This window comes from Prorops nasuta, unplaced genomic scaffold (assembly GCF_024137725.1).
Source record: "Prorops nasuta isolate Cenicafe-Biocafe unplaced genomic scaffold, Cenicafe_Pnas_1.2 PNAS00024, whole genome shotgun sequence".
Classification (NCBI taxonomy): domain Eukaryota; kingdom Metazoa; phylum Arthropoda; class Insecta; order Hymenoptera; family Bethylidae; genus Prorops; species Prorops nasuta.
This window is the reverse complement of record NW_027116821.1, coordinates 2,377,870-2,449,958: the sequence shown is the minus strand read 5'-3', so window position 1 is coordinate 2,449,958 and position 72,089 is coordinate 2,377,870. Positions and strand designations below refer to the sequence as shown.

The 72,089-nt window shown below is 35.4% G+C and overlaps 7 protein-coding genes across 7 annotated transcripts; 4 read left to right on the top strand and 3 right to left on the bottom strand.

Moving 5' to 3' along the window:
• Positions 1-19,876: 19,876 nt before the first annotated feature.
• On the bottom strand, positions 19,877-23,278 carry LOC136781847 (uncharacterized). Its single transcript, XM_066740853.1, has 3 exons — positions 23,164-23,278; positions 20,027-23,058; positions 19,877-19,984 (listed from the first exon to the last, which is right to left on the bottom strand). The coding sequence occupies exons 1-3, from the start codon at positions 23,276-23,278 to the stop codon at positions 19,877-19,879; spliced, it is 3,255 nt and encodes a 1,084-aa protein (XP_066596950.1).
• A 4,179-nt stretch (positions 23,279-27,457) lies between these two features.
• On the top strand, positions 27,458-28,823 carry LOC136781846 (myb/SANT-like DNA-binding domain-containing protein 3). The gene is made up of 5 exons (XM_066740852.1): positions 27,458-27,607; positions 27,895-28,108; positions 28,219-28,371; positions 28,502-28,739; positions 28,805-28,823. The coding sequence occupies exons 1-5, from the start codon at positions 27,458-27,460 to the stop codon at positions 28,821-28,823; spliced, it is 774 nt and encodes a 257-aa protein (XP_066596949.1).
• Positions 28,824-39,118: 10,295 nt separating this feature from the next.
• On the bottom strand, positions 39,119-40,426 carry LOC136781845 (putative nuclease HARBI1). The gene is made up of 4 exons (XM_066740851.1): positions 40,112-40,426; positions 39,736-40,032; positions 39,447-39,655; positions 39,119-39,371 (listed from the first exon to the last, which is right to left on the bottom strand). The coding sequence occupies exons 1-4, from the start codon at positions 40,424-40,426 to the stop codon at positions 39,119-39,121; spliced, it is 1,074 nt and encodes a 357-aa protein (XP_066596948.1).
• A 10,585-nt stretch (positions 40,427-51,011) lies between these two features.
• LOC136781844 (uncharacterized) lies at positions 51,012-54,314 on the top strand. The gene is made up of 4 exons (XM_066740850.1): positions 51,012-51,182; positions 51,427-51,666; positions 53,567-53,702; positions 53,893-54,314. The coding sequence occupies exons 1-4, from the start codon at positions 51,012-51,014 to the stop codon at positions 54,312-54,314; spliced, it is 969 nt and encodes a 322-aa protein (XP_066596947.1).
• A 2,993-nt stretch (positions 54,315-57,307) lies between these two features.
• On the bottom strand, positions 57,308-58,666 carry LOC136781843 (uncharacterized). Its single transcript, XM_066740849.1, has one exon. It carries the CDS (start codon positions 58,664-58,666, stop codon positions 57,308-57,310), a length of 1,359 nt encoding a protein of 452 aa, XP_066596946.1.
• Positions 58,667-60,828: 2,162 nt separating this feature from the next.
• Positions 60,829-62,075, top strand: LOC136781842 (uncharacterized). The gene is made up of 4 exons (XM_066740847.1): positions 60,829-60,910; positions 61,012-61,269; positions 61,375-61,590; positions 61,669-62,075. The coding sequence occupies exons 1-4, from the start codon at positions 60,829-60,831 to the stop codon at positions 62,073-62,075; spliced, it is 963 nt and encodes a 320-aa protein (XP_066596944.1).
• Positions 62,076-66,452: 4,377 nt separating this feature from the next.
• On the top strand, positions 66,453-71,600 carry LOC136781841 (uncharacterized). Its single transcript, XM_066740846.1, has one exon. It carries the CDS (start codon positions 66,453-66,455, stop codon positions 71,598-71,600), a length of 5,148 nt encoding a protein of 1,715 aa, XP_066596943.1.
• Positions 71,601-72,089: the final 489 nt, after the last annotated feature.

Here is a 72,089-nt window from a genome sequence, read left to right as displayed (position 1 = left end):
GTTGGGCGCCATTTGTAACGTTATTCCCGTCAGTGCGAGGGGCCACTCACACTACGGGTTTTCCCATTACCTTCGCCCGTCCTTTTCTATCGGTATCAGGGCGCCAGTTGGTCAGTTGGGTGGCCAACAACCCTACGTTATCAATTGGGTCCTTCGACCCCATTCTCTATGCATCTTATACGGCCCTGCGGCCATGCATATGGACGGTAGCGGTAGCCGGGGTCGCTGAGTATGCTAGGTCGTGGAGAGAGGGGAGGGTTCCTTACGGAAGTCCGAGCCTCGCAGACCTGCCTGCTGAGGGGCATACATTTCTCCCTCACCACCCACACACAGGTGGTGGTGAGGAGTGCGGGAACATGCGGTATCAATTGCCAAAGCATAGCGTCTTGCCAGGAGCGGACCACCGTCCACCACGGAGGCAATGTTCACGGCCCGTCCAGCCATAGCGCAAGCCTATGGGATTACGGAGGGCACCGGGACACATTCCAACGGGCTAACTACGCCCCTGCACAACCCACTATGCATTGGCCGGTATCCAGTCGTGACGTACGTGCAGGCTGGCCTATAGCACACGCCTCACGTACGCGAACCGACCCATGGATGTCTGAGTGCCGCGTCACGCGCTCACCAGCACGCACGGGCACATCAGCACAGTCCCATGGTCGCGTTCCGACTGCCTGCTATGGCAGTCTGCGCACGACATTCGCGCAGCCTGCTTGACGCGCGTAACCAGCGTTCAAGCCAGACTCGATGTTCTATTTCCCCTCCTCGTGGGGACTTATAGACACTGTCATTGTTTTAGGACTCCCCGAGGCCGCTTCTCCTTATCTCAGGTTGCCTGGGTTGTTTGGCATGGCCCTGCCTTACTTCTCAGGACAATCTGGACATCGTTTACTGGAGCGCCGGTCTTTTCATCCGGGCCTCTGCCTGTCAACGGGGTACGGGGTCAATCCTTGACGTTAGCTATAATCCACTCGTGAGCCTATCTCACGAGTCGGTAACGTAGGGATTAATAATATCCACTGTTCGGTAGCTTTTATGTTCTTTATTCGGTATGTATCTCGTATACGTAACGGGGAACTTCGTTACAATTGGCTTTTTCTTCATTACATATTTAGTATATTTGAAAGTTAATAAGAAATTAATTATATTACATAGAAACATCAGTTGGATAATAGCAGACTGGCTTCTAGAAAATGTATTGGATGACATGGATGACATTGGAGAGATTTACATAAATTGCTATTTTTTGAACCTGTGGCAGTTGAACTGTCAGGAGCTATCAGAAGTTCTGATCCAGCATCATCAGTTGGAAATAGGTAAGAAAGCTTGTCACTATTCATATTATGTTTCTGCAAAAAAATTTGAGCTAACGATTATCTATTTTAATAATGAATTGCATCTTCTTTATTCGTAGAATCTTATTGCTGTAAGTTTGGGATCTCTAGTTGGCTTGAAAGCTCCAATGAACTTTACGACTCAAGAATATAACTTCTTATTAATAATATGAGAATTAATGATGTGTTGTTCATGAAAAAATATTAACAAGTAATATGAATTTAATTTAAAATATATTTTTCCATTTATTTTTATACACCATGTCACACAATAAGAGGTTAACATAAAATACATGTTTCTTATACAAATTTATAACACTTAATATGATTTTATTTAAAGTTCGTCACTGATAATTTTTTTAAATAAATTAATAAAAAATGCAGATTAAGTTACCACACTTTTGAATCTGAATGTACAGTTTTGACAGGTCGTCATATTCACAAGGAGTTATGTAGAGAAGCATACGCATTATACAAAAATTTTGAAACAAAAGAGCCTCTACCGTTCTGAGATCTAGTATTGCACTCCAATTTATCGTTTAAAATATCAATAAAAATGCAAAATCCATAAGTTAATTAAGACATTGAAAATCTTATACTTCATTGATAATACAAATATATTCAAAAATAATATTCATGTAGGTTTAACCTCATAAAAGCATCTGAAGTCTTGTTTTAATAAAAGTAGGAGCAGATAAATTTATAATTAGAATAGTCATATTAATTTTATTATATATATATATACACCTTACAATATCCGCCAGTTTCATTAAAGCTATATTATAGTTTAATATTTGATTAGTTACAATACCATTATAAATATATAATAGAATAGAAGTCAGTTTATTATGTGGAATATTAATTGATATCATTTAATAACTTATTTACAATCAAAACAAGAATCAATAAACACTTTTGAGATTATATATAAAAAAGGTTCAGTATGTTACAAAAAGCAAGGTGCAGTAACTATTATTATATTTCATATTCTTTGTATCAACCTTATCTATAAATCTTGCATTTAAAACTTCAAAAATGTAATAAAGAAATGGGCTAATTAAGATGATAGGTAATACTAGTATAGAATGGCTACATTTAAATTATTAATATATATATTTTACACTGTACAATATCTATCATAAGTGAGTAAAAGCCATATTAATTAATTTATTATTTGAATTGTCATAACAGCAATATATGATAGACGAAACGTCACATATTATAATAGGAGATAATAATTTATATCATTAAACAAGTTGTCTATAATTAAAATGGTAGTCAGTGGATACTTTTAGGATCAGATATAAAAAAGTTTTAATTCGTCACAAAAAAGTAAGACACAGTGACTATTGTTATATTGTAAGTCCATCCTATCAACCCTGTCTATTAATCCTGCACTTACAACTCCAAATTAGGAAAAGGAAATACCCAATTTAAGATACATATATATAATTTAAATGTAGAATACTTACATTGAAGTTTCTTATTCATTTATACATTTACAATATTCATAAATGGTTGCAGCCTCTCAATAACTTTTTGTACAGTTAAAGGCAATAATCTTACGTCAGGCAAGGAGAAGTAAGAGACAGGCGAGGGATTTTTTAAGAAATTGTAATATTAACCTTAAAATTTAAGTATTTTCCTTTTCATACACGTATAAAATCAAGTTAGTCTGATACATTAACTGGATTTTATAAGTATTATGTGAAAGGAAAAAAATGCTTAAATTTTATGGTTAATATACAATTTCGTAGAGAATCATTCGTCGCTCTAATTCTTACTTCCCCACGCCTGCTGCTAATAGATTATTGCAGTCAGTTTGCTTTACTAAATATTCTCTAACTTTTAGAAATCAAATGATTGCAATAGTGCTCAATTTAGTTTCGGCTGTAATTTGATCCATTGGATTAAAAAAATTAAATCAATTTTTATGATATGCATATGTACACAACATTGGGCTAAGACAAGGGGGATAGTATGTCGCAGAACTCCGTACGGTGCTCTCTTCCAGAAATATACAATTTAAATATTTTTCAATTAAGCAATGTCATGTTTAACAAAAAGATTAATTCTCAGCTTTTACAAGTCGGATCAGGTTAATAATCTTCTTCTTTCATACGACTCGATTTGCAGTTTAACCAATAGGAATAAAAAAATTAAGAAAACTTTTATGACATAAACACAAATTATAAGTTAAGACGAGAAGAATGTTACATTGCAGAGAACCCTACGATACCTTTTTGGAGAAATATACAGGTTTTACCACGTCTAGATTAATGCTCCTGGGTTATGGAGAAATTACGTAATGCATTTAGGTTTAAATGTACGTTTTGCGATTAATTTGGAACGTCATTCTTTATTGTAATAATTATACGGAGCAACAACAGGGCTTTTGTTCGCGTGGAACTCCGTCCTGGGAAACATTGAGCCCTGTGTGTTGCATCCTCAAATTAAAGAAGATACAAAGAATAGTAAATGCATAATTTATGACATTTGAACAATAAAAATTTCATGCTAAACTTAAAAAAAGAACATATTTTATCCATACAAGTATTGAACATTTTAATTATCTATAAGGTACTAGATATTTTTTATCATTAGGATATAACTCTGATAACTTCTTTCTAATCTACTGGCATTTCATTTAAAAATAAGAGAAATACTATGAAATGATAAATAATGTTAAACTTTTTTTTTTCTGAAAGAAATCAGTTTTATCACGATAATGCTTTGTCCCCTAGAACAGTTTTGTGTGTGTGTGTGAATTATTTTCTTTAATTAAAGCATAATATGAAAATGATTGTATCACAGAAAATAACGAAATTCAGTATCCTGAAAAGTGATACAAACTTGTAAAACAATAAAATGGAGATAACATCTGCAACCTAAAAATAATAATAAAGCACACACTTAGACGTTTTGTTATGTGTCGTGAATATCAAAATATTAACAAACTATTCTTACTGATTAATGTCGTTTTATTTTCCCAGAGATCAGATTATGTAGCCATGTCTTAATCTGAGGAGTGGTTCTATTTTGTAACTGTGGCGTTTTACTTTTTAACTCCAGTATTTTAGCTTGTGACGGTAAGCGTAATTGGCTAATTTCATATTGAAAAGCTTCCTTTATTATTGTCTTTTCAGTATCTGTCCATCGTCTTCGTTTAGTTGCTCCAAATGGCGATGCTTTAAGAATGTATTGTTAGGTATAGTAGGGTTGAAAGTAGTATAATTAGAGTGAAACTCTGTTTCCATAACTTTTCTACTCCATAAGAAATCTAAAATCTGTTCAAGTAGGGGGAAAATGCTTAACGAGGATCCGAATACCGACATTACAGATATTTTTCTGTTAAACGTAGCGGCTTTATTTCTCAACGAATCGTTAATAGTATATCTATCTTCTGAAACGCCAGAAAATTATCTATAGTAATCTATGTTGAAAAATTGGTTAAACAAATAAAAAATTAAAAAAAAAATAATTACAAAAACCATGAAATTGAACAAATGACCAACGTAGATCACCACATATCTTTCAACGTTTCAAAAATTGTGTACATATACAGTTGACGATCCTTTGAGAAACGAAGCCGCTATATTCGATAGAAAAATTTCTATAATGTCGGCATTCGGATTCTCGTTAATCAGATTAAACTGCCCCCGACTGCATAGTAATAATAACCATTGGTAATATATTACTGAAACAGACAGCTTTCGAGTGTTTTCTCAAAATGATAATAATAATGGATTTTCACTTTCTCGATGTTTACATCAAAAGAAATGTAAAACTCAAAGCTACCAAATTTCTTTCGGTGTAAAATTATAAAATTAAAAGCTTACTGCTACGCTTCCTTTTGCTATCTGCAGCTGAAGTCTTTGGCGTATCAATCGTATTACTGTCATTCTCGCTTTCCATGGCATCACAATCTTGGAATGGATTTCTCCTGTTATTTTCAGGTACCACATTATTATCTTCATTGTCATTATATACAGCAGCATTTAATAAGCGAGAAAATCTTAGGATATCAAATTCTGGTATCGATTGGCGGTAATGCGATCGATGAATTGTTTTGTCATGCCCCATAAATGTAGATAAAGAAGCCACTTCATTTTCGCTTAAATTAAACCTGATGCATAAGGTGGCTATATGCTTTCTCAATTTAGTGCCTCTTAAAGTCAAGGGCTTACTAGCGCCACATTTCTCAGAATATTCTCTGAGCAACTTGCACCCTCGAAGAAATGCATGGCGATGCTTGTCAGTACCAAATATACCGAATAAATAAGGATTAGAATCTTTTACTTTTGCGCGTGATCTGTAATTTAATAATAACTCGATACATTCACGTATATGCTTATAAAGTAACACAGGTACAGTACGACCTAATTTTCCACGAATATCAAATGTTGCAAAATTCTCAACAGCCTGAAAAATAAAATTCAAGTAAAACAGGAATATTAATTAAATGGTAATATGACGAATACAAATTCAATCAATTTCCTAAAACCATGCTTGACTAGAATGTCTGACTATAAGTCGACTTTAAGTCAGATATTTTAGTTTTGAAATGTGCTATAGGGTTAGTATTACTTTTTTCTCCGACGGTGTCATAGCATCATACACTTCTGAATTCCTTTCACGGCTAACAGTTTTAATACACCTAAAATCTTCGATTAAAATCTTTTCGGTTTCGCCAGTTCTTCTTCTATTATAAATTAATATAGATATTAATACCAGTTTCAATAACTCTGTCCAAGTCTCTATTGTAAACGATATTTTTAACTCATTAAAGAAAATATTCCGCTCTTTCTCTATAAAATTGTACAGCTTTTTGACATCTTCTTTTGATGGTAATTCAATCGTTTTTAAACGATTATTCATCGTAACAGTTTCTTCAGCAGTCTTGTTTATGGACTCACTATAATCCTGATCCAATAATTTTAAAAATTTGGTGACATTCTCTCCACCTTCTTTATCATCTTTTTTCATCATTTCAATAAATAAAAGATTTCCTATTTTTTTTAACATAGTTCCTAACCGAGTTGCCACAGACGGAGCACCGAATTTATTCGTTTCTGGATCAAAACGAGCGACCTCATGTACTGCAGCCAAACAAGCATCGTACACTGGGAGTTTATATATGGAAATTAAATCTGTAACATTAGCATTAAATTTTTTAACAGAGATTAAAAATCGGCCCAGCAATCGTAATTCTGCTCTAATCATATCATGATGACGTTGATTTCTGAATTTAGCACACACTTTATTTCCACGAAGAATTATTAATTCGTCATGTCGAACACAGCTTGTGACTTCGTCCTCTCTCATTACAGGAATAATAACATTGCGCATCATTTCTGAGGCACTTTTATGTACACGAGCTTCGACTTTCCTGCCAAAAACTTGCACATGTCTACCTAGTTTCTTATCACTGCATACTGAGAAATGGTGTCGCAAGTTATTTTTTGTATAACAGCCGTGGCAGTTAGGACAAGTTATAAAATCAGATGATTTTTTGTTCTTGCTTTGGACTGGTCTGCGACACACAATAATTTCTCCTGTGTTAAGGTGCCCATCCTTATTATGAAGGAAATCGCCATTTTTACGAATTGTGTCAATTATTTTTCTTCTTTCCAAAGAACCTGCAACACATAAATTTATTTTCTAATAAAAATATCGTTAATATAATTTTGAAAGTTTGCTAGAGATCCCCAGGATTCTGTTTCTAGCATGAAAAGAATACCTGGAACCTTAAGCAATTTGCTAAATGCTACATAGAATTATGTTTAGGAATAATTTACCCTTAGGAAGAAAAATAAATTTTTTTACTTCCTCTTCATTTTTGTGAACTATTTCCAAGTGCCTGGCAATTTTAGTTTGAAGTGTCTTACAATAAATACAAAAATGCTTTTTATTGACACCTTTTGGCTCTGACGATTTCACTTTTATATTTTCCAAAGTACAGCCAACAGTATTAGTAGAAGTGTTCAAGGAAACATTCGTAGAGTTAGCTATGCTACTCGAATTTATAGAGCTCCTAGTGGTTTTAGAACCAACTTGTAAATCATTGACAGACGACTCTGATGAACTTTGATCAGGAAAATAGTTAGATTCATTGTCGGTAACATTATTATTCTCTGAAACATTATAATTGATGTAATTAAAAATACCTATGTTCGACAGACATTATTAGTATAAATGAATAACACAACATAAAAATTTTGAATTTAATAATTTCCTGAATAGCACATATATTTCACAATTCCTATATGGGTGACTGTGTGAAAACTTTTCTAAATTAATATCTTTGATAATAATGTTTACTGCTGAATATAGAAAATTTGTTTTCAAGGTAAATAAAATATAGTAGTTTAAATTTCAAGAGAAACCATTGTATAATATTTCAAGATTCAAAATTACTGAGTTAAAAAATCTATTTGCTCTGTGATATTCTTTACAAACACATTCTAAGCGTATTAATATTTCACATTTTTATTTAAGTTTGCCAGTGTTTCTGAACTACTTGATATAATTTATTAGCCTTATGTTATAAATAAATGGAAGTATGCATTATAAATGATATATTAAAAAAAAAGTAAAGAAAATAAGGGCAATAAATATCATTAAGAAAAAAATCCTGTAGCATTTTGTGCAAAACAAGATTTTATATGATCACACAAACTGCTTATATTGGTATACGTACACATTGTATGTAAAAGAATACATATATATTCATTAACAAAAATTGAATTACCTTCACTTTCTTCGTCTTGATATTCTAAATATTGAAATGCAGCAGGAGCTGAATCAACGGCTATAATAATAATTAATTTTTATGTGAGGAAATCCATACAGAATTAAAGAGTTTATACAAAAAAATACCTGATGCACTTGAATATGTAATCTCATTGAACTTTGTATCAGAAATGTTGTTAACTGATAAATTTAGATGATCACTTGATATTAACATATCTTCTATAACTAAGGTATTACCAGTTATTTGACTTGACTTTGCAGTTTTTTCTCCCTCATCTGTGTAAAAACATAATTATCCATTTAAATTGATTCTTATAAGATTAAAATATATATGAGAAAATGTTATATACAATCTAAGTACGAATGATATGAGAAAAGTTAAAAAATAAAAGGTATCGAAGAAAGTTTACGTAAAATTTCTTATCCTATGAAAATAGGAGGCATCAACGCATATACCCTCAAGAAAACTAAATACTTTTGTCACGTTTTTCCTCATTTTAAACTGAAGTGTAAGCTAAATTATAATATTCATGATCAGAATAAAAGGTATGTTAAAAATATAAATAAAATTTACATTGTGCTATTAACGATTCCAGCTGACTTAATTCAAAACTAAAAGCACCATCAGTTGCAGAAGGATATGGATCACTTGATGTCGATGCATCTACATCTAACAAAACTTCCAATTCTTGATTTAAGTTATTTTCAAAGATTTGATTATCTGGAAATAATATAGCCATTTAGAATCATTTCATATTAGAATAGTATATTGAACTGTGATGGAAAAATCTTAAAATGTAAGATTTCAGTGAAACTTTCATTTAGTATTTTGTATGGTATAAGAATTTCAATGCTAGCGTCAGCTCTTAACCATTGTTTTTGTTAATTAATTATTAATAAAGTAAATGAAAGTGTGTAATGATAGCTTGTAATGCAAGATAACGAAATAAATTAAACAAATTTAAATATCAAAGACGATTATACCTAGCTTTTTAGAAAATTCCTCAGTATAGGCCTTAGTAAGATGAGATATAGCAGAAAGAGCATTATCAGGTACATGTTTATGATTGTTTATATTAACAACTTTTTGGTCCTCTGTTGTAATTACATGTATTGATTTTAAATTTACCGGTGTTTCTAGGACATCTATAAAGATGGTGGATTAAAATCATATATCATATGTCATAGAAAACAAACAATTGAAATTAGTTAAAAAATTTCCAATAATTTTGAAATATAATATACTTTGTTTCCTTACCATTATGATGTAATAATTTTGAAAGCTTTATAATCGGCACATTATTGTTGAGGTTTTTGACCAAATCATGTAAAATTGAGTCATCAACTGTAGAAAAAAAACATTATCTCAGCTAAGCACAAACCAAATCTATTCATAAATATTAATGTCAGGATTTTTTGTTCCTGTAATAAGGTTGCCAAAAAGGCAACATTTAGAATCTTTCAATTCATTATTATTTACAATTGAATATAATTACAACTTACACAGAGTAAACCATTGGATAACTACTGTGTTTATACAGATTCTTTAGAAAGCGATAAGCGCAAAGAAGTTACTTTTTCCTACCTTATATTGATAAAAAAATAATTGAATTTCATACTGTGATTAATATCGAAAACAAACATTAGTAATAAATTTCTTTAAGTAAACGAACATATTAATAATTAGAAATTAGTAATGTTATTCATATGTTGTTTTTATTTAGAAAAATTCAATCTGTTTAGCATTAAACAAAGAAATTTATAGAATCAAAATGAAATGAAAAATTGAACAGATTTTATTGTTTAAGTTGTATGCTGGATATTTGAAAAAATAATTATTTTCAGTAAAAACAGTATGCAATATTATTTGAAAATGTATTACTTAGACTTATTAAGTTATTACATATATGACCAAAAATATCAGGAACGCTTACACTGTAGGTGTAATAGAGATAGAAGCTTATATTTATATTCATCATAATTGTTTCCACCACTATTGATGAATAGCAGGAAACCACTATAAAAAGACTATAAGAAAAAAATACATTTACGACTGTCTATCGTTGCTCTTTCGTGTATAAATTTCTTCCTAAACAGTTGGAATTTGACACAATATTTACATTTTGATTCAACCACAATGCGTGCAGCAATTATTTTTATCGTGCAAGACAACATAACGTTTTTTATAGAAAACCTTAAATGAATTTTCAAATATACACAATGCATGTTACAAGACAAACTAATTATAATTCTGTTTCTTCTATAAAGATATTTATCTATTCCTTATATCACAGAAGAAAGAAATTTCTAATATCAATATAAAATCAAGTCGATAAATCTATAAACTATAAATTATTTCGTGCGTGTGTGATTCTAACAGAAAATGTGAAGATTTTGATCATCCCGTCTATTAACTTCTTATACGAGAATCAACCTGATATGTATTCAATATGAAAATACAAGACGTCTGAATATTAATAGAAAAAGTCTTCTTGTACAAGTGATTTCAGAAAAATATTTTGCAAACATTTAATTAAAGTCATGCTATATAATTTGATGAAGGCTTGTGAATCTTAATAAAAGAATATTGTAATATTTCTACGTACCATGAGATATATTGATACCGCTTTTACTTCCTTTTTCGGTTTTTCTGATAAAATAACCATGCTTTTTATTTGTTGATAACGTATACATGATTATACGAGAGTAACAATATTCTACTACTGCACTATGTAAAGGCTGCGAATCAAAAGAGACCAAAGACTTGGTCTAACCCGTCTATCTCACTAAGCTGACTATGGAAGTGGTCAAAAGAGGTGTGATCACAAACCCTACAAGATTTTAATGTATTTAGATTATTTCTTTATTGATGGTACTACTGTCATTGGTTGTGTTTCATAAAATAACTTGCATATCGATTATTTATCAGAAAGCTTAGAAAGAGCTACACAATCTATCGAATGCACCCATTAGATTATTTTAAGAATCGATACGTTTTAACCCATTCCCTATCTTGCTTGCACCATTGCTATCACACATTAAATAAGTAGGGGGTAAATGTTTATTTAATATCTCGATACTATTATTTATCAGAAAATTCAGTGATAGCTACCAAGAAAAATTCAAGAAATAATTTTGAGGAAAACAAAATTGTAGAGTATTTAATCAGATATTAAGTAAATATTTTTGGAAACAGAGTATTCTAATATACAGAAAAATACATATCGTTGAGATGTTACCGTGTGTATCAATAATTTGATTTTTATTATTATAAAGCTGTTTACTTTCAATAACAGAAAGTGTTTCATGTTTTTTGAAATACAAATTGTGTTATGTCACGTAGAAATTTACAATGCATTTTTAAAGCAAACTCTTCATAATTTGCTCAGTGATTTTGGAAAGAAAAGGAGGGGTTGAAACGATTATTGTTTAAATTTAAAGACACATTGATGAGAAAGGCAGTACCCATGCTTAATCTACCACCAGGTAAATGAGAGTTTCATACGCGTTTATGGGAAAGCTTCTAATAGGACTTATCAAATTGATTAATCACTTTTTTTTCATGAGAAGAAAAATATTCTCAGAATCAATTTACAAAAATTACTTTGATAATGCTCGAAACGATAAAAAATGAAGATTCTCAAACAAAAGAATTATTTTAATGCAGCGCACATTTTATATAAATTTAATACATAATTTTTATAGATAGCTGATTTCTACAAAAATAAATTAACTTATTAAACACCAGCTAACTATAATAACCTTTATTTATAAAGTCATAATAATATTGTATTAAAAAGATTTATAAAATCGCCAAAAGAGAAGCAAACTGAACAGAGAAATAAATAGTTGTTTAAATGCGAATCAATTTATACCTGATTTAAGAAATATTTAACAACTTTTATGAAATGATATTGAAGCATCCAATTTGATAAGCCATATAATGTATTTTCATTTCATAAGGAAAAAGTAAGTGCTAAGGAAAGGATCAATGATGACAAGCTAAGATTATTAGTTTATTACCAATGTTGATATGATAAAACAATTGTATTATTTAAGAAATATGTAGTTTGTACTATCAAAAGCAGGTAACCCCTTCCTGCAGTTATCTTAAAATTAAAGTTACTAGTATTTTAAAATCCTTAGTATCTGACATACATTAATTTTACTTGACACAGTCAATGAACTTAATTAATTTTTAAGTAAAGTAAACAGTAGTCAATAAAACTATAATTTATGTATTGAGGTAGAAATAAATGAAACAAAAGGCTTCTTAAATATTACATATTTTGCTGATATAAAGTGATTATTTACCTTGGCTATGGAAGAATGAGGTAATACGTTCAGACTAGAATATTTGCATTGCAATTAATTTATCAAATCATTTCTTATTTCAAGAAAAACAACAGACTTTTTGCTCCCGTCAATCTCGGTCATAAAAAGCAAAAAAGACCTCAGCGTTTTGCATCGCTAAATAGCTCTCGTTTAAAAGACAAATATTGCAATGCGATTGGAGCTCCATCTTCTGAAACTTAACATCCGGTAAGTTTCGTCTATAAATTGCACTCGTTCACAACGTCGGTATTGCCATACGCGTGGAACTCCGTCCGGGGTACTGGCAAATATCAATCGTCTTGCCCGAGTAACAATTAAACTGAAAAGAAAAAGCATCTCCTTTAATATTAAAGTAATTACAAAAAGAGGCATTGTTAACTGCGAAAAAAAGCAAATTTTATAGTTCTGTTTGTTCTTATTTGACATCTTTACAAATTGTTTACACTACGTTGGTGACTGACTGAATTCACTGGTGTAAAAAAGTAACATAATATCAACGCGACTAGTTACATCATCTTCGATCAATGATTCTTCTTCTGTTAATAAGTAGAATATCGAGGTTATTCTTACTTTTAGCAGTTTTTCTCAAGATTTGATTGTAATAAAAATTCTCAAATCCAGGGCAAATATTTTTTCTCTTTATAAATCCCGGGGAATAAAAAAAATGTCTACTTTTTGTTATTTAATAACCGAAGGGAACAAATGTATAAAAATGCTTATTTTCGAAGAGTCCAGTTTAGTGTTGAGTACTGAAAAAATTTAGCAAAAGAATATTACATACCGTCGCTTTTATACAAAAGAATAACATCATTGAACTCGCCTATTCCGATACGTCGGTAGGTCAAAGTTGGATTGTCCAAAGAAATCTTACAATTAACCAGGCTAACGCGTAGCTGAGCTCTTGATGAGAATAAGTCGTAAATTGTAAAAATGTTAATATCTCATTCTTCTTTTACCTAGAGTATTAGTGATTGCTATTGACTCAATTGGAGTCGGTAACAAACTGCACAAAAGCGTGTCAATATTATAATAATAATTGATTTCTATTCTTTGAAGATTCTTACAGCTGCTCAGATTTAAGGAAAAATTCATAAGCATATTAAAATCCAGTCCTGCTAAATTCAAGTATCGTAGCTTTGGTAACTTAGGAATGATCGATGAAATGTGTTCGGAAAAGTAATCATTATTTTCTAAATTTAAGTATAATAAGGTTTCCGAAACAGACCACGTCAACTGAGGTATCAGATGTGTATAAAAAATCTTATTCTCTGAGTAACTGAAGTTGAAAGTTTCCAGGGAATTTATACCAGAAAGTGCCGCTTCGCTGAGGTATACTGTATGCCCCAGCTTGCTTTGGCTATTGACAAATGTTAAATTTTTTAGTTGTTTACTCATGGCTACGAATTTGCACAGGCTATCCATCGGCACTTCATTGCAGCCTGAAATCTCAATTGATGTTAAACTCGCGAAACACTCTTTACCCAGAAATTTTAGTGAGAGCTGATTATTGTTTATCAGCTTCAGTGACTGTAAGTTAGGCATTTCCAACTTCAGATTACAACTGCCTGGCGTGCGTCCCAGGATTAATTGTCGTGTCTCAAAGGATTCTGACAGTATTTGAATGGTACGCACAGAAATAAGAGCTCCAGATAGATCTATGCATTTAACTTTGGTCATTGTGCTTGGATTCAGACAGCGCATTTGGTTGGATAAAAATTTATTTATAAAAGGAGCTTCAAAGTCAACGGAGTTTCGTTTAAAGATAAAACTGTTAAAATATAATTTTTGTGAATCTATCAACATGAGCTGTATTCCATTTGCCCCGCGATATCTATCACAATTGGAATCGAAAGGAATGCTCATAAAATTGAATCTATCGTCCTCATTACAAGCAGTGTAGAAATTATAAATATCATTGGCGCCAAGGAGTTTCAATAGCACAAGCACAGGTTCGCCGCTATTCAAAAATAAATCTAAATGTGTAGGCAAGATGTTTTCTTTCCATGTACTCATGTGTGCTGTGCATGGCAATGCTTGTGAGGACAAGTGGTCAGGTCTGACCCTGATAACCGATTCCCTTCCTTTAGAATCCGTAAAAAGCAATTTCTTTTTACATGCCTTCGCTTGAATTTGACAAGAAGTGGCGATAGAACTGCATTCCACAACAGCAACTGAACCGGCTTTAATCGTTTTGACACTTGCAACTTCAAAATCCCTAAATCCTTGGTTCGTAAGGAATTCGCGCAGAATTGTTTTATTTATCCTATATCTTATATCACTGAGAAAAAACTTACAAACCGGCGAACCCTCGATAAATAATTGGGGAATTTGAATTTCCTGGAGCACCGGTTCGCTTGAAGAATTGTAGTTACGGCTTACTCTTACATGAACTTCTCTGTACTGCAACCTACTCTCCAAAAATCTTTGGAAATCTTCGAGCTCTAAGTCTGCCATGAAACAATCTGCCCGAACCTTTTCGCACAATGATTCTTCTTTATATTTGGCCAATTGGGCCCTAAGTTCGAAAAACTTGTCCATACCTAAAATTTATATATTAAGTGTCAAAAAGTAACTAGGCTAGAGTATTGCTCATAATTAATTGCGAAAATTACAGTTAATACTAACCACTTGGAACGACGATAGAGTTTTCAGAATACGTGAATTCCTGGGAGCCGAAAAATACCTCTATGGTTAATTTTTTAAATTGTTTTTCGTCCACAACACAAGTATTGCCAATCACGTAGATCCCCGTTCAGGGGAAAGGCAAATTATACCTCCCACCGCATGATAAACGGCAACCTTACCGCCTGCGCTACAGCGCTCACTTGATTTACCAAGAGCAAAACAGCCTTTTTAAAGACTGACTACAATTCTTTTATTAATTCGTCATAAATGATCAAGAATTAGCTGTAATAATAAATACATTTATCTACATAGCATTATTGTACTAAATTTATTGTTTTTAATTTGAAGCATACATTTTGCATGAAGATATGATAATTTAAGGGTAACCATTCAGTACTCTATATACAAAACTATTCATATGCTCAACTATCATAAATTAATTAAGTAATATTATAATATTTGTTATATGTAGTCGAATAACTATGATAAACCAGCATATGAATAGTTTTGTATTTAGAGTATTGCATGAACACCCTTAAAGTATCGTATCTTCATGTAAAATGTATGCTTCAAATTAAAAACATAATAAATTTAGTGCAATAATGCTGTGGAGATAAATGTATTTATTATTGCAGCTAATTCTTGATCGTTTATGACGAGTTAGTGAAAGAATTGTAGTCAGTCTTTAAAAGGCTGTTTTGCTCTTGGTACATCAAGTGAGCGCTGTAGCGCAGGCGGTAAGGTTGCCGTTTGTCATGCGGTGGGCTCGTGTTCGAGTCTTGGTGAAGTTTAAAATTTTTTCATTTTTTTTTTCATTACAAGGAATTTTTTTTTTAATAACCATTAATTTATTGGACTCAATAATAAATAAAAAAATGCATTTGTTAACAGATTAATATAAAAACATTGAGTTTATTTTACCTCAACTCATTTGTAATAATAAAACGCATTTTCTGTATTTATTACCAAATCTAATTAATTAATGGCTACATTTGACCATTTTATCAATATTACAAATCAATTTAGGAAAAGCATTTTTATTTGCTTTGAGTTTTTAGGTAAACGCAGCACCACTTCACACGGATAACACGTAAAAATGTCACGGTTAGCGGTAGTCGCTCTTCTTCTAAAGCCAATGTTGCCTGAAGTCCAAATCACTCCTATGCTCTCCAGGCATAGTTGTGTTTGTACCGCTTCCCTTTAAATTTTCTATACTCCTGCTGGCTAGCGCTTATCTTCATTTTTGTTGCTAAAAGCTTGATTCTGGCATCACTGCCGTGTGGAACTATTAGTTTGCTAATAAAAGCAGAGGCTTAATTTTAAGAGATTGCAACATATAGTAATTAATATAGATACAATTGTAAAAAGAAAACAAAAATTTTATTTTACATATATTAACTTTAAATAAAATCCCACAAAGTACTGTAAAATATCTAACATGTTATATTATATATCTAATCTGTCAGCTTCTTTATTTTAATATTCATCTCAATTATCACAGTTTGATCCTCAGCGATGACACAGTAACCACATTATGGTGAATCTATTCTTTTTTTTTAATGTTCGATCCACATAGCTTCATCCTCAGCAGTGATACAGTGAACACACATACATTACTATAATTTAATCTGAAACAAAATCCCACAAAGTACTATAAAACATCTTACATTTTATATTATATATCTATTCTGTCATTTTCTTTATTTATTATTGTATTTACCCAAAATGCTGACTCATTTATTTTAATGTCTGTCTCAATTAACACAGTTTGATCCTCATCAGCGATGACACAGAAACAACATTATGGTGAATCTATTCCTTTTGTTTTAATGTTCAATCCACATAGCTCCATTCTCAGCATTGACATAGTAAACACTTTACAATAATTTAATCTGAAACAAAATCCCAAAAAGTACTATATAAAATCTTACATTTGAAATTACAAATGTAATCTGTCAGCTTCTTTATTTGTATCGTATTTACCCAATGTGTTGACTTGTTTATTTTAATATTCATCTCAATTAACACAGTTTGATCCTCATCAGCGATGACACAGAAACAACATTATGGTGAATCTATTCCTTTCATTTTAATGTTCAATCCACATAGCTCCATCCTCAGTAGTGACATAGTAAACACATTACTATAATTTAATCTGAAATAAAATCCCAGAAAGTACTATAAAATATCTTACATTTTATATTATATATCTAATTTGTCAGCTTCTTTATTTATTATTGTATTTACCCAGTTTTTTCACTTGTTTATTTTATTATCCGTCTCAATTAACATAGTTTGAATCTCAACGATGACACAATAACCACATTATGTTTAGTCTATTCCTTTATTTTAATTTTGAAAATCTACATAGCTCCATCCTCAGCACAGTGACATAGTAAACACATTACTATAATTTAATCTGAAATAAAATCCCACAAAGTACCACAAAATATTTATATCTTACATTTTATATTATAAAATTTATTGTTATACTTATCTAAAATGTTCAGTCCTTTATATACTTTTAAAAATTATTTTTATGTACATTTTACAAATTTCGTCACTTTATTTATTCACTTATACCATCAGTATATCAGCTGTCAGTAAGATTAAAACTGTCACTTTATTTCTTTATATTACTTTATAACTTGTGGTATGTATATACTAACATTTGTCTTGGCTCACGGACCATGCATTATGTATTTTGAAATTAGTAATTAGAAATATCTATATTGCGGTCCCTCTACAGTCTCTACCCTCTGACGTATTTCCGCCGACCAGTAGTATCAGCAGCGACTATAGCGTAGTACCCAAAATAGTACTACGCTATAGGATATGTCGCTTTGGGGTACTACGGTAGTACCGAAAGTACTACACTTGGCAACCTTGCTGAGGATTCCCAATTGATCTAAGAAAGGAAATAAAGGACGTAAATGAGAACTCATAGGTAAAGGCTCGCCCTTTTTTAATGAACGTATTTCGTTCTGAAAACTAGTTTGTTGAATCAACCGAATAATTTGCATAGTGGCGGCAGTAAGTTCCGCAGAAGTGATATATGAAGGAAAGCCTAATGCGAGTTTTTTGGCACGATCGAAAAACCGTCTGATACGAGCCACAATTCTGATCAAACGATACCAAGAAGAATAGCGAGACAAGAATTCATTGTTTATATCGTCAATTCGTGTGGATAAAACATTTTTCCGGATTTCCTCTTGAGTCTGGAACATTTCTGTAGGCGTATGTTCTGGTTCCTTAATGAAAATTGGCCCCTGCCACCATAGTGACGACTCTAATAATTGATCTGGGGATATACCTTGTGACGCTACTGGCTATCCTTGGGGATAGTATAGAAGGGGAGGGAGGAGTGATCCCTCACCGATCGCGTTCGCGTCCCAATAGGCGACTTCCTACTAGACCCGGGCGCCTTCGATGCACTTCTGATAATACCCGAATATTTATTTATGCAGAGGGGGTTCTAACCCTCGTACGCGACTATCGGGGATGGGGTGCTAATACAATGAATCGCTAATTTCGGTTAGACTCTCTTTATTACAATATCACTAATCAATACAATATCCGGTTCGCGTTACACGGTATTGGGGAGTTGCGTTAGGTCCTACGTGTGGACGCGGCCTAAGTGGTGCGAACGCGGCTGGAGTCCCGATGACGTACTAGCTAGCCTCGCGCTCGAGCCACTAGTTGGCGTTCGCGGCGGCCCCACCGAGTCACGCGGTACTCGCGCGCCACCGGCGGATCCCTAGGCTAACTACTCCTCGACGCTACGCGGATAAGTCCCTCTTTCCGCGCGTGCGCGTCCCGCGACGGTTACCCGCACTCGCTCCGTTCCCGCGTACTTAAACACAACAACGACCCGGAGTGTTTACTTCTGTAAGCCTGAGGTCGCGAGTCCTCACGATAATGATACTAAGTCCGCGGCCTTGAAATAACTGAAGGGAACGTCCCAGTCAACGGTCGAACTCAAAACGAGTCAATGTAATCGCGAACACTTTGGCTAATTCGCGATTCTACACAATATGACATGCGTTACAGCTCCAACGGAATGACCACTCCGCTAAGTTGCCCGCTTACCCGTGACAGGTGAGCAGGGCCAGCGGTTCCCTATAAAACCGTTCGGTGCTACGAGCCCTAAAGCCCTAGCACACCCCGGGACGTCACAGGACTTATTCACAGAACGAATAATCACCCTACTTTCTGCTTACTCTAGGCTGGCTCTCTTCTCTCGCTTTCTCTCTCTCCCTTTCTCTCGCTTTCGCCTCTCTCTCTCTCTCTCTCTCTCTCGTTCTCGCTCTCGCTCTCGCTCTCGCCTCTCTCTTTCTTCCTCTTGCCCTTGACACTGGCCCAAAGGGCTGGTATTCTCCGCTGTCCGGTATGGGTTCGCGGCCGGGCTGCAGTCGCTGCATATCACTTGCACTTTTTTTTGTACTAGGCAGCGGCTGTAGCCTTGGTCGCGGAGTTATCGGCGGCGGGGAAGGATCCGGGCACTGTGTCACCTTTGACTTCTAAACTACGTGTGTCGGGGCAGTCCGCGGGAGCAGGTAAGGCCCTGCGCCTGTCCCGCCGCTGCCCCGCTACACCCATCGCGCGGCACTAGGGAGCCGACAAGTTATCGATCCTAGATCAATACTTATCGGTTGATAACTCCCTAGTTCGTACGCGACCCGCCTATCTAGCGCTTGAGATTAGCAAAGCGCTAGATGGCAGCTATAGTAACGTTGCGAGAACGCAACGTTACAACCTCTAGAATTGAGGTCAGCTGGATTCAGTTTTGAACCCACGTGGCACCATTTAGCTTGAGGAAGCTGTTCTTAAATGTATGCCACTCTATTGGCAACGAATACTTGCCATTTTGCAGGATGTTGAGTTAACCAAGCTAACGCTATCTGAGAATCAGAATAGCATGTGATAGAGTTCACCTGATGAGATAACGAATTTTTTATATGAACCAACAATTTTACCAAGAAGGCCGATGCAACGAGCTCTAAGCGAGGAATAGAAACTGTTTTCAACGGTGCCACCTTGGATTTGGCCATTATTAGACTGATGTATACATGGCCGTGAGAATCAGTGATTCTTGCATAGACAACCGCACCATATGATAGTGAGGAAGCATCACAAAATCCTATTAAATCCAATTTGTTGGATGCGTCTGATGTCCCATTCCAGCGAGGAATCTTAAGCTCCTTTAATTTTGCTAGTTGTGAGTATGTAGTGAACCATTTGGTACGCAACGGTTCTGGTATCTGCTCGTCCCATGATATCTTAAGAAGCCATGTGGCTTGCATCATTTGTTTTAAGAGAATGGTCGTAGGTGAAATCCAGCCCATGGGGTCATAGATTTTAGCATTCTCTGATAGGAATATTCTCTTGGTAAGAGAATCAAAGGAAGACGGTGTGATAAAAAATTGAAAGGAATCGGAAGCAGTGTTCCAAGCAATTCCCAGAGTTTTATTATCCTCCGACTTCTCTCCTTGAAATACGCGATTTTCAACCTCTACTTCTGGTATTTCATTATTTATGGATGTATTGAATGCCCACTTGCTCAATTCGAACCGTCCTTTTGCTAATAATTGGATAAGTTGTTCCTTAATTGAGCTTAGCTGAGCTGTAGTGTTCGCTCCGAACAAAATATCATCTACATAAGTAGATTGTAAAAAAACGCGTTGTGCGTCTGGGAAATCGGAGCCATATTTCATTGCTAGCTCACGTATTACTCGAGATGCTAAGAAAGGGGCTGGCCCGGTTCCATACGTAACCGTGTTTAACTGATACGTCTGGAAATCTCCAGATTTGGACAACCAAAATATGTTTTGAAAACGGCGATCTTCCTTGCGTACCAGAATTTGTCTAAACATTTTATCAATGTCTGCGACTCCTACAAACTGGAAGTTACGCCAATTTATAAGTATAGTAGTGATATCTAATTGAAGCTTTGGTCCAATTAGAAGAATGTCATTGAGGGAATTTCCACTCTTTGTTTTTGCTGAAGCATTAAAAACCACCCGAATTTTGGGTTTTCCATTTTCTGTTTTTAATACAGGATGATGAGGTAGATATACCAAATCTTCAGATTTTGCTATGGGACTAATGTGCCCAAGTGATTCGTATTCCAACATGAATTTGGAATAATCCTCTTTCAAATTAGGATGTTTGTCAAAACGACGACATATGCGTTTTAGCGCTGCCTCTGCTATGTCTTTGGATGGACCAATATTGGCCTTTGATTTGCTACTCTTAAAAGGAAGCGCCACAATAAATTGTCCCGAAGAAGCTTGTGTGACAGTATTAGTGAAATGATTTTTACAGTAGTCATCCTCCTCGGAAACTGGGTTGGTAGTGGGAATTTCTTCCACTTGCCAAAAGGCTTGTAAAGCCTTATCGACATTGCAACAGTGATGAGTGCTCAACGAATGAGATTTTGTTGATTTTAGTAATATTCCTGATACCACCCAACCAAAGGGAGAATCGAAGGCCATCAGTGTTCCATCAGGAGATTTAAGAGTTGCACCTTTGAAAAGCTGGGGATAGTAATCTGCTCCTATTACTACATCAATTGGTGCACGGGAGAGGGCATAAGCATCTGCTAAATCTAATTTGTTTAGCTGAGGAAATTGTTCTGAAGAATATGTTTGGGGCACATAGTCCGTAATTTTTGGTAGTACTAATGCTGTTACCGTAATTGCTTCTTGAATATTTATTGGAGAGTGAAGCTGAATAGTCACCTCTGAGGAGACACTATGGGTTGACTTGCCAATTACACCATAGATTGTAGCGGCGACCTTTTGTTGCTTTAAAAGAAGCAATTGAGTCAGATTCTCGCTTATGAAGCTAGTCTCTGACCCTGAATCGATGAGACCCCGTATTAGAGTCTTATTCCCATTTTGAGATGTAGCCATGGCGAAGAAAGTACCTAATAAAACCGATCGTGGATCTTTGATACTTAAGTGGGCTACTACAGAGGATGGAGTAGGCTCATCATTATTAGGAGACTGATCTGTAACCTTTGTTTGATTTTTCGTATTGAAGATTAAATGGATAAGAGAATGATGTTTCTTAGAACAATTTTTACATCTATTCTTACTAAAACAGGAGTTTGTTTCATGTCCAGGTCTTAAGCAATTACGGCATAATTGCTTAGCCTGAACAATTTTGAGCCTTGATGCAGGTTCTAGTTTTAGAAACTGATCACATCTTATTAGGACATGGTCCTGTTGGCACAATACGCAATTGTTTTTGTCTACTGCCGAATTGTGGACCTTTATGTTCTTGCCTGGAACTGGTTTCTCAGGCTTCTGTTTTTCTGTACCTATCGATTCTAGCATCAGAACTTGATTTCCTATAAACTCACTGAAGGTGGAGAAACTAGGATAATCAGGTGAAGAACTAATACATCTCTCCCAATCTAAACGTAGGGAAGTATCCAGCTTTGTAGATAGTAGATGAATTAATATAGGGTCCCATGTAGACACCTTATAGCCAAGGTTTTTTAGAGCATCAATTGTAGTAGCAGATACATCTCTTAATGTTTTGATTGATGCGGGATTTTTTGAAGAAGCATTAGGTATGCTCATGAACCGATTGATCAAACTAGAGGTGATCACTCTTCTGATTGTATATCGGCTAGTCAATGTTTCCCATGCAGAAACATAATTGTCGCTAGTGACTGCGAGGATTTGGATAATTGATCCAGCTTCGCCTGTTAAGCAGGATTTTAAATAATGGAATTTCTGTATTGGCGGAATGCTCATGTTGTCATGAACTAAGCTTTTGAAGGTGTCGAACAACGACGCCCAAGCAGTGTAGTCCCCATTGAATTTGGGCAACTCAATTCTGGGAAGTTTGATTGAAGAAGAACAACCATTTTCTTCCAACTGATCAACGTTAGGCTTAGCACCTGATAACCGTTGTGAATGTTCTAGGATATAGTTCTCAGCTGCCTCGAAAGCAGCTAGAGCTTTGGAGTAGACCCCTTGTTGGGTGTAAGCGGATGCTTCAAATTCTTTTTACCCTAATTTACAAGCAATACGAACATGAAGAGTCCTAACGTCCGTGAATAATCGATTAATAGCTGATAACCTATCCACCAAATAGGAACTTGTAAAGTTATTAGTTCCTTTTTTCTTCATGCTATTCAGAATTCGAATGAATTCTTCTACTAGGGCCATGATATACTGTCCGCATTCCTGTACATCCGAAATCTTGTCTGCCATTTTTAAGCTTTTTAATTCCCGATCTATTTATCAAGTCAACCAACACAACTTATATTGCTGTATCCGGCTCGAAGGACCAAATTTTGTATAGGATTTGACTTAAAAATAGATGGGAAAGGAAGTATAAATGAATGTTATGATTTAACAATATAAATAAGTTTTTATTCAAAGAAACAAGATTAACGGAGTATATACAGAATAATCAGGTATTTGAGAATCTCTCAAGATACCCTACTGGAACAGATTATATCGCTGTGGCAGAAAAGAATTTAACGATATTAGCTACTGTTAGATGATTGAGAAAACCATCTAAGATGGTGCTAGGCCGAAAACGAAGATGGTTCCTTTTGGCTGTACCAACCCCAGAAGATTTACCCTGAGTTTACCCAACCCTTATGCCAAAGTGGACTAGGTCCCATTGGATAGGAGTCCGGCACTGGAGATCCCCCAAGTAACCGCACGGAGATGGAAAGGAAATAATTTCAAAGATACCTTGAAATTTAAGGAGGGGGGGGGGGGGGCCGAGTGAGAGATCCCTCACGTCGAGGTAAGGAAGTATGAAATTTGGATATACTTACCACTTTGAAGAACTATCAGGTATCACTGAGTAGTTAACAGCTTAATCCGGTAGTGATCCACTACGCTAATGATCGATCCGATATGGTCTGGACATCAATCGATCTGAAATATTCTACTCTTTATGAGCAGGTGCAGTACACAGTGGGAAATTGAATCGTGTGTGGTTCGATTAGTTTCACTCTGTAATTTAACATGGAAAATGATATACTACACTATAGTTAAAAGCACACACGATTCAATTTCCCACTGTGTACATATTGTGAATGCGAGAAAGCTCCAAAACCGTGCCCCTCTAGTGGCAGCTGGAGAAGTAGCCGCTGGCTAGTAGAAAACTCCGGTGAGCATCAGACAGTCGTACTCTAGTAGATATGGTACTACTAGGCAGCCTTACTATTGCGCGCTATAAGTGCAGGCTATAGCCATCTAGCGGCAAGAAGATTGATCCATGTCAATCGCAAACAAGACTCAATTCGCAGGATGTTTTATATTAACAATTCTAACATTCCGTGCAACCAACTTATGTTTTCGATGATGCGAGTGAATTAAACTTCTTGATATCTGAATGCCTTCTGCATGCCTTCGTGAAGCTGCTCGAAGTCTGACCTGATCATTGGTTCACCGTACTTCACCGGCTCCTAAAAGAAATAGACCGTTATATAGGAAGACGATATGCGTAATAATATGAATAATTGCAAAATATCTACATTAATCTTTACGAAGCTGAACTGATAGAAAATATTTCCCATACTTTCGCATATTACGTTCCACGTAATTTCAATGTCTGGCTGAGCTGTCGATTGTGCAATGTCCCTATAGCCATAATGTAGAAAGCGATCATAATTCTTAATATTCCGATGGTTCTGTTAAGTGGACAGTAACAATCATATTTCGTGTAGTTAGAAAGAAAAAAGAAAATGCAATTTACGGATAAACACTAATAATTTGCACGTTATACATTCGAATCATTGCAATTATCTGCTTTGTTACAAGAAGTCGTCCTTTAACAACTTGTTTGTAGACAAATCCTATTCTTTCTGAAGAATCTGTTTAAATTTTGCTGTGAGTTGGACAAATTCAAGAAACTTCTTGTCGTAGAACTGGTTCAAGGCTCTTCAATATTTACTGAGGGAGGTAACATACTGTGCTTTACCAGCGTGTTCTCGTAAATAATTCCAAATAAATCAGCAGCAGTGATGTGGCTGCCACTTTTAACATTTTATAGATTGAATTCCGAGGATGTGTATTATGGAACAAGCAAGACACCCTAACACCCTTTGGAATACAAATGGAGCTAGTGAGCTCATTGATGTCTTTCGAGTGCATACTAAATACCATGGAAGATGCTGCCAAGAATATCAGGCCACAATTCAACACAGACAAGGGTTTTCCTGGTTTGAGCACTGGATTTCCTACAGTTATACCACTGGTTTCCTTGTACACCTATAATAAATATATAAGTATTTGGGTATGTGGAGATTTTTTAAAAGAGAGATTGACTCATAAAAACTAAAAATATATTGTTTCCTGAATGTGGTAACCATATTACCTAAATAAATAACTCCTTGTATTAATTCACAATAACCTAATCGTACCAACTCTTATATAGCTGAATCAGACATCTTTTCTGCAGGAATAACTAAAATTAAAAATGAAGTATTACTATAATGATAAAATTCAAGAAATAATTGTATTAATATAATGATAAAAATAATTAACTAACCGGGTCTAGAAGCAGCATAGACATATCCAAAAATTTTTCTCTCTCCCCATTTTCAATTTTTGGCAGACCAAGACCCGTCATTACGAAATATTAACTGAAAATAAAAATAAGATATATAAGCATAATTTTTTATGAAAATGTTCTTAGACAGTTTTGGAAGAAACATACAGCCCCTTTAGTTCTTGTGATGCAAAGCTTTTAAAATAGCTTAAATCAAGTTTACTCACAAGTATGTACTCGTAATAGCCTACCATAATGTATCATCCATATTGAGTAAACGCACATGCAGCAATAACAAAGTTCCATCTTATAACCAATATTTTTGCGTACCATTGTGTCTTCAATCACTCTCCTTATATTAGAGTTCAGGAAAAGATCTGTAACATATATATTAACAAAGAATCAATCTCTTTTAAATTAAAATAATTATATACTTTTATATGACATACGAAATACTTATCTGATATTTGTTCTCTCAATTTGTCTGTAATTACATTACAGATGATTACTTTCGCAATTTATTCCTGACACTAACCTCTTCTCCTCCTGTCAAAATATTTGTATATTCCATTTAAGCTTTCTTCAATCTTAGTACGTAAAATACCGACAATACCGGCATGCATTACCGACAATTGTGCGGATTAATTTTCTTGACCTGAAGTTAGCGTTTTTCTGCGAAAATATCTTTCTGCGATTTAGTCTACGACCCATTTTTTATAAAATCTATGCACTCCCAAATGAAAAACTGGATATATTTCTCTCTCTCTCTCTCTCTCAAACGATTCTCAATCGATTAGGCTTATCAGAGTTACGAAATATTCGTTTTTATCTAAAAGCTATATGTTCAAAAGTACGGCGGAAGCTTGCAATGCATATACATATACCGCCAAAATGATGCAATTTTATTTTTCATTTTCTATCAAATCCATCTACTCTCAAACGAAAAACTGGATATATTTCTTTCTCTCAAACGATTCTCTATCGATTAGGCTCATTAAAACTTAATTTTGATGAAAAATAAAAAAGTAGGGCTAACTAGGCGGTCAATTTTCATTTTAATTTTTTAAGAAAACTATTAACTCTCAAACGTTAATCTTGAACTCTCAAACTCTCTCGGACTATTCTCAATCGATTAGGCTCTTATCAGAGTTACGAAATATTAATTTTTGTCTAAAAGCTATATGTTCAAAAGTACGGCGAAAGCTTGCAATGCATATACATATACCGCCAAAATGATGCAATTGTATTTTTCTTTTTCTATCAAATCCATCTACTCTCAAACGAAAAACTGGATATATTTCTTTCTCTCAAACGATTTTCTATCGATTAGGCTCATTAAAACTTAATTTTTATGAAAAATAAAAAAGTGGGGGCTAACTTGACGGTCAACTTTCATTTTTATTTTTTAAGAAAACTATTAACTCTCAAATGTTACTGGGTGCTTTCAATAAACCGAACTTAGTAAAATCTTGGCTTAGACCGGACTTTGCAAGTGCTTCGGTAAGATCGGACTTAAAAACGTGTTTAATAACTTATCCGTGACTGTAGCCTGCACCAGTCTACAATCGACTTGATCTGATTGAAGGTTATGAAAAGAAATAGTAATAGCATGTAACAATTTATAGTAAATATGAGTTGATAGCATTGAAATCCAATGAAAAAATTTTATGTTGATTGATTTTAACGAACTTAATTCTTATTATAAATTTAATAGTGTTCTTGGAATAGAAAGGTATGTATTACAATTTTTGCTTCAATTACAATAATAAAATTCCTGGTTTTTTACAATTTCAATTATTAAAACTTAATCCCTTCCTTATTACTTTCCTCTTAGGAAATCCTCTTTTAAAATGTCCAAACGCTCACCCTCTTATACTAATATGGAAAAAAAAATATTTTTAGAAATTTTAAAGAAGTACAAAAGTGTCATTGAAAATAAATCTGTTAATGCTGTTAGTTTAAGCGATAAAAATATATCTTGGAATGCTATCACTGAAGAATATAATAATAATCAGTTAATTGACATAAAGGTATTGATAATATATAGTATTATTTTGTTTCGTCTTTATGAATGTATGGTTTAATTTGTAGGGTCTATATATACGGTCATAGAAATGTATCAAAGTTTTCATACACACTCAATATTTTTGAAAGTAATATATGTGTACAAATTTGTGTACTGACACGATTTTTGTTTACTAATTTTTGTTTTGTCAAACAACTTTGACACATTCCTATTCTATGGTCTTGTATATAAATCCTTATATAGCTTGGTTTTTATTATAGTTAGAGTAATATTTTATGTGCATTAATGCAGAGAGATGTTCAGCAGCTGAAGAAGTTTTGGCAAAATTTGAAACAGCAAACACGGCATACCCTTACTGTTGAGAGGCAATCCAGGTATCTTACTGGAGGAGGACCAGAAATGCCTGAAATGGAAATAGATAGTGATGTATTAGATGTCCTGCCATCTTTGATGTTAACAGCCCCAGTAACTGCATCGTCGAACTTTTCAGATAAAGAATCACAAAGTACGTAGAAAACGTAATGTATAAAATGTAGTTATCAATACAAAAATCTAACTAGATGATTTTAGTAACCCCTGCATTAAATTAACATACAAGTTACTAAAATGTTCCAGGTATAAAAAGCAAAGTTATTGAAGCAGTTAGGAACACCTCAACAAAGCGACTTAATAATGTAAATATAAATGATTGTAATGAAATATATTTATCAGATGACAGCAACGAAGAGGAAGGAATAAACATAAATCCTAAAAGCAGAATAGAATCGGGTAATGTGAATTAAGAATTGTAGTAATAATTTCTTATAACAGTTTAAAAAATATATTTAATAAATTACAATTATTAAAATATAAATTTAATGTTATGCATGCAGGTTTAATTATATATATTTGTTACCAGATCTGGCTAGTTCTAATAGTGGAAGTATAAAGAAGCTAAAGTTAGAAAGAACTTTATCTTTGAAAGAAAAAGAAATGACATTAGCTAATATAAAAATAAATCACGAAATAAAACTTTGTCAAATTATACAAGAGAAAGAGCGTACTATAGCAAGATTAATAATTGAAAAATTGGAGACTGAAAATGCTGAAGCGAAGGAAAGATTTAAATTGGCAAAATTTATTTCGAAGAAAGAAATGTAAGGAAGACATTTTTAATGGCAAAATAAAAACTCAATAATAATAAAACTCTTTTTTACTTTAGGGGTGACAGTTATGAATAAATTTGTTTTAAATGGTTAATGGTGACAAGTTTGTATGCTTGGTAAGATTCGTTATATATAATTATATTCTGTTAAGCATGAGGTAGTAACTAGTATAGTATTTATGTATTTTCATATAAATTTTGATAATTATTGATTTAGTAATTGTCTTAAGAGATAGGGACTTTGTATGAATGACACAATTATCTGTTTTCTTGGTATCAAGATATACATTATCGTTTTTCTTATATAAAGTACACTGAAATATATATATTTTCAAGCAAAAATATAAGACAAACAACCCGTTTATTAATACAATAACTGAATCTACTATGTAGTTAAATTCAAATTATATTCTTTAAAATTACAAAGTTGCAAAATATTGTGATGTTATTGCATAGCTCAACTTGTATTGTGATAATATTAGATTGCAACTATAATGTAAAATAATACACGATCTTCAATTTTTACATCAACATTTCTGCCTTAGTCTTATAAACTCTTGTTCATATTGAAATATTAATTTCCTTTAACTTTTTGTCGAAAAATTAATACAGGAATCAATTGAAACCGATTATTTTAAGCATAAGCATGGTAAATGTCCAGTTAAACTCACCTGTACTGAAGAATTCTCCTAAAAATTATACAATAAATGATACAAAAGTGGGAAATGAAAAATGCTGAAACGAAGGAAATATTGACCATAATAAAAATTCTAGTAAGAAATGAAATTATAACTCAGATTTAAGCTAGAAGAGCTGCAAAGTTAATTAAATAAATTTCTTAACAAATTTTCCCTAAAAATAATACCGTCCCCTGCCATATGTTCATCTTCGTTCTCAATATTGTTGTGGTTCTATCGCTGATTCACGACAAACTCGAAATTCTTTTGTATAATAAAGTTTATTGACGTTTGATTTACAATGTTTCTTCTTTATACAAATTGATAACCAGAGCTATGAGCTAGATAATTATAGTTTTAAGAGACAAAGGATTGCCTGGATAAGTTTAAGAGATAAGAGGACTGAAGGTCCTAGGAGACTCGACTTGTTCCTTCTAGCTTTTGACTCGAACTGATTTTTGGGGCTGCACGTTTGGGGCTCCTACCCTCAAAGTGCAGCGTCAAACATTACCTTATATGGTAACATTTGCGGGTCCCAATGGTCAAATGCGTCATTGTTCTAGAACATTCGACTGCCGTCGAAGTGCATTTTGCCACGTGTCGGGACTTAGCCTTGGCGACTGTGTGAACGAGCTGCGTCTGGCGCTTCGTATTACATTTAGGAATTTGTCGCTTTTAGGAGTATCTCTCCTTTACAATGAGGCTATTGATATTTTAATATAATCATGATAGATTTAGAGTTATTAATTATATCTTTAAATGATAATAATATTAATAATATTAATTATATAATGCTTATTGTAGCAATGAGTTATGTATGTTTATTCTATGTACATAACACCCCTCCCCCCCTGGAAAAAGAGGGTGGGTGGTTAATAATCGGGGTTGTATTGAAGGTTTACTGCTTGCTCAGGTGTGACGATGATCATGTGCGTCGGGGCAGCGTCGTCCGTTGCTGGGGCGGCGGCGTCATCTGTTACGATGGCATTGGATGGCAATGCCTGTATTGACCTGAGTCTTGGCTTAGGTTTTGGTCTTCTGTGAAGATATCGCCAGATTATGTAAATGGTTAATCCTATGATGATTAACGTTGTAGTAGAATATGAGATGGCCATATGTTGATAGGTGTGGTGTTGTCCTAGGTCTTCGTTTTGTACATCCTTTTTCAGCTGTTTTAACTGGATGCTGAGCGTGTTGAGGTCGTTGACCTTGTTCAGGATGTTATGCAGCCTGGGAATTTTGGTTGTGTTGATTGCTGCTACGTAGTTTTCAGGATCTATGGCTCTCAAAGAGAAATTATAGTGCGGGATATAGTGTTTATGTTTGTTGGGCTTGGAGGTTTGTACGGGTTCCAAAACAAAATCAGTAGCTGTTAGGATACAATTTTTATATAAATTAATTACTCCGGAGCCCATTAATTCTATATTATAAGTAGGTTTTTGTTTGCAGATTACTTCTACAATTTCTAATCGCGGTGTGGAGTATATCCACGAGGCTTGGTTTTTCATGGGAATTAGCATCGGTTGCACTAAATGTATAAGTTTATGCTCGCACGTATTTATATCTATGTATTTTAAGTATAATGCAATTTCGCATGGATTAATTGTCTTTATTTTGTTGGATGATTTATCCGTTGGACAGAAATAATTATCTTTTATCGTATAACATTTTTGTAGTTCGTCTTCATTATACTCTGTATAGTGCTCAGCAATGCTGTCTATTGCTATGTATTCCTGTCTTAAATCTATTATGGAGTGTAATGTTGTAGAATTCTGAATAGGGATTGGAATTGGATATATTTGCAAGAGATCGAATTCTTTGGGCGTTATTAGAGGTATGTGAAATACTACAATTAGTTTGTTGGTTTTGGTATAAATTGTGGGTTTCATTAGTTTTGAAATTAAATGTATATTTAGTGTTTCTAATGGAAAAGGGAATTGCGTGCCAGGAGGGATGTGAGGGATCGCATCTTTAAGGTATTCGAGAATTTTTGTATATCGAATAATTTTTGGATTTATTACTCCTTGGCTCGCCTGTATTACGAAATTTAGTAAGTGTTCCGTGTCTATCATTAATTCTTCGGATGTAAGATTAATGTTATATAGAGCTTCTCGCTCGTCCGCTTGGGCTTCTAGATCACGTACTGTTTTCATCAGCATTTTTTCGTTCGCATCTATTTTTTGTATCGTGTTATTATAAGTTTCTATAGTTTGGTCGATAATTTGTATTTGTTTTAAGAGTGCTATTCTGTTGGTCTCTACTGTTTGGTCTATGCTTTGTAGATGTTTATTTATTTCTTCTTCGTCGTTACTGTCCATTATTCCGAATAAAATTTTTCCGATTGATCCTACTCCGTTTGCTAGTCCTCGTTTGTTTCTCTCTTGGTGTAATGTTATTTCATCTATTTCGTCTAGGTTCTTTTCGGCTGTCTCTAGCTTGTAGACGGTATCAATAACGGGGTGTTTACAGATTTTTCTTCCTTCTTGTTTGTAGCAAAGGGTTTGATCATATAGGAATTTGTCTAGTTGCGCGAGTCTTTGGCGATATTCTACTATGTCGGTGATTATTACTAATTTCCATTTTTCTTTATAAAAATTGACCGTGCCGAATTTTTCATAAAATAGTCCCGGTTGACCTTTGATGGGAATGTTTTGGACTTGCTGGGAGCGTCCGTGGATCGTTATGACCATAAGGGTCAGCATGCACCTATAATAAAGGGTAAGTGTGGTTAATTGTGGAGTTTTAATGTGAAAAAATTTTAACAAGTTTTATTTTTTACTGGGAGTTATTTTAGTCGGTCGCGAAGGTGCGTCTGGTTCGTAGACATTGGGTCAGCGTTTTTGCGTGAATTTGCGCGAAGTGGGGAATGGACTATATATTAGTGGTTTCCGTACGGGGAATTTCATTTCGATTCTCAAAATTCCGGAAACCGACAGTGACATGGCTGTACAAGTTTATAAGCGGAAGGATATGTATGACCGAGGGGAGATTGACGGCCAGGGGCGTCGCCTTTTCTTAAGGCTGGATAATGGTGAGTGTCTCTCTCTTTTTTTTTTGTTTTAGTTTTTGTTTCTACTTAATTTTAATTTCGTTGTTTCTATCCCTTTTCTTTTGTTTATTTAGTCATAATCTTCAACGTGGGTGCGGTGCAGTTCCGGAGGATGTGCCGGAAATCGGACCGCATCCAGATGCATCATGAGTGGGATTATGACTGCCTGGAGGATAGCTTCTGGGTCGTCTTCGACCTGTTTGGGATAAGGTGGCTCCAGTACACCGGGGTGGAGCCCTACCGTGGTTGGGGGTATCCCAAACAGCAGGTTGAAGGGTGGACGGGTCCGCCGTTGGAGGAGAAGGACGTCCTCCGTTACCACGGTTTAATTTAGTTAAAAAAAAAATTTTGTATTCAAAATAAAACAAATGTTTATATATTTAAAAAAAAAATTGTTGTAACAATTGTGAGTGGAGGCGTGGTGATTCTTTTTGGTTTTGAATAAATTCCAATTTATTTAAAATGTGTTCGTTTAATTTTTATTTCTAGTACCTTTTCTCGCTAGTTAGGTTAAAAGATAGGTAAAGTGAAAAGGAAGGAGAGTAGAAAAATTAATAATAGTAATAATATGAAAGGGGAAAAATTATAAAAATACCGTAGAAATGAGAATTATATACATATAAATATATATATATATTTTTTTTTTTGCTTGAAGGAATTAAGTTTAGATTTGTAATTATAATAAAAAGTATTTTAGGGTTGATTATTCATAAAAATTATTATTATGGTTAGATAATTCTAGTGGTAGTAGCATATAGAATTGATTTTAATTTTAATAGTAATTATAAGAGTAAATTGTAGTAGGAAATTGATTAGGGTGATGAGAAAAGGAGGTGAGAGAGGATGGTATGTGTGGGTGGTTGAGTCGGTACTACACGTGATACGGCTTTAGCCTATTGACGTGGGTTACGATTTTCTTTTTACCCACTGCTAACTCATAATTTAACTCGCTTAGTTTTGCGGTTATGGTATAAGGACCGTCGTATAGGGGTTCCAATTTCTTCGGTCTTCCAGCGCGAATCATTTCTCGCTTTAACAATACTTGGTCTCCTACTTCGTAATTTGATTCTTGTGTATTGTGATCGTAATAGATCTTCGATTTTTCCTTTTCCCATATTAATTGGTCTTTCATTATGTTACCCGTTGAGCGAATTCTTTCGCGGAGCTCGTTATAGTAATCTTCAAATGTATACGTAGGTTGCGGCGGATATTTGAGCGTGGTCGGTAATTCAACCTCGCGTCCGAATAGCAGTGAAAAAGGCGTTCGGCCTGTAGCTGTGTGTGGCGTAGTGTTATAGGTGAACATGGCGTAGGGTAACCATTCGTCCCAGTTATCTAAATCTTCGTTGACAAAGTTTTTTAAGTACGACGCCAATGTTCGGTGCGACCTTTCTAGCGCACCATTCGACTGTGGGTGGTATGCCGTGGTCTGTATTTTGTCAATTTTTAATAGCTTACAGACGTCCTTAAATAGGTTACTTAGAAAGTTAGTACCCTGGTCAGTTAAAACCTTTTGAGGTAACCCGTAAGAAAAAATGATCCTTTCAACGAATAGTCGTGCCACAGTAGAGGCTGACTGGTCTTGAATTGGTAAGGCTATGCTGTATCTTGTAAAAAGGTCTTGGAAGGTTAAGGCATACTTGTTTCCTTGTTTGGTCGCAGGGTATGGTCCTATTATATCTAGGGCGACCTTTTCGAAGGGTTCTACTGGCGTGTCTGTTATCTGCATTGGTGCACGTTTCACGTTGCCTGTTTTATTGCGCTGGCACTTGTCACATTTTTTTATGTATTCTTCGATGTCCTTTTTCATATTTGGCCATACGTGTTTAATTTTAATTCTTTGCAGGGTTCTATTTACACCTTCATGTCCTCCGAATGGAGTATCGTGATACTCGTAAAGGATTTGATTTATCATTGTGGGAGTATAGGTCGATGATTTCTCATCAGCTGTTTCTTCCTCGGCGTCGGAGTTAGCTGAGGTTGCATCTTCGTTTGAGTCGGTTGGCCTTGGGGCGGCTTGCCGTGCTCTGGAGCGCGTGGTCACGTATATACGACTTAGCGCATCTGCGTTTGTATTCTGAGTACCTGGTTTGTATCTAATTTCGTAATCGTACTCGGCTAACTTTAAGCTCCAACGCATCAATCTGGAGCCTGGGTTTTCTACATTGAAAAGCCAAGTAAGTGGTTGATGATCGGTGATGATGGTAAATCTAGTACCATATAAGTAAGGTCGAAAATTTTGTACAGCCCAAACTATAGCTGCTAATTCTTTTTCCGTGGTGCTGTAGTTTACTTCGGCCTTGTTAAGCGTTCTGTTGGCGTAAGCAACGGGGAGGTCTTTGCCTACCTCGCCTTGCGATAACACGGCTCCTATTGCTTTATTGGAGGCGTCCGTGGTCAGAATGAAAGGAAGATGAAAGTCTGGATACTGTAAAAGTGGTGCAGTAGTCAATCTTTCCTTTAGATTTTCAAATGATGATTGTTCTAGGGAGGTCCAGTTGAACTTCACTCCTTTCTTTAATAGGTTCGTCATGGGTTTCGACAGGTCAGCAAAATGGTCAATGAACCTTCGGTAATAGCCTGTTAGGCCTAAAAAGGATTGTACGTCCTTTACGCTCTTGGGTGCTGGAAAATTTTTTACAGTTTCTATTTTAGTTGGGTCTGGAGAGATGCCTTTGTCCGTAATTATATGACCCAGGTAACAAGTTTCCTTGCAAAGGAAACGGCATTTTTCCGGTTGCAGCTTTAGAGTATTTTCACGCAGTCGAATGAACACTTGTTTCAGTCTTTTGTTGTGCTCTATTAGAGTAGGGGCGTGAATTACTATGTCGTCAAGGTAAACGAAACATTGGATCCCTTGGAGTCCGGATAATACGGTGTTCATTAAACGTTGAAACGTAGCTGGCGCGTTTTTCAATCCAAAGGGCATGCGGTTGTACTCGTAGTGCCCTAGGGGTGTGGAGAAGGCTGTTTTTTCCTTGTCTTCTTCGGCCATGCCTATCTGGTGAAATCCAGAGGCTAGGTCAAGGGTGGTGAAATATTTCGAGTGGCCTAGTTGGTCCAATATTTCGGTGATGTTTGGCAATGGATAGGCATCACCTATAGTAGCTTCGTTTAGCTTGCGAAAATCTACGACGATGCGCATTTTTATATTTCCTTGTGCATCGGGTTTCTTGGGTACCACGAGCAGTGGCGCGTTCCACTGGCTTCGGCTCGGCCGTACTATTCCGTCAGCTTCTAGCTGAGAAATTTGTTTATCAATTTCTTGTTTATGCTTTTCAGGTAACCTATAGGGTTTTTTAAAGATAGGTTTGGTATTTTCTACCAAAGTAATGGTATGTTTTACCGCTTCAGTGGTGAGGAGTTTGTCACCTTCTAAGTGAAATATATCATTGTATTCCTCACAGAGTTCTGTTAGAGTGCGCAATTCTTCCTGATTTAAATGATTTAGTTCTAATTGAGACTTTAACCGGGCGAGTCGATCGCTGGCGCAGTTATTGACAGCGTATACGGTTATGGGTACAGAAGGGTCGTCGCCCTGAGTCGGTGGACTCGGAATATCTTCTAACACAACTGTAGGCAAGGGTATCTCTAGTTCTTTCTCCGTGATGTTCAAAATGCTGACGCAGCAGGTAGAGTTGGTTGGCCTAGTGGCACAGTTACCTATATACACTCCAGGTAGTATTTGATGTCCGTTTACAATGCCGTCTTGTTTACTATCTGTTAACGCGGCTACTAGTGTTTGGGATCTCGGTTTTAGTGATACCGTGCGTGATACTACTTGTTTCATTGGCAAGGTGTGTCCCAGCATCGTCAAGGACACGTCCTTTTCATAATGGAAACTGTTTCTTTTCCAGAAATCCATACCGATTAGTCCGTCGGCTATTAGCGAAAAGGTGTCTGGTACTATTTGAAATTTATGGGTTATAGTGTATTTTCCGACTTTTACGTGTAGGTAAACTGATCCAAGCGTCTTTACAGGTGTTCCACTTATTCCTGTTAGCGTAATCGGGGTTTTGTCAGCTATCGTTTCCTTGCGCAGGACTTTTATTTTAATTATGGAGACATCGGCTCCAGTATCGAAGAGTAAGGTTGCTGGTCGTATGAATTCAGCGGCTTGTACTTCGATCAGATTTTTTATGGGAGTACATAATACCATATTAGCGGTTAGATTTCCTACAGGTGTTGGTCGATTCAAGTTTTCATTAACTGGCTGCTCTGAATTATTGGCATTCTGTTGAGCTTCTCTTTCTCGCTTTGCTTTTAGGGTGCGGCACTCTTGGACAGTGTGTCCTGGTTTTTTACAATAATTGCAAGAGGTGGATACTTTGTTAACAGAAGATGAGTGACTCTGAGTCCGTTTTGCGTTGCTAAGTCTCGCGTAGCATTTTTCGGCTACATGTCCTTTCCTATCGCAGCGTTTGCAATGGAGGTGCGAATTATTCCGTTGTCCGGAGGATCGTTGTTGTCCTTGGTGATCGCGTCTGCCATGGGTCGAGCCCTGTTGAGTTCTGTACTCTTCGTCGGAGCGAGTCAAGGATTCGCGATCGATTGCGATAGCAATTGATTCTCTGAAAGTTGCGCTCTCGCATGATGCTACCATAACTTGGAGTTTAAAATTCAATCCTTTTATGAATTGATGCTTCGCTTGTTGCGTTAACAATTCTTCTATGGCTTCGTTTTTAGCCGAATCATTTGCTGGCGTGATGCATCTTTCTTTCAAACCTGATAATATGTCTTCTAGTCGGGAAGCATAGGATCGCACCGATTCATCTTTTCCTTGTCGGCATCGATTTAAACTATTTTGGAGGGTCGCGGTAGACCGTCGGGGTTTGAACGCTTCTTCTAATTCTCGTATTAGTTGTTCGATGTTTTCGATTACTTTGTGCTTAGTTTCAGTATAAGCTTTGCCTCTTAGTATTGTGAATCTAACCTGCCGTAGAAATTCGTCTCTATCTAACGGGTGTAGATTTTGATTTGCCATAACTATAGAATTCACAAACAGTTCTAGCTCGTCTGGGTCTCCTTTGTATTTTGGGATTCTTCCGAGAGTTACATGTAGGGAAGCATATCCGTGGTGAGGTTCTTCTTCTTCCTCATCGTCTAGATCTGGCACGTATCGAGGTCTTTCGCAGGGAGTCACATACGATGTTCTTTGTGCCGGTCTTGCCGTGGAGGTCCTCGCGGGGAACCTATTAAAATTTTGGCGTAGCCTGGAGAGTTCGTCTCTCAGTCTCGCGTTTTCTTCTTCAATTGCGCTAATTTCGCGGGGCCTTATGCTGTTGTGTAATCTTCTAATTTCAGCATCTATGGCGCTAGGAGGTATGCTCTCGTCAAGAGGAATCGTGTTTGTTGGTGCGTCTTCTATTCTGACAGGCGGACGTTCCGCGGTGTAACTATGATCTAATTCTGGGGCGTCGTTATTCGCGTTGCCACGGTGAGCCATAGTTAGTCTATTCCGTCTTCGCGTATTTACGTTTCGAAATGGGGTTCCTTCGTCGGTTTCCCTAAGAGTACGCAAAGTTCTATTCCCTAATTGAGAGATGCAACTGTCTATCTCTCGGGAGATTGAAACACGATTTGGTCGAGGTACACTATGTGTCGCGGGAGTTAAGCTGGGTTCAGATTGAGTTCGGTCTAAATTATCGGGATTACGGTACATGGAAAAAATTTAGTACTACGAACGCTATGGGCTCGCGGTTACAATGTTCACAAATAAAATTGCTACTGATATGATTGGTACCGTACTCACCAAAAGCTCATTTTCACTGGTTGGCTGGCTGCAAGTTCTGCTGGTTTCCAGTCGTTGATTTCTTGTAGTCGTGAGGTAGTATGCGGGGTGAACCTCGAAGTTGTGGGTTTGTCGCTCCGTTGCTGAGAAAGGCGAAGTTGGCGGATGTCTCGTTGAGTATCGATGATCATCCACGTCGATTCGTCCTTGTAGAGGTTGGTCGATCGGAGAAATAAATTTTCCTGATTTTCCTTGGGATGAAGATTTATGTAGGTTTGATCTTCACCAGTCAACGGATCCCACCGCTGCCACCAGTTTGTTGTGGTTCTATCGCTGATTCACGACAAACTCGAAATTCTTTTGTATAATAAAGTTTATTGACGTTTGATTTACAATGTTTCTTCTTTATACAAATTGATAACCAGAGCTATGAGCTAGATAATTATAGTTTTAAGAGACAAAGGATTGCCTGGATAAGTTTAAGAGATAAGAGGACTGAAGGTCCTAGGAGACTCGACTTGTTCCTTCTAGCTTTTGACTCGAACTGATTTTTGGGGCTGCACGTTTGGGGCTCCTACCCTCAAAGTGCAGCGTCAAACATTACCTTATATGGTAACATTTGCGGGTCCCAATGGTCAAATGCGTCATTGTTCTAGAACATTCGACTGCCGTCGAAGTGCATTTTGCCACGTGTCGGGACTTAGCCTTGGCGACTGTGTGAACGAGCTGCGTCTGGCGCTTCGTATTACATTTAGGAATTTGTCGCTTTTAGGAGTATCTCTCCTTTACAATGAGGCTATTGATATTTTAATATAATCATGATAGATTTAGAGTTATTAATTATATCTTTAAATGATAATAATATTAATAATATTAATTATATAATGCTTATTGTAGCAATGAGTTATGTATGTTTATTCTATGTACATAACAATATCGATTTGCTCAGAATTGTCACTGATTGCGTTCTCATCATTAATTATTTCTTCAGGTAAAATGTCATTATAAATTAATGATAAATTATGCAAAATTGCGCAAGCTGTTACCACTGACGTGCACGTAGATATTTTTAAATTAAGACCTTGTGACAAACATGGAAATCTTTTTTTCCATATACCGAAAGTTCTTTCTACTATGATTCTGGATCGTGAGTGTATCATATTATATCTATAAATTTATTTATTTATCAGTTTCTTAAAATATGATTTAATTCATCATTATTTTTATCTACATCTTTCTTACCTCTCCTGTTCTTCTGTTTCAGGATTTCTATATGGAGTCAGAAGGAAAGGTAGTGCAGGATATCTTTTATCTCCTATTAATATACCAGGTATTTCGTTTTGCTCGAAACGATGAAATACTCTAGAATTCTTGAAAATTCTAGAGTCATGATTACTTCCTGGCCATTCAGGAACAATATCCAAAATCTCTGTTTTTGGACCTACAATTGCCTTATATTTGTTTTAAATTAGAAATACAAATATTATGTTAACATAAGTAAAAATTAGTTTGACATATTCTTTTGAAATACCTGCACATTTAGAGAATAATAGCCTTTCCGATTTCTATAATTTTCCGCGTATTCTCGATATTGCGTACCACTTAAACGTATGTGAGTGCAATCGATTGCACCTGTTATGGAAGGTAAACCTATAGCGCCTTGTCCAAATCCTAATTCTTTAAACAAACGCCAATTATTTTCTACATTTGTCCTACTTGTAGGAAATTTTACATAATCTTTAAGGTACATTGATAGCAAATTTGTTACACGGAATACTACATTACTTATAGTAGAATGCTGTAGTTTTACTAAATCTGCGCTTACTCTCTAAAAGATTTGAATATATATATATTAAATGAGCTTGTATAATCGTTATTAATTGAGCTTTTAAATATCATTTCATTACCTGAAAATTATTAGTTGCATAGTACCTTAAAGTGATAAGTAATTGCATTACAGGGTCTATAGGTAAACCTCTTCTATCAGGTTTTTTTAAATATTCTTCAACTAAAGGTAACAAACCATACTTTATGCTTTCTTTAGCGAATCTGTACCTTATTTTAAAATTATTTTCGTCATAAAATTCAAAAGGATTGAATCTGTCACGTAAATAACGTTTGTTAAAGTGTATTCTAACAGTATTTCGCTCTTCATCCGACGTTGAATCGGATGAAGATTGAATACTTATGTCAAATTGTCCCAAAATATTTATTTCTTCCATTTTTGGCCTAAATATATGATTGTATATAACGTTGGTTTCGTTTAAATAATTAATTGTTTATTACACATATTTACAACTTAAAAAATAACAGAAATTTCCTTATTCGAAATTTGGATTAACTGATAATAAAATTCTTATAATTTCATACCACACATTATTTTCCCTAATATTATTTATTTCATTGAGCTGAATATAATTTTTTATATTAAATACTGGAAATATAATTGGTCAAATTTAACCAATTACACTGATCAGCATGTATAGCGTCCCTTGATGCATTTAGGAACCGCGTTATAAGCCCGCTCATCATCAATAACACAAGATGAAAAATGCGAGTTAGCATACATTTTGGATTAAAAAAACTTTGAATAATAAAATTTTAAGTTTTTTTAGACAAAAATGTATGCTGAAACGCGCTCTTCCGTCTTGAGTTACAGATGGTGAGGAGTTTTATAAGGCGGTTCCTAAATGCATTGAAAGACGCCATACATACCGATCAGTGTATATACATTCACATACTGCTGAAGTAACGGATTATCTGAAATCACGGAATTCTAAAACTTAAGTCCAAATTAGCTAATATATTGCTGAGATCAGTCTAAGACCAGTTGAAGCTAAGATTATGTTAAGTTCAGTTTATTGAAAGCACCCACTCTTGGACTCTCAAACTCTCTCAAACGATTCTCAAACGATATGAATTATTAGAAATTAAAAATTCAATAGTCGGGGGGCCAACTTCACGGAGGTAGGAACGACTATGAGTGCTTTCCAAATAACGCATGAAGCGCATAGAATGTACAGTTTATGTTACATTTAATATAGAATTTAAGTGCTTACTGCGCGCATATGCGTGACTCGGAACGCACCCTATGAATAAAAATTCGTTAAGGTTCTAGGGAAGTTGGTAATATTGGTGTATTTAGGGTGAGATTCACCAAGTCCGGCTTGAAGGCTAGCCGGGCTAATATGGTATACTTTCGGGCTAAAGTAGTATAGTTACCGTTACATGAGCTGTATGAGTTTAGCCTGGCTAGCCCCAAGCCGGACTTGATGAATCTCACCCTTAATACACTTTGGCCCAAATCCTGTCCCTTGCAAGGGGAAGCAGAAATCAGAGGGGCGAGGGGATATCTAGGGAGTTTCTCCGTAGCTGTCAAATGGCGCGGTTAACCTTCGTTTTTGTATCGTAGACAAAAGTAATTTTTTCGGAAAACGATTGCGGAAAAGAAGGAAGGATTTTAATACATAACAGAGAAGAAAAAATATATCAGATGAGTATAAGTTAATAACAAAAAACGAAAATTATTGTGAATTTATAAGGAAATATATACTTTGTGGTTATTTTATTTCTGTTACAGGCTAAATCCTATTCTTCATGAGTTTAACCCATTAACGTCCAAAATGTCATAATTTCTTGCACGTTTTCAAAGTGATTTTTTCCTATGTAATTGGCGTTGAAAAAATTCTTGAACCACATATTCTGATGTAAAATTGCATGCTCTTTCAGAATCCGTTGCCAGAATCATGATAAAACTCACAGGAAAAGAGATATGCTCGATTGAAACATAAAAAACACTTAAATTTTCGAAAAAAAAAAATTTTTAGGATTTTTTTTCGAAGTGTTACGGTGAAGATATCACCTTGCGACCGTGATCAAAGGTGATCATGGGAGTTGAAGTTTAACAGGGAATTTGTTTGTTGACCTTGAACCATCGCTTCTTTACAAAATGGCGGAAAAAACGAATTTTTTTTTTCAATCTTCATCAACTTTTTTCTCGAAATCTATGGTCTTTAGAAAAAAATTCATAAAAACAAAAATGTCTTAGAATCGCTCGAGGAACATTCTCAAATTTTTTCAGAATTTTTTGAGACAATTTTTGATTTTCCGGGAAACTTGCGAAATGGAATTTTCAAAAATTGTCTCAAAAAATTCTGAAAAAATTTGAGAATGTTCCTCGAGCGATTCTAAGGCATTTTTGTTTTTATGAATTTTTTTCTAAAGACCATAGATTTCGAGAAAAAAGTTGATGAAGATTGAAAAAAAAAATTCGTTTTTTCCGCCATTTTGTAAAGAAGCGATGGTTCAAGGTCAACAAAAAATTCCCTGTTAAACTTCAACTCCCATGATCACCTTTGATCACGGTCGCAAGGTGATATCTTCACCGTAACACTTCGAAAAAAAATCCTAAAAATTTTTTTTTCGAAAATTTAGGTGTTTTTTATGTTTTAATCGAGTATATCTCTTTTCCTGTGAGTTTTATCATGATTCTGGCAACGGATTCTGAAAGAGCATGCAATTTTACATCAGAATATATGGTTCAAGATTTTTTTCAACGCCAATTACATTGGAAAAAATCACATTGAAAACGTGCAAGAAATTTTGACATTTTGGACGTTAATGGGTTAAGTATTAAGGATATATATTAAGTTAATTCTTGTCAAAATTAACTTAATATATAAATGTATGAAACAAATAGATTCATGAATTTAAATAAGAAATACATAATAAAAAATATTATTATAATTTTTTAAATAAAATGCAGATCTTATTGTATTTATTATCATGTATAGTTAATTGGTAAAATTACTGCTAATTATAATGTCTCTTTTTCCTAGGTGTAAAGGTTCTATGGAAGGTCCTACCAGGAGTAAAGTGCATACGTCATACTGATTTCAACCAGAGGAATTAAGCAACGCTAAGGAATGGAACACAGATTCAGATCACGCAGCATGCTCTCCACATCTATAATAAGCCAACCTGTTTTCTTAGATAAGTAATATTACTGATAATCATATATAAAATGTATTCAAACATGATCCTTTGTGGTTTCTCTTATGTTTCGCAGGTCAAATGTTCTAATAAGGCTGATGAGTTGCATCCAATTGGTGAATAAAAATGAGGCCAGGCTATGTGTCAATTCTGCTGCTTCAAATTTGGAATCTCCATGCAGAAGCCAAATGGAAATATTAAAAAAAGATTTGTTATTCAGGTATTATTTAAAAATGATCTAAATGCATCAATATGGCTATTACTGGTAGTCATTTTTCAAACTTGTTTATATCTAAACTTATTTTCTTTGCTGATTTAGGTCCAGTAAATATTAATAGATTTGGCTGTCAGTATTTGGTCTCAATAACTGTCTTGCATTATAATAAATGGAGACTAATAAAGCTGATGAACTGCATCCAAGTGGTGAATAAAAATGAGGCCAGGCTATGTGGAAATGCTGCTGCTTCGAATCTGGAATCTCCATGCAGAAGCCAAATGGAAATATTAAAAAAAGATTTGTTATTCAGGTATTATTTCACAATGATCTAAATGCATCAATATGGCTAATTTCATTTACAAATTTAAGTAAACTTATCCTCTTTATCTTACACTTTTCAATTTGAAATAAGTGATTGATATTCCCTGAATGGATAGTCTCTTTTAATTAATATTATTTGTAAAAACAATTTATTAATATACACTAATAAACTACGATTATTTATAATAAATAAAATTGAAATAATCTTTATACAATGCATTTTATTTTATTAAAATTATATATAGTTAATACCTTATAAAATAGTAATAATTTCATTTATCAATTAATAATATTTCAATAAACTAATACATTTTACCATAATCTACAAAGCTTTACTTCCCGAACACAATAAATACATTCATTTACTATGATTATAATTATTTTGAGCATGGATGCAAATACATATGCAAAGTAGAATTACCCATAGGAAAGTAAAAATATAGATTTATCTGTGGGATTCATGACAAATGACGACGTTTAAACATAAGAAGGACAAAAAGTAATAAGAAGCTAATTAAAATCGTCAGAAAAAGGTATATTGCTCTTGAACCTATTGCAATAAATCTTTTATAATTCACAGTATAATATATGAACGTAATCTAAATAAAGAAAAGAAAAATATTTTGAAAAATTAATTCATTATCCTGTACCCTACTTTTTATATATAAGATTTTCTTTCATCTCCATTTATAATCTAGGACAGTTATTCAAAGCAAATACTGATAGCCAAATCTATTAATATTTACTAGACCTAAAACAGCAAAGAAAATAAGTTTAGATATGAACAAGTTTGAAAAATGACTACCAGTAATAGCCATATTGATGCATTTAGATCATTGTTAAATAATACCTGAATAACAAATCTTTTCTTAATCTTTCCAATTTCGTTTTTGCATGGAGATTCCAGATTCGAAGCAGCAGCATTTACACATAGCCTGGCCTCATTTTTATTCACCACTTGGATGCAGTTCATCAGCCTTATTAGAACATTTGACCTGCGAAACATAAGGGAAACCACAAAGGATCATGTTTGAATACATTTTATATATGGTTATCAGTAATATTACTTATCTAAGAAAACAGGTTGGCTTATTATAGATGTGGAGAGCATGCTGCGTGATCTGAATCTGTGTTCCATTCCTTAGCGTTGCTTAATTCCTCTGGTTGAAATCAGTATGACGTATGCACTTTACTCCTGGTAGGACCTTCCATAGAACCTTTACACCTAGGAAAAAGAGACATTATAATTAGCAGTAATTTTACCAATTAACTATACATGATAATAAATACACTAGGATCTGCATTTTATTTAAAAATTTATAATAATATTTTTTATTATGTATTTCTTATTTAAATTCATGAATCTATTTGTTTCATACATTTATATATTAAGTTAATTTTGACAAGAATTAACTTAATATATTTCCTTAATACGTAATGTAAGTTTTTAAAAGTATAAAAGATTTATTATACCTGTTTTTTTCGATAATCCAGAAAAGTCATTAAAAATTTTATAACTTCACTATAACTGGTTAACATTTTCCAACAAATTAAAACTCTTTAACAATTTATACTAACACTCGTTTGATTAAAAATCCGCGCTGCCAAACTGACATTTCTGCACTTTTCACACTCTCACAAGACTCACAGATAGGTCCAGTGGTATAGACTCACCAAAAAATCACCCAGTGGCGTAGAATTATTTTAGACAAAGACGCAGATAGAAATCTATGAGTTAGAGAGAGAAGAGCAATGGCGACGTCCGAGATAGGAAAATAAGAAACGAAGGCCTGGAGAAACCACGTTGAACGCGGTATAAGGCTCTCTCTTTCTCTTTAAGGCATTTAAACAAGGATAGCCTATCATACACATCCTATACTCTTTCCAGTCGCTCAGTCCAGGCGGAGAAAAATCCATGAGGAAGTATGGTTCCTAAACGCATCAAAAAAATCTTGCAGGCCATTAGTGGCGGTCATTGGACATGAATCAATTTTGCGAGAAGCATTTTTGCTACAAGATAGTATAGGGAAGCAGAAACTATACCTGTACATGATTCAGTTTTGAACAGTGTATGTAGTAGTATGTACATACATACAAGTCAAACGTCACCTTATACTTGTTACCGACTACCGTTCATTTTTCTTTGCTCCAAAAGATATAACCACCAAAATGCTCATTTTTCAGATTATTAATTTACTCATATCTAATGTATAACCCTCATGTATCATGCCCTTTCGAAAACGGTCAAGTGACTCAAGTGTAGTCAAGTGTTCAAACTTCAAATTGCTTCAAATATACGACCTTGTATTTGAAATTCCCTTTCTTCTCAACGATTACACTTCGTACACTTGCTCCAGCAGTCCAGACTAGGTGTAGATAGTGTAAGAAAATCTACACTAAAGTGTAATTGTACATAGGGTGCGTTTAACCGACACCTAGCGCAACTAAGCGGCTAAATCAAGCTAGCATCGCTAAGCAAACGGTTTGTTCAACCGACATTTAGCGCAACCATAAAGGCTGAGTCTAGTTAGCATAGTTGAGCAGCTGGTACGTCCAACCGACATTCAGCGAAATTAAATCGTCTAACTGAAGTTAGCTTTGCTGAGTAGCTGATACGTCCAGCCGATATTCAGCGCAACTAAAGAGGCTGCGAGTCTACATACGTTATCCCTATGACAATGTTTTATAGTACTATTTAAAATTTAAATCGTGGTTTAAAATGTGCGAAGCTGAAGAAATACAGGATTACGAATTAAACGGTCATCAAACGTTAACGTATAAAGTTTAACTTTTATTGGGAATTTTAACAATGGAGATTGTAGAAAGAATAATACTAAATGAGTTAGTAAGTGATGATTCATCAGATGAATCTGACGATGAACTTATGATTTCAGTTGCCATTAATGGTAAGGCCTTATAATTCTTAATAGCTCTATGCTTATACAGGGTGTCCGGTAATAGGGTGCCAAGCCGGATACCCCAGTTAGAGCGGCCGATTCTGAGGAGAAAACTCTTATGAAATTTTTTCGCGAAACCCTTAATTTAGAAGTTATTAAGGGTAGAAATTATTAATATTTTATTCGTCGAGCAGGAGGAGCGAAAAATCCGGGAATCGGATTGGCAGACAATTGACGCACCAATACACTTTAATTAGTATATCATATTACCATATGATCCAATTGAAGATCTGGCAGTAAGACATAGAGTGTGTGGGGAAGGGGGGAGGGAGGTTGTGAGACTGAGCGTGGAAAAACAATTGAACCGAAGCGCTCAGTTTCGAGTGTCGGCCAACAATAGGCTTGAAAAAACCGAAATATGAATTACGTTTAATTGATCAAAGAATATTAAAACTCTTACAACTTCAATTAAACGTAATCAAAAGGTTGATTAGTGAATAGAAAAAATTGTGGTGATGACAACGAGCCTAAACATGACGTAGATACGACAGCTTTTGATTAAGTTAACTCGTAGTTACCTATAATTATTAAAACTAATAAATGTCGCATTTACACTGCGATTAGACTCAATTTCATCGTAAAAAATGCATCGATTTTTTGAAAAATATCTTTATTACAGTTGTATTTGGGCTATCTTTTCCCCACCACCTTGCGGTAAATAGCTTGGCGCGTTTTTTTTACAGTGGTTTCCCCAGGAGGCCTAATCCACTTTCCTAATTTAATGTAGGAGCTGCTCAAAGTGGCGACCGTTTTGCTCCGAGCATAGTTCGCTCCTTCGAACTATGTTCCGCGTTGCACGGTGCACCATATCTGGCGTAATAGAACGGAAGGCCGCAACAATAGCATCGCGGACTTGCTCTTCCGTCCCATTACGCCAGTCCTCTACAAAGGCCTTGACGTGGCCCCATAAAAAAAAATCCAGTGGATTTAGGTCCGGGGATCTCGCAGGCCATGTAATAGGGCCACCACGGCCCATCCACCTCTCCGGGAACATGTCGTTCAGGGTGCTTCGCACGTTCAATCGGTAGTGGGGAGGCGCACCGTCGTGCTGGAAGATGAGATTATTCCGCACGTGGAGCGGCACATCTTCCAGCAGGACACCGAGTTGTTCCCTCAGAAAATCGGCGTACACTTCCCCGTTAAGCCTCGGTGGTAGAAAATACGGACCGATCTGTAAATTTAGAAAGAAAAAAAAACGATTAGTATAATCAGCCGAATGAAAAGGATCTTTTAATTACTTACGATATTATTTCCAATGAGGCCTGCCCAGACGTTGACCGTGTACCGATACTGGAACGCACATTCACGAGCGGCATGGGGATTTTCCTCTCTCCAAACTATGTAGTTTCGAGAGTTGAAAATCCCATTCGGCGTGAATGTGGATGCGTCAGTCCACAGTATCCTGTCGGGGAAATCTGGATCCCTTCGGCATTGCACAAGAAATCCTAATTAGAAAACATTTTTATTAATTAGCTATCTATATTAAATCGTATTTAATTGAAACCGAAAATAATAGTCGAAGTTACCTTGGCAGAAGTGCACCCGACTTTCAAAATCGCGCGGCAGTAGCTGCTGGACGCGGTAAAAATGGTACGGCCGCAAGCCGTTCCTATGCAGAATTTCTCCAACTGCAAATTTGGATAAACCAAATTTGCGTGCGGCACCACGCAAGCTGTCTTGCTCACTTAAAAAGTGTTGGATGATTTCATCCTCCAATTGTACACTGATATTACGCGATCTGGCATGATCACGGTTAACCCGTAGGCTCCGTCTTTCGCGCGAACATCGCACAATATTTAAAATCGCGCGTCGTTTCGGGTGGTATTGGCGATTAGGAAAGCGGCTCGCATACAAACGCTCCGCGGCACTTGCGTTTTCATTCGCCATACCATACGTTATCAGTATATCCGTCAATTCTACACTGGTTAAATTTTCCATGACTATTTCAAAAAATAAAAAATGCAGGAGGTCTCTACAATTCGGAGGACTCGCTACGAATGCTGCGTTGATTTGAAAACATACAAAATGTAAACAACTATTTCCTTTTTTGCTAAAAACAAAATGCAAAAAATAAGTATTTTAAACGTTCAACTGTTGTAATCGTCAAGCGCAACATTTGTTTACATTTTGTATGTTTTCAAATCAACGCAGCATTCGTAGCGAGTCCTCCGAATTGTAGAGACCTCCTGCATTTTTTATTTTTTGAAATAGTCATGGAAAATTTAACCAGTGTAGAATTGACGGATATACTGATAACGTATGGTATGGCGAATGAAAACGCAAGTGCCGCGGAGCGTTTGTATGCGAGCCGCTTTCCTAATCGCCAATACCACCCGAAACGACGCGCGATTTTAAATATTGTGCGATGTTCGCGCGAAAGACGGAGCCTACGGGTTAACCGTGATCATGCCAGATCGCGTAATATCAGTGTACAATTGGAGGATGAAATCATCCAACACTTTTTAAGTGAGCAAGACAGCTTGCGTGGTGCCGCACGCAAATTTGGTTTATCCAAATTTGCAGTTGGAGAAATCCTGCATAGGAACGGCTTGCGGCCGTACCATTTTTACCGCGTCCAGCAGCTACTGCCGCGCGATTTTGAAAGTCGGGTGCACTTCTGCCAAGGTAACTTCGACTATTATTTTCGGTTTCAATTAAATACGATTTAATATAGATAGCTAATTAATAAAAATGTTTTCTAATTAGGATTTCTTGTGCAATGCCGAAGGGATCCAGATTTCCCCGACAGGATACTGTGGACTGACGCATCCACATTCACGCCGAATGGGATTTTCAACTCTCGAAACTACATAGTTTGGAGAGAGGAAAATCCCCATGCCGCTCGTGAATGTGCGTTCCAGTATCGGTACACGGTCAACGTCTGGGCAGGCCTCATTGGAAATAATATCGTAAGTAATTAAAAGATCCTTTTCATTCGGCTGATTATACTAATCGTTTTTTTTTCTTTCTAAATTTACAGATCGGTCCGTATTTTCTACCACCGAGGCTTAACGGGGAAGTGTACGCCGATTTTCTGAGGGAACAACTCGGTGTCCTGCTGGAAGATGTGCCGCTCCACGTGCGGAATAATCTCATCTTCCAGCACGACGGTGCGCCTCCCCACTACCGATTGAACGTGCGAAGCACCCTGAACGACATGTTCCCGGAGAGGTGGATGGGCCGTGGTGGCCCTATTACATGGCCTGCGAGATCCCCGGACCTAAATCCACTGGATTTTTTTTTATGGGGCCACGTCAAGGCCTTTGTAGAGGACTGGCGTTATGGGACGGAAGAGCAAGTCCGCGATGCTATTGTTGCGGCCTTCCGTTCTATTACGCCAGATATGGTGCACCGTGCAACGCGGAACATAGTTCGAAGGAGCGAACTATGCTCGGAGCAAAACGGTCGCCACTTTGAGCAGCTCCTACATTAAATTAGGAAAGTGGATTAGGCCTCCTGGGGAAACCACTGTAAAAAAAACGCGCCAAGCTATTTACCGCAAGGTGGTGGGGAAAAGATAGCCCAAATACAACTGTAATAAAGATATTTTTCAAAAAATCGATGCATTTTTTACGATGAAATTGAGTCTAATCGCAGTGTAAATGCGACATTTATTAGTTTTAATAATTATAGGTAACTACGAGTTAACTTAATCAAAAGCTGTCGTATCTACGTCATGTTTAGGCTCGTTGTCATCACCACAATTTTTTCTATTCACTAATCAACCTTTTGATTACGTTTAATTGAAGTTGTAAGAGTTTTAATATTCTTTGATCAATTAAACGTAATTCATATTTCGGTTTTTTCAAGCCTATTGTTGGCCGACACTCGAAACTGAGCGCTTCGGTTCAATTGTTTTTCCACGCTCAGTCTCACAACCTCCCTCCCCCCTTCCCCACACACTCTATGTCTTACTGCCAGATCTTCAATTGGATCATATGGTAATATGATATACTAATTAAAGTGTATTGGTGCGTCAATTGTCTGCCAATCCGATTCCCGGATTTTTCGCTCCTCCTGCTCGACGAATAAAATATTAATAATTTCTACCCTTAATAACTTCTAAATTAAGGGTTTCGCGAAAAAATTTCATAAGAGTTTTCTCCTCAGAATTGGCCGCTCTAACTGGGGTATCCGGCTTGGCACCCTATTACCGGACACCCTGTATATATGTTAAAAGTACAATTACTATAAAGATTTGTTTTTCTTCCTGATTTCAATGGATTCAAACTTGTATACTTATTATCGTAATGTTACTATCACTAAAATTAATTCATATAGGTTAATCTTATTTCTTAATATTTAGATGAAACGCGTATTATGTATTTAATTCTAAATGATTTAGCGGAGGCAATAAATCCTGTTTTAATAAATACAAATGGAAAAACTAATAATGCATATTTGCAAAGTGAATTAGTTGAAAATATAATCTCTAATTATTCAGATGAAACATTTTTTAGTCATTTTAGAATGACTAAAGAAACGTTTTTGGTAAGTATTAAACTTTCTCTTTATCATTTTTATCTTAACTTAAGCTTGAAATGCTCAAAATTACTAAACGGGAACTTTCTCCGAACACAGGTTTTTAAACAACCGCAGTTTATATTCTTTTAATCATTAGAATTTTTAATAAATTAAATAATAATATATCCATAATTTGAAATAATAGACGTGACTTTGCTTTAAAAAGCGTAAAATTTTAACTACTTGTATATGCTTTTACCCTTTTCCATAGGTCTTGGAGGAAGTACTACGGCCATTTGTAACAGATGGACCAGTTTCTGTACGTCACAAAATCCTATTGGGTATCTGGACTTTAGCTACACCCGATTCTTTCCGATGTATTGCGCATATATTTCAAATATCTAGAAGCATGGCACATATCATATTTAAGGAGGTTGTATTAGCCCTAAAGAATATCATGCCGCAATATGTGAAATGGCCAACTACCGAGGAATATTTAGAAAGTTCCATAGTAAGTGTAATTAGTATAAATATACAGGGTAAGGCACATAAGCCGCCCCAGGGCAAAATGCGTGCTAGAAAGGCGTGGTAAGGGTGAAGCGCTGATTGGCGAAGACTAGACAGAAAGAAAACTATACGAAGGAAGAGAGAACTACGCGCTAGCACACTCATTGGCGCATTGCTTCCTCTCTATCACTTATGTAGGCTTCTATCTTCTAAATCGCGACTCCGTGGACCTCCCCCCCCCTCACCATTCCTTTCCATCTATCACCGCTCAAATTCTCTCGCACTCTTCCTCTTCCTATATCCATTTACTAAGGGCGGCGAAAGAGAATGAGGGGGGGGGGGGAGGAGTCGCGATTTTAAAGAGAGAAGTCAACATGAGCGATAAAGAGGAAGCAAAGTACCGATGAATGTGCTAGCGCGTAGCTTTCTCTTCCTCCGTATAGCTTTCTCTCTGTCTAGTCTTCGTCAATCAGCGCTTGACCCCTACCACGTATTTCCGGTATGCATTGTGCGCTGGGGCGGCTTATGTGTCTCACTCTGTTTAACAAAACTATATATAAAATAATAAATTACAAATATAAATTGGAACTTTGAATACCTATCTTTATTCCTTTAATTGAAGTTTAACATTTAGATGAATCCAACTGACACTCAGCGATAACATCTGTTAAGGAAATCACCTGTAAATTTGTTAGATCCGGTGTCACAAGTCTTATTTAAGTTAAATCAAGCTAATTGTACTATATTATAGGTAACGTAGAATATAGTATAATTAGCTCGATTTAATTTAAATAAGGCTTGTGACACCGGGCCTTAATCAATTAATATTTTCCAATTATGAGCGTACTGTACTTTGCTTTGCAGTTGGGAACGCAAAAGGGGTAACGTCATCAACGGTCGTACTCATAGCCGTGACTCAAACTCGACTCAAGCTTTGATATTACAGTTTACATTACATATACTGTGTATTTTTGCCTGAGCCGAGTTGGAGTCGAGCTCGTGTTATGTATACGTCTTACGGCCAGATTGCTGTCTATTTTGGAATTATTATTATTATTATATAGGGTGTTTCACGTAAGGCGCCCCAGCTCGATAAGAGGACTCAGAGCGCATAGTGGGGGCAAAATGCATCTAATTGGCCGCGGAGCAAGAGGGAGAGAGGAAAAGAGGACAAGAATTGAGACCAAAGCTGACTGGTGTGAGCGAGGAAGAGAGTTCCAGCGATATGCTAGGTATATAGTATACCAATACATAGCTCTTTTCTCTTTTCCAATTATTTTTTTTTTTGGTCCTCGAGCGGGTAAGGGAGGGGACAGCGATACGCTAGGCGTATCGTCTAGTAATGCATACCTCTATCCTTCTCTTCGTTGTTCCTTCTCTCTCGTTCCGCGGCCAATTAGATGCATCTGCCCCCACCATGTGCTCTGAGTCCTCTTTTTGAGCTTGGACGTCTTACGTGAAGTACCCTGTATGAATTAAAGTCTTCTGTAATGTTGCGCAATCTATCCTACAATAGTTTTAGTAGTTTTTAGGTATATAGGAAAGAATTGGAACTATAAAAACTAATAGTTTCAATGTAGGCACGTTCAAATTGAAAAACGAAATCTGTTTTTGAACTGAATTTAGATTAAAACCATGTCAAAAATCAGGAAATTAGACCTGGTTTTGTGCCGATTACTTCAAAACTGATTGAAATAAAATAGGTCTTAAATTTAATGGAAAAAATTGCATGTATATAGTATGCCTTTTAAATTCTAATAAACATAGGCCTTAAAACCTTGTTTTGAAATTATTATGCAAAACTTGACGTAAAATTAGGCTTCATTTTTGAGCTTAGGTGATAGTTGCAAAACAAAGTAGATCGTAGTTTTATATGTTAGTTTTAATATTTTGATTATAATCAGGCTTTTAACGCAAGATCAAATGGCTTCCCCAATATGATAGGGGCTATTGATGGCTGTCATATTGCTATAAAACAGCCACCCGGTAATGCGCACGATTATTTCAATCGGAAAGATTTTCACTCCATTATCCTTCAAGGTAGGTGTTATAAAACTCTTTCCATACAGCACACTTGACTAAAAGTTCTCTTATAGACATTTTTTAGTTATCCAATTGGCTAAAATATGCCTAAAAGATGTCACTAAGTCATTTGTTGCTGTATGGGTTACTATTCAACTTTATGAATGTTTATTTTATTATATTTTAATTAATATTATTTTTAATATAGGAATATGCGATCGTCGAGGCAAGTTTCTCGATTGCCTTATTGGTAGACCAGGCCGTGCACACGATGCAGCTGTTTTTCGAAGCAGTATTATTTATGAGAAGCTAACTGATTCGAACAATCCTCTAATACCATCATCTTATCACATTCTCGGTGATTCAGCATACCCACTACTACCTTGCTTGATGACACCATTTAAGGACAATGGTCATTTGTCAAGTGAACAAATAAATTATAATGTAAGGCATGCGTCAAGTCGCTCCATTATAGAGCGAGCATTTGCTTTCCTAAAAGGAAAGTGGCGAAGGCTAAAATTTGTAGAAGTGAATAGCGTTCAAATGGCTAATAATATTATCGCAGCAGCGTGCACCCTTCATAATTTTCTTATTTTAAGAAATGAAATGAATGTAGCATTAGATATTTAGAACTCAAGTAGCAGTTTCACTAACCATGAACTCATAGAATTTGAAAATGCTCGAGTGGAGAGAGAAAAACTAATGAGAATATTATGCAATAATTAATATTAATATATTATATTTTTCTAAATATTTAAAAATAAGGAATTTATGAATCATATATGCATATTGCTACGATCTACGATTAAGGTTCAATTCGAGCAAGTACTACGTAGGCTTAACTCGAGTCTGACTTAATTGGTATAGTTTATGTAACATGAACTATACCACTTTAGTTCACATTTGACTTTGTGGTATCAGAGATGAAACGGGAGATTGCTCATGCGAGGTCCCGAGGCAATCCCTACCGGTAGGCGGCGCTGGTGTTGGCAAACGCGTGTCTCAGGTCCATCTAACCCCTAACGCCATCTATCGGAAGAGACCACGAAGCACGAGCGTTAAGCTTAGAATAGGGTAAAACATATATGCATTGTTGCCAGAAAGCGGAATAAAGAGAGAGCGGAGATATTTTCTCGGACCTCTCTGTCTTTCTCGCTGTTAGCTTCTAGCAGAAGAGTCGAGGCAAAATCTTTCCGTTTCGCTTTGCCGAAAATCTACCAATATTCGATGTCATTTATATTTGCAGGCCAATGCCTTTATACATGATTTTTTCAGCATATTTATTTATCAGCATTGACTTATTTAAATCAATAATAAATTAAGGAAATGCGTATTTGATATATAATAATTATTTTAACTATAATTTCATCGTTATATTTCGCTTATTTCCGTAAAATCTGCATTTCTTTAGTTTATTATTGATTATTGTAAGTCAATGGCAATTTAAAAAAATTTAATCTTAAAAAAAAAAGAAAAGTACCGATCAGGAACCGAACCCGAACCCACGAATCGCCACGCGATTACCTTACCGCTTAGACCACGAGGCTTCTTCAGTGCACCGTAAACAGATAGTCTTTTTAAGGGCTTGAAATCTTCTATTGAACCATATAAATAAACGAAGAACTGACATCTTTATTCATTATTATTCTATCATAATGGTACACAAATTAAAGAATAATTATATAATGTAGATTTTCAAAAGCTTTTCCAATAACCAAGAACGGAAACTGCGAGCGTTGATTATTTATCTTCGTTCTTGGCTATTGGAAAAGCTTTTGAAAACTATTCAAAATATAATTATTCCTTAATTTGTGTACCATTATAACAGAATAATAATGAATAAAGCTGTCGGTTGCTCGTTTATTTATATGGTTTAAAAGAAGATTTCAAGCCCTTAAAAAGACTATCTGTTTACGGTGCACTGAAGAAGCCTCGTGGTCTAGGCGGTAAGGTAATCGCGTGGCGATTTGTGGGTCCGGGTTCGATTCCTGAACGGTACTTTTCTTTTTTTTTTTAAGATTAAATTTTTTTTAATGGCCATTGACTTACAATAATCAATAATAAACTAAAGAAATTCAGATTTTACGGAAATAAGCGAAATATAACGATGAAATTATAGTTAAAATAATTATTATATATCAAATACGCATTTCCTTAATTTATTATTGATTTAAATAAGTCAATGCTGATAAATAAATATGCTGAAAAAATCATGTATAAAGGCATTGGCCTGCAAATATAAATGACATCGAATATTGGTAGATTTTCGGCAAAGCGAAACGGAAAGATTTTGCCTCGACTCTTCTGCTAGAAGCTAACAGCGAGAAAGACAGAGAGGTCCGAGAAAATATCTCCGCTCTCTCTTTATTCCGCTTTCTGGCAACAATGCATATATGTTTTACCCTATTCTAAGCTTAACGCTCGTGCTTCGTGGTCTCTTCCGATAGATGGCGTTAGGGGTTAGATGGACACCTGAGACACGCGTTTGCCAACACCAGCGCCGCCTACCGGTAGGGATTGCCTCGGGACCTCGCATGAGCAATCTCCCGTTTCATCTCTGGTGGTATATTTAATGTAACAGGAACTATACCAATTTAAGTCCGACTTAAGTACGGCCGTATTTATAGTCGTTCCTTAAGGAGCTCTTTCAATTAATGACTCCTTATTTCCTAGGCAAGGAATGAACCAATCACAATGGGAATAGCAATGGCCATATTAAAATCTCTCATTGTGATTGGCTCATTCCTTGTCTAGGGAATAAGGAGTCCTTAATCTAAAGAGCTCTTTAAGGACGTTCACCGAAAAATCGATTTTCTATAGATTTTGTTAATACTTTACACAGGAGTTAATAATAGTATTATCTATCTATAGTTAAAATTTTAGAGTTCTCAGTGGTTTAGTAATTAAGATATTTAGCTTCAAAGTTAAGTTATTTAACATATAAAGGATAGGCGAGGCATAAATTTCAAAGATTCTTCAAATGATTGCAAAGCAGCTTTTCTATATATTTTGCTGAAAAACTAATATTTGACGCGTGACTATACTAGAAATGACATATTGAAAGATTAGGTTGACTAGCAGTACAGTTATTTTATAAAATTAATCCAAATATGACATGTAGTATTACGGCAAAACGTATCGCAGGGTGGAAGGTACAGACGTGGCAACGCTGTAAGTTATAAAACAAGAAATCAGCGAAGTGCCCTGTTTATATCACGTTTGAATATTTAGCGTATATAATTGATGACTTTTAGCATATAATGTTTGGTGTTTTAGATCACTATATTAAGAGCTATAAACATGATTATTTATTTATTGTTATAAATTAATATTACATCAAGATTTCTTGAAAAAAAGTTTTATTTCCAACTACAATAATTTGAAAATATGTGCATTTTAAACAACGGGCATCATCTACACAGCAAATACATACTAATAGAAAATACAAAATTAAATAAACAATAATAAGATTTGTTTAAATTATTATTGATACAAAAATATCTTTATAAGATAATCGAATAAATATTCTCGCAGAACAAATCAACATTTTCACAACAAAAAAGTAATACCACAATCTTAGATTCTTAATGATTTTTATAAAACAAATATAATTTTAAAGCAGACTAATTTTTCAGTGATATTTGTAAATTATCAGCAAGGCATTTATTTATTTTATTTAAAACACTGCGGTTGTTACTGACACGAGGTTTTCCATTGATAATCTCAGAAACTAATTTAACTATTTGCGCCTCGCCTTCAGTTTCATATATTTCTATGAGTTTCTCACTTCTCATATCAGCTTTAGCCATTTTCGCAATGATGCCCGAAGAAACTATGGTTTTGAAGAGTCTTAATTTTTGCGAAGAAGCTTTAATTTTACACGATTCGTTTATTTTTATTACGCATTCTTGTAGCATTTTCGATGTAGAAATAAGATCATTTTCAATATCAAAATGAAGTACAATCTCCTGTAAAACGGTCACGTCGAATTCCGCATCGTGAAAATGGCTATCGTCATCTTCGTATATGTCACATTTTATGAATTCTTCGTACAATGACGAAAGTCTAAATTTACCTGGTCCTTTGCGATGAGGTAATATTTTTCTCAAAATAGGTAAAGAGTCAGCAAATCCTGCGATAAATTTGTATTCATTGTACATTTTACAACTAGAAATAAGTCTAAGAAGACGAGGTATATCAAAAGAAGCGTTATGGGCCACTAACAAGCAATCTTTCTTCCAATAACTTAAAAATTGATGAAATGACACTATCGCTTCTTTTTGAGAACATGTTTGTAATAATTTATCATGCAAATATAAATTATAATTCATAACGTGCAATCCATTAATTTTAGTTGCTTCTAAGTCAATTTCTTGCTGAGGCAGAATGTATACGTTAAAAGTTCTTTCCCCTGAAATAGCAGATATTTGTAAAATATCACAATCGATCCGCAGACTAGATGTTTCTAAATCGAAATATACTATTATACTATTATATGCTGAAATTTTATTTACTACTTTCTCCTTCTCGAGAGTATGATTGGTACCACAATTTGAAAGATATTGACCTCCTTCTAACTTTTCAGCACTTTTTCGCAGCGCTTCTCTTTTAACTTTTAATTCAATTCTTCGCAGTTTCTTTAATCTAGTGGAATCAAGAAATGCCCTTAGCTTTCTCTTTCTATCAATTCCATTCATATAGGTGGCTGTATGTGGCCCGCCTAATAAATTCATTTTTTCTCTAATATTAATAATACTTTTATCTCCATCATTTTTGGTACAAACCGCGCTTGCTACTCGATAATCGCACGCAGCACTTCTGCTTAAACAAATATTTTTAGGGGCCTTATGGGCAATCATATTATTAATACTTTCATTGCCTTGACTCGACGCTGCCACAGAAAATTTTTGCGCATTATTCGCATACATATCGAATAAAACTTTCAAATCATTATACAATGCATCATCGGTGAGTTTTACCATCTGCTTCGATAAATTATTTCAACGATTACACCACTCTGTACAGTTTTCATGTTGACCGTATAAATGACCTGGTATCATTCTTAAAACGCTAGCCAATTGAGAACTGTTCCCTTTATTTTGTGCAATAGCGTAATTAAAACACTTCTTTATATGAGGTATAACACCTTTTCGCATAATCTCTTTACGGGTTTTACCAATAATGTACAATTCATTTGAAAAGTTTTTTGATAGATGATTCTTGTCCGCTAATTTATGAAAAGTTGCATCTTTGTTTGTTTTTCGAACGGATGCTATCATAGAGCTGTCCATATCTCCTATAATGACTTTAACATTTAAATGATTTTCTTTTAAAATAAGACTGTTTGTTATAAGAGCGACGCCAGCATCGGCTTCCATTGATTTTGCGCTTCCCTTAAAATTTAAGCGACAATCGTGATCTTTTTTTTCAATACCAGCGTCGCATTTAGAACATTTACGATTTCGCGTGGTAAAGTCTAGGATCTTCTTAGACAAAAATCCGATAATCGTCGCGTAGCCATTCAAGCTGTCGTAGCTCTTTCCATTACCACGCTTACTCCAACCCATGTCATACGACACTATAATATTTACGATATTTCCCAATGCAGTATCAAAACCTTCATTTGGAGCATTTTCATCGATTGATTGATGAGCGTTCAAGGGATTTTGAGGAATATGAAGGGTTCGGAGTCTATCAAGGTAAGGATATATATCGACTACAACATCAGGTGGCCTAGAATAAAAGAATAAGAATGCTGTCAAACCATATTACAGTAAAAAACTTTTGTCTTTTCATTTATAAAAATCAAATTTCTAAAATATATTTCATTATCTTAATATAACTTAAAATTACTATCATTATATCGTCGGATACATTTCGAATCTGAAAATACACAAGTGCTGAAATATTATTCTTAAATTTTAACTGATTTCTGTGTTAAAATATAGTCATATGTAAAACAATATATCGTATAGATAATTACAAACTTATGATCATGTTAAAAAAAATAATCACATATTTTACATATTCTGTAGTAACCTGATATTTATGCTATACGGTAATCCATTTATGAATGCATAAAGAATGTTAAAAACAAATATTTACATTTCCTTGCATATTTTCTCTACGTTGTTAAAAACTAAATGTCTCTCTTCTGCAGCAGCTCGTCTACAACTATCTTTTGCTTCTTCTTCAATAAATTTTCCAATAACCTTTTCATATAGTTTATACAAATCTGATGACATAATTGGAGTATTTGCGCACGCAAGTATTTTTTGCAATCCTGTGCTACCAGTGCCACTATGGATAGAACCTGTAATAAAAGTATCAACATGTATACACTCGACAAAATGGATATAGTTTTTCTATCATTTATGTTACTTATTAACAACAATTCTTACCCATAATAAAACCTAGGTTATGTTCTGCGTAGCTTTTTCCGTCAATCTTAACAGTTTTACCTGTAGGTACTTTTACTTCTATTTGACAATCTTTACAAACAATAGTTAACACCGAATAAAGTCCAGCTCTTTCTTCAGAGATTATATTGTTCAAATCAAGGATATTTTTACATTTGCTACACTTCAAGTTCTTGGCAAGCTCTGTAATTAGCTGTGTTTTTTTTAGCTACACCTCTGAAATCAAGTGGGATTTCACTATCTAGTTAGTTTTGGTTAATGTACATAAAATCTAGGGAAAAGTTTAATCTAAAAGAAACAGATAAATGGTATAAATTTTAACACGAATTCATGAAATGATTTGAGTATCACTTTGTAGACTTCATAATGAGCAAAATGGCAAAAAGAAATTTATTATTATTAGCAGTAATGGATGATGCAGAAAATAAACTTATTACCCATTCATCATTATTCCCATTAAAATTATTATTTAGAAAGGGAAAAGCTGAAGGTAAAATAAATATTTTAATAATATCTTATTCAAAATTGACTTTTTCCATATTTAACCATATATATTGTAGTAGGAAAATCTTATTTTGTTAAAATTAATTTAAAGAAAAATATTTTTAGATTATGGTTTGCAGCTTTTTCATTCTATACTGGCTGCAACCCAACAAGAAAATCATGTAAAAGTCGAAAATTACATAGAAGATATTGTAAAAAGTTACATCGAAAAGGATTTTGTAATGCATTTTCGATTGGGTAGAGATGTCACATATGAAATTATTAGACAATTTGAAACTTCCGAAATTTTTAGAAATTTGCTAAGTAAATATACATATTTACTTATATACATTTTAATTAATTTATTTGAATTATATATATTTCCACATAGCATGTAGGGAATTAATTAATATAAATTTTATTAGATCCAGCAGGCAAACAAACTATTTCAGCAGAAAAACATATTTTTGTGTATTTATGGTTTGTGGGTCATTACTGCTGTAGTTTTCGGGACGTTTCTGATCGATTCAATATATCGATTAGTAGTCTGCATAAAATAATAATAAGAGTGACTGATTTCTTGTTATCAATATCTCCAAGGTTAATACACTTCCCAAATCAAGAGGAAAAACAAATAATAAAAGAATATTTTTTAAATAAAAAAGGATTTCCAAATGTAATAGGTATATGATACAAAATTGTGTAAAATCTTTTATGTAATATTTAAAATTGATAGTAATCAGAAAATTGAAATAAAAATCTTTTACTTTTTATTTTGTTTTTGGTAGGAGCTATAGATGGTTCGCATATTCGAATTGATAGACCTGCTGATGACCCAAATGCATATATGAATAGGAAGCAATATTTTTCGCTGCACATACAAGGTGTAGTTAATCATGATACTAAGTTTCTGGATGTATTTGTAGGCTTTCCCGGGTCAGTTCACGACTCTCGTGTATTAAAAGAATCTACTCTGTTTGGTAGTTTAGAAGAAATATGTGGAGGTGTTTGTAATTAGTTTCAAACACTCAGTTTATTTAATCTTGTAAAGAATAATTGTAATTACTATTACAATATTTCAGATAATGACATTATACTTGGAGACAGTGCATATCCATGCCTTAAAAATTTAATTGTACCATATAAAGACAATGGTCATTTGACAGCTCGCCAACGCGAATTTAATAAGAAATTAAGTTCTTGTAGAGTGGTTATCGAAAATGCTTTTGGACGTTTAAAGCAAAGATTTAGACAGCTCGACCATTTAAAATTAAAATGTATTATCCAGATGGTAAAAATAATACACGTTTGCTGTGTCTTACACAATATAGCTAATTGTAATGACATTACAATGTTTGAACCACCTTTACCAGAAGATAACATAGATATAGAAGCAAGAAATGAGACTCCATTAGCAGATAATGAAAATGTAGTTAACTCCAGAATCGGTCGAAATTTACGTGATATATTATGTTTACAAATAACTTAAATGACTAAAATAATTGGTACACATATTTATATTTTGCAAATAGTTTATTTTTCAATTAACGTTAATCTTATTATGGCAATAGATTTTTATTATAAAAATGTTTCATGACTTTATCAATAATAAAAATACAAATAGAACAAAATTAAAAATCTTTTAAACTTTATATCATGGTTTCATCACAGTCTGTTTCCTAATAATACTTCCCATTTTATTGTAACCTATTGCAATGAATTATTGCATTGAAATGTTTTCAAATTTTGTATAGCAGTATTAATTATTATTATTTCTAGAATCTTTCATTAATTCTCTAAAAATATCATTTTTTTCTTTCATTAATTGGAACATTTTTTCATTTTGCTCTTTCATTGTTTGTAAAGAGTTTTCATAGATTATACGGATTTCTCGTTGCTCCTTTAAAATTTCCATATGTACCTTTTCTTCATTATTTCTATAAGTTTTACAGTCTTTTGTAAAGTCATCTAATGCTTTTTGGCATTTTTGTATTATTTGAGCTGTTTTTCCTAATTGAATCCGCTTTTCTTTTTTGTTAGCGATACAGTTTGTGTTTGTTAAGGTTAGCAAAGATGTTGATTCAGAATTTGTAGACGCAATGGCAATGGATTCTCCAACTTCTGTTGCATTTGTAAAATTATCAGGGTCATCAACATTTTCTTCTTCCCTTGGACATAAAAAAATTTGAGATTGTATTTGTAGGAAAAATAATGAAATTAAAAATGATATTTACTTTAATAGGTATTTCTCTAATCTTGAGTCATAACAATAAAGAATTATTGTAGGTATATTATTTAAAAAATATCATTACTTACAGCAATGTTTCATATTCAGCAGTATTATTAGATTGAACGTCTTTTCTTATTGTCAAACCATTTGTACTGGAAAGAGCCAGTGGTCTTATATTATGTCTATTTCCTAAAATTTCGTCCAGCTCACTATAAAGAAAAAAATACTATAATCCATACATTGATTCAAAGAATTAATCTATAGTAAAGGTTAAAAATGTATTACTCTTCAAAACTGCATCTTGATCTAGCTCTACCAGTTTTTTTATTATTCAGTTTACTAGTTTTATATGCTCTTTCCATACTTTTAAATTTATTTTCCACTTGGATATCTGTTACATTATATCCTTTTTCATTCATTTTTTCTGCTATTTTTTTGTATAATACTTTAAGTGTTTTTATTTTTCTTTCATTAAATAATTGTCTTTTTTCTGAATACAATGTTAAAAACAACTTTGTTGTGGCATCATTCCAACAGAAAATGCTTGTTTTATTGGTGTTGTTATTTTCATTCAGTTGAGTACATGCAGCACTTTGTGCCGTAGAAGTAGTAGTAGTATTTGAGATTGAGCCAAAGGTACAATGGTTCTCATTCTCTACTACTTGAACCTTATCAAAAATATTAATATTTATTATTTTGTTATTGAATTCACATAAAAGTTGTGATTGCCTAAAATCTACTTTAGTAGAATTTATCTTAAACTCCAATCCATCTAAAATAATATACATTTATAAATTAATATATATTTTTAATAATCCAAAATAAAATAATGCACACAAATTAAATTTCATGTAATTTGATCGATTGTATCAGAAAATTTTAAATATATAATTCTAATTTTATCAACATTATTTAGGAAAGTCTATAATTTAAAAACAAGTACAATGATCTATAATCTAAAATATGCTTCTATTTAGATTGAAAATTATATTTAATTTTACTTTTATACATATACCTTCACATATACACGTTATGTTTTCTTCTTCATCAAGAATTATATTCCCCCTGGAATCTCTTAATACATAACCTCCTAGGTTACATTCGGACTATAAGTTATGATTCAATTACATGTAAAGAGGCATAAAATTATATTATTATAATAATCATACCTTTATTAAAATCAAATATTTTTAATATTAAATATGCTTTATAATTACCATATTAAAATTTTCAGATGTAATCTCTGTGGTCATATTCCAGAATTAACTGCAGTAGTACTGCAATCGCTGGGTTTACACTACATAACTTATGGGAGTGTCAGTACTGCTAGTGTATTCTGGAACAGATCTTCTATTAGTTTTGCCAAATTATGAATATAATTTAAATAAACCGCCTTTTTTTGAACTTTATACATACTACACTTTTCAACCTTCCTCAAAACCAAGTGCAATAAGTGTAACATAGAATGCGAAAAGTGTAGTTACTCCTGCTAAACCGAACAGATACTTTATATGCACTCGCGTTAAAAGAAACGCTTTTAGTACACACTTTCTACACCTTTTGGGAAAAGTGTTAAAAGTGTAGTTAAAAAAAACACAGCTATTGTGACGACATATTGTCCTTGGCAAACTGCTGGACGAACCGAAGAATCGGGCTCAATTATATTTTTCGCTTCATTCATTAAATTAACACATTTAGTCTCCTTATCCACCACCTTTCTTTTCGCAAATCTCCCATTTCATCAACGAAATTGTTGATCTGACATTCTTACCGTTGTTTTGCATAAGCTCATATCAGGAGGTTATGCTCACACACGTCGCAATGCAATGCAACTCACTTCAACTCGCCTGACCCAACCGTTCGAAGAGCAGCGATGCCAAATCACATATGTTTTGAATCGGAACGTGTAATTGGTCAAACGAGGTAAAGTAACTGTAAAAATTTTTTAGCAGGTAGGGAGGTACTATGTACAAAAATACTATGACGTGCGAGAAAAACTTTTGATTACGACCTTACCCGGTGAACGTCCTTAAGGAACGACAATGAATACGGCCGTGTTACAAGTTTTCTTTAAGCTGGATTCAGTTAATTATGCTATATTTTATGTCATGTAGAATATAGCATAATTAATTTAATCCAGCTTAAACAAGGCTTATGACAATGGGCCTTAAAACTGCTTCGTCGAATTGACCCTGGGTGACTCCTAGTACCAAACTCGGCTAGAAGCTCTAGTCGGACTACTATCATACAGTTAACGTAGCACACATTATACAACTGTAATCTCGAATTAGTTGGTAAAAGTAATCTAACTGTGACAAATTTTTATTAAAATACGAAATATTTTTAAGCACTATTCCAAGACATTTGTTGCGATTCCTTAAATGTATAATTTGTTCGCTGATACATGGACTCTACAGCAATTCATTTTCCTGTTCAAAAATATGATTAATATAAATATTAAACAAACCCTTTACAGTATTCATTCAGTAATTAAGCTACCAATTGCAGTTTGTTTCTTCAATTTATTTCAAAAGCTGCAAATTTCTTTATTACTTTTAGTATAATGAGAATACTGTAAATAGTATACAAAAACTGATTTTATTACACTTGTATTAAATACTTCAGGTCTTCCAAATATATTTTGTTTATTATAACTCACTCTATTATCGAATTTTTTTCACTAAAAAAGAAAGTAGTAAAGACTGAAATAATTAGATGTGAATCAAATTTAATGTGTTAATGTCTTCACAACAGGATGTGCGTTCTATAAATTATTTCTTTAAGAAATTAAAAATAAATATAGTCGAAGTTTAAGTTAGCACTCAAATTAGAAGATTACTAATGTTACTATCTTGCAATCTATATAAGGAAGAATACAAGAAATTGAAGAAGTATACCTAAAAATACGATTCAAATAGCAACTTGTTAGAGATCGGAGTGGGGGCGCGAGCGGTCTGGGACTCTCAGGCCGTCTCGCTCCTGCTCACACTCAGTCTCTCTTGGTCCTACCTCCAATCAAGGCCGACAGATGGCTCACAGCGCAGAGCTCTCTCTCGCTGTTTTAATTTGTGTCCCTTGTATATATTAACTCCCCAAGAGTTCCGTCAATTTGCGGCTCTATTTAAACGGTCTAGACTCTAGACTTTGTCTTTTCTTTCTTCGCGGTAGCTTAGCCATCACTACCTTCCTGCGACGCCACTAAGTCTCTTAGTACGCATTTCCGCTCCATCGTCGATTTCTTGGACTCCAAGAAATCTTCTTCCTTTCTCTCTTTCTTCGTAGCCTGGGAGTCTCAGGTTCGGAGAATCCTGTCCTGGGACCTGGGGATCACAGGGTGGGATTTCGTATTTGCAAACTTTGGGTGGATTACTCATTTACTGTTCAGCCTCCTTTGGAGCATTTTTATTTTGTATTTATTTTTCGCAATCAAATAAACTGCCTTTTACCAGATTTCCTGGGCGTTGTTTTTTGCCACTCTAGGGCCATCCTTCCTAGACATCCTCGCGGACATCACACAATCAACTTTCACACAAATTTCTGGTCCTTCGAGCCGGATATAACCGGTACATTTTCCATTGAGTTGAATTTTGATTGGTGATTCTTCGAGGTGACTGGGGGAGTGTCTCTGGTGGCAAAATGGTAACGCAGGAGGAAATCCTCATGTGCGCAGGTCACGTTGGTCTTTATTGCACAGAATTAGAACGGCTACTGGTCAACACCAAAAAGCGGGGTGTAGGTAACTTTACCGTTCCTTATTTAAATGGTCGTCTGGCTAGTGCCAAGGAAACTCTCGCGAAAATACAAACGAATCATGTGACGATTACTAATCATTTAACGGAGACAGATTTGCAGCAGTTTAACTATACGACGCAGAATACTTATGAGCGAGCTATGACGGCGTATTTAACTGCGGAAGAATACATTTTAGAGCAAATCGAGAATTTAAGCGGCGAGCAAGTCGCTCCTGTCACTGCAGGGCAGACCCATGCTCCCTCATTGAAACTTCCTAAGCTAGATTTACCCAAATTTAGTGGTGACTATTCTGAGTGGTCAACCTTCTATGACTCTTTCAAATCAATGATTCACGATAATTCGAGACTACCAGGTGTTCAAAAGTTTCATTATTTAAAGGCATGTCTTCACGGAGAAGCTAGCTCAGTAATCCGATCCTTAGCCGCCAGTAACGATAGTTACTTAACAGCATGGAATGCGTTGGTGATTAGGTACACAAATGAACGAATTATTACGTCCAACCTTCTTAGCAAACTAACGCTCATTCCGAAAGTCTTTTCTGACAACCTCATATCCATAAAAACACTGCGCGATACCACTATAGTTGTGCTTGACTCGCTGAGGACGTTAGGATATCCAGTTGATGGTTGGAGTGCTATATTAGTCCACATTCTCTCAAATAAACTAGATCAAATTCTCAGTGTAGAGTGGGAGAAGGAAATAAAACGTGTTTTGAAATATCCCTCCTTCACTCAGTTCTTGGAGTTCATCACCGAGCAGATTAATATGCTCGAATCTATCAGTAACAAGTTCAAAGGTAGTAAACAAAACACTGATAAAACTTCTCGCCCTAAGTCGTTGAAATCACTCAACGCAATCGTTGATAAACCAAAATGCTTTTATTGTGACGCGGATCATCCTCTCTATCAATGCAACAGCTTTATTGCTTTGAACCCTCAAGCCAGATACAAAGCAGCGCAGAACAACTCACTTTGTATCAATTGCTTGAGACCTGGTCATTCGATATCGTCTTGCCGAAGTAATTCTCGATGTAAAAAATGTTCCAAGGCACATCATACGCTTCTGCATTTTGAGAAACAATCTAATCCGACGTCTCAACGTAATCCATCTCAAGCTAATGCACCCACCAGTCTTCAAACCATTGATCAGCCTTCGACTTCTGTTGTTGCCCATGTGAGTGCCATGGATGAACGCACGGCACTCCTTGCAACTTTTCTTGCGCGCGCTACAGCACCAAATGGCCGTCAAATTATGATTAGAGGCTTAGTCGACCCGGGCTCACAAACGTCTTTCATGACGGAAAATCTAGCCCAGTTATTAAGAGTTACACGCCGCAAAGTTAATGCAACGATTTACGGAGTCACAGGAGGTGCGGTACGGAACGTCTCGAGCAAAGCTGAACTCATCTTACAGTCAGTCAAACACGATCAGGCCTCACTCAAAGTGACGGCATTAATTTTACCAAAAATCACGAATTATAGTCCTCGGTCGTATTCACCGCTTGAATTCCCTCAATTAGGCTCTCTGGACCTCGCGGACGAATATGCTTCTGCGAGAAATCCAATTGATATTTTAATTGGTGCAGATTATTGCCCTCAGCTCTTACTGAATCAAATAATTCATTCATCGAACCGTGCACTGATAGCACAAGATTCGTTATTTGGCTGGGTTGTGTATGGTACACTCGCGTCGCCCACGCATACTGCAACAGTAAACGTTCTTCATTGTTGTGACTTCGATAAAACGCTTCGAGATTTTTGGGAGATTGAAGAAGTTCCTAGCACTTATAGTTTGACCCCTGAAGATCAATTATGCGAGGACATTTTCGCGAGCAACGTTACTCAATTACCATCAGGCCGCTATCAGGTTGCATTGCCTTTCAAGACAGAGTCCTCCAAATCGGCACTGGGAGCCTCTCGCAGCATCGCCGAATCAGCTTTAAAGCGAGTTCTCTGTCGCATTAACAAATCTCCTGAGCAGTCTGAAAGCTATACTAAATTCATTAGAGAGTACGAGCAGTTAGGACACATGGAGAAGGTCACAACAAACGCGATTGACGCAGACTCCTTGGTTTACCTGCCTCATCACGCAGTATTTAAACTCGAGAATGGAAAACAGAAAATACGTGTCGTATTTAATGCGTCCGCTAAAACTAAGAGTGGTCTATCACTCAACGACGTACTCTTAGTAGGGCCAAAATTACAAAAAGATATAACGGCCATTCTTATGAATTGGCGTGATTTTCGTTTTGTTGGCGTAACAGACATTGTTAAAATGTTTCGCCAAATTCTAATCCGTCCGGAAGACAGAAAATTCCAAGCTATAATTTGGAAAGATGATTCTGGAAATACTCAAATATATCAATTGAACACGGTCACATACGGTACCGGACCTGCACCGTTTTTAGCTTCACGGGTAGTGCAGGAACTCGCAAATCAACATGGTAATGACTTCCCAGATGCGAAGTCCACCTTACTTCACTCAATCTATGTCGATGACATTCTTTTTGGAGCTAACAACCTTGCGGATTTACGCAATATCCAATCTCAATTAGTTCAGTTGTTGGATAAAGGTAAATTCGAGCTCAGTAAATGGGCCTTCAATTCAGCAAGCTCAGCTCTCCAAGAAATTTCTAATGATTCTAGTAACGCTAATCTTAATTTTAGTAGCGAAAGTCTTAACGAAACTAGCAAAGTGCTGGGCATATCTTGGAATACCAGCTCTGATTCATTTCAGTTTATAATTTCGCCTTCTTCCATCACTAAGTTAACAAAGCGCATGTTACTCTCGGAAAACGCGAAGATTTACGATCCTTTAGGCTGGATCTCACCGTTCACCATTGTGTTAAAGCAAATAATGCAATCCACATGGTTGCTCAAACTTAATTGGGATGACGAGGTTCCCGAGCCCATCCAATCTAAATGGATGTCTTATTACTCGCAAATGTGCGAATTAACAAAAATCACCATCCCGCGCTGGAATGGTCAACTTAGTGAAGCAGATAAATTAGAACTCTATGGGTTCTGTGATGCTTCAAATGTATCATATAGTGCTGTGGTGTATGCCAAATTCACCAACAACAATAATAGTCAAACATCAGTCAGCCTCGTAATGGCAAAAGCCAAAGTAGCCCCTCTTAAAGCAATTAGTATTGCTCGACTTGAACTAGTCGCCGCTGCTTATCTGACTAAACTAATGCTTCATATCAAGTCATCACTTAAACATTCAGTGCATGACATTTTTTGTTTCTCTGATTCACAAATCGTGTTGGCTTGGATTGCACAACATTCGTCCAAATGGAAAGTTTTTGTAGCCAACCGAGTCGAATATATACAATCAAGTCTACCAGAGGCTCATTGGTCTTATGTCAATACTAAGTCCAATCCTGCAGATCTCAACTCGCGAGGAATTCCTCCAAGCCAATTAATACACAGTGCGCTTTGGTGGAAAGGACCCTCAATAATTCGGGAAATGTCATCGGGAAATTCTCCTTTAATGTTTGAAACCAACGAGGAAATAAAGACCTCGTCGATCTATTCAAATCATGTCACACGAGATTTACCGTCATTTCTTTGTAACTACTCGTCGTGGACAAAACTAATCCGTGTTGTTAGCTATGTGTTGCGATTTATAGATCGAGCGCGTAGAAAAAATGTTTGTCAACACGCGCACGTGTCAGCTCTCGAGCTACGTACTGCAACACTGCGTGTTGTGAAAATAATTCAAGCTGCTGCCTTCTTAACCGATATCTTAACGTTGCAAGGCAAAAAGTCAATTCCGTCAAATTCTCGATTACTTTCTCTTGCACCGTTTTTAGATGTGCAAGGAGTTCTCCGAGTAGGTGGGCGTCTACAACACTCATTCCTGTCAGACAACCAAAAGCATCCCATTATTTTACCAACCAATTATTTAACCGAGCTACTCATTCGGCATATACACATTACGACCTTGCACGGTGGCCTACAGCTTACGTTAACAGTATTGCGGCAAAAGTATTGGGTAATCAATGCACGAAACGCTGCGAAAAGCATAATACATAGGTGCGTCACTTGCGTTCGTCAGCGTGCCAAGCTAGGAACACAATTCATGGGATCTTTGCCTACTGCTCGAGTAAACCGTAGCCATCCGTTTGAACATACTGGCATTGATTACGCCGGGCCCTTCCTTGTAAAACTGCATCAAGGCCGAAACTCAAAAACAGTTAAGTGTTATATAGCTGTTTTTGTATGCATGGCTACTCGTGCCATCCATCTTGAGCTTGTCTCCAAATATGATACGGATGCATTTTTAGCGGCTCTAGCTCGTTTTACTTCACGTCGTGGTAAACCCGCAGTGATTTACTCTGATAATGGGTTAAATTTTCAAGGAGCAAATAAGGAATTGAAACTTGCATTCCAAGGCTCTCTGAAACATGCGCAATCTATAGATTTTGAACCTATACGCGAAATAGAATGGAAATTTATTCCCGTGGCCACTCCTCATTGGGGTGGACTGTGGGAGAGTGGAGTACGAAGCGTAAAACATCATTTAAAGCGTATTCTCGGGACTTTTCTTCCTACGTTCGAAGAAATGACCACATTGATTTGTCGTATTGAAGCCTGTTTAAACTCCAGACCTCTTTCTCGCTTACGCGATGACATTGAAAGCTTGGAATGTCTAACGCCAGGGCACTTCTTGGTCGGTCGCGCTTTACTCGCTCCACCCGAAATGTCCGTTCTAGATTTAAAGGAATCTACTCTAAATCGATGGCAGAAAATCACTCGGATTACCGAGCTTTTTTGGCAAAAATGGTCGGGCGAGTATCTGCAATCATTACAATCTCGTCCAAAATGGCAAATCAGAAATAACGATTTTCGTGAAGGGGACATCGTTATAATTAAGACTCCAAACGCTCCACCTTGCAAATGGAACTTAGGCCGAATTACTCGTTTAATCATCGGTTCAGACTCAGTAGCAAGAGTAGCTGTGGTTCAAACAGCTAATAAACAGATTCAACGCAGCCTAACACAATTGTGTAGGCTCCCGGCATAAATACAAATATTGACAAACAATCCCAACGGCTTTGATCTGCCGAATCGTACATCTTCACCTTGACGCTCTACTTATTAAATCAGTTCTCCGTAATCATGGCTAGTGACAAGGTGCCTAATTTAGTCGACAACGTCGAAATGTTCTTAAGTGAGGTTTGGGGTGAAGAAGCGAACGCGTCCGATGTACTGGACCTTTCCTTCAGTGACTTGAGTCTTTCGGACGATGCTCCTTGTGTGGACTCTCTCCTGGAACTTCCGGATTTGCTTGTGTCAACGAAGGAGGAAGAAGACTCCAGGTTGCCGTTCATTTCAGATTCGCCCTGTCCACCCGAACCAGAATCAGCTGACGTTAGCATGGAACCCATTGCGGGACCTTCTCGTGCACCAGCACCAGCAATTGACTTAGCTGTTTTGTACGCGAGCAGTTGGGAGAAGGGAATCTTATACGATTCTACCGCTAAGGAGCTGGAGCGTACAGCAAAGTACGTTA

What these genes read in the sequence shown, in the direction of transcription:
- LOC136781842 (XM_066740847.1), top strand. Translation starts at nt 60,829, where the DNA reads ATGCATTTTCGATTGGGTAGAGATGTCACATATGAAATTATTAGACAA. An exon ending in AATTTTTAGAAATTTGCTAA is followed by an intron (nt 60,911 to 61,011) that starts GTAAATATACAT and finishes AAATTTTATTAG; the next exon opens with ATCCAGCAGGCAAACAAACT. An exon ending in TTTAGAAGAAATATGTGGAG is followed by an intron (nt 61,591 to 61,668) that starts GTGTTTGTAATT and finishes ACAATATTTCAG; the next exon opens with ATAATGACATTATACTTGGA.
- LOC136781844 (XM_066740850.1), top strand. Translation starts at nt 51,012, where the DNA reads ATGTATTTAATTCTAAATGATTTAGCGGAGGCAATAAATCCTGTTTTA. An exon ending in AATATTTAGAAAGTTCCATA is followed by an intron (nt 51,667 to 53,566) that starts GTAAGTGTAATT and finishes GATTATAATCAG; the next exon opens with GCTTTTAACGCAAGATCAAA. An exon ending in TCACTCCATTATCCTTCAAG is followed by an intron (nt 53,703 to 53,892) that starts GTAGGTGTTATA and finishes TTTTTAATATAG; the next exon opens with GAATATGCGATCGTCGAGGC.
- LOC136781845 (XM_066740851.1), bottom strand. Translation starts at nt 40,426, where the DNA reads ATGGAAGAAATAAATATTTTGGGACAATTTGACATAAGTATTCAATCT. An exon ending in ATGCAACTAATAATTTTCAG is followed by an intron (nt 40,033 to 40,111) that starts GTAATGAAATGA and finishes CAAATCTTTTAG; the next exon opens with AGAGTAAGCGCAGATTTAGT. An exon ending in ATTATTCTCTAAATGTGCAG is followed by an intron (nt 39,656 to 39,735) that starts GTATTTCAAAAG and finishes AACAAATATAAG; the next exon opens with GCAATTGTAGGTCCAAAAAC.
- LOC136781846 (XM_066740852.1), top strand. Translation starts at nt 27,458, where the DNA reads ATGGAAAAAAAAATATTTTTAGAAATTTTAAAGAAGTACAAAAGTGTC. An exon ending in TTCAGATAAAGAATCACAAA is followed by an intron (nt 28,109 to 28,218) that starts GTACGTAGAAAA and finishes AAAATGTTCCAG; the next exon opens with GTATAAAAAGCAAAGTTATT. An exon ending in TAAAAGCAGAATAGAATCGG is followed by an intron (nt 28,372 to 28,501) that starts GTAATGTGAATT and finishes ATTTGTTACCAG; the next exon opens with ATCTGGCTAGTTCTAATAGT.
- LOC136781843 (XM_066740849.1), bottom strand. Translation starts at nt 58,666, where the DNA reads ATGGTAAAACTCACCGATGATGCATTGTATAATGATTTGAAAGTTTTA.
- LOC136781841 (XM_066740846.1), top strand. Translation starts at nt 66,453, where the DNA reads ATGGTAACGCAGGAGGAAATCCTCATGTGCGCAGGTCACGTTGGTCTT.
- LOC136781847 (XM_066740853.1), bottom strand. Translation starts at nt 23,278, where the DNA reads ATGGCAGACAAGATTTCGGATGTACAGGAATGCGGACAGTATATCATG. An exon ending in AGGAACTAATAACTTTACAA is followed by an intron (nt 23,059 to 23,163) that starts GTTCCTATTTGG and finishes AAGAATTTGAAG; the next exon opens with CATCCGCTTACACCCAACAA. An exon ending in TCGTTGCATCGGCCTTCTTG is followed by an intron (nt 19,985 to 20,026) that starts GTAAAATTGTTG and finishes TTATCTCATCAG; the next exon opens with GTGAACTCTATCACATGCTA.